Source organism: Acanthopagrus latus, chromosome 21 (assembly GCF_904848185.1).
Source record: "Acanthopagrus latus isolate v.2019 chromosome 21, fAcaLat1.1, whole genome shotgun sequence".
Taxonomy (NCBI): domain Eukaryota; kingdom Metazoa; phylum Chordata; class Actinopteri; order Spariformes; family Sparidae; genus Acanthopagrus; species Acanthopagrus latus.
The window spans coordinates 1,254,381-1,326,469 of NC_051059.1; the positions used below are offsets into that span (position 1 = coordinate 1,254,381).

Below are 72,089 nucleotides of genomic sequence, written 5' to 3' on the forward strand. Positions count from 1 at the left end.
TCGGCTTCAAATAACATAAATTGCACTTGTCTATTGTGTTTTGTCTTTATCTCTGATAAGCTCAAAGTAATGGAGGTAGACCCAGCTTGAAAACTATAGTCTGACTTTGCACACACTTAAGCACTTTGCCAACATGATTCTTCTTCTGGGGATTTTTTTTTTCTGGTGCTGCTGGAAGAAGTGTGTTTGAGAAGTGGTGTGTTTTGGGCAATTTCTTAAGAATTGACCAATTGACATTGGAAATGTGCTACTGGACATAGCAATTGTTATAATATTACAGAGAAACCTATTAGAAATGCGTTCTGTTACTGTGTAAGTAATATATTATATTAGATTAATGTATCACGTTACTTGTGGTATGTTTCCCCTACCACTGTTGACAGTATAACCATTGAGCTAGGTATCATCTCTTGTATTACTCCTTTAATACATTTGTTGATATTATTTCTCCCTTGGTAAAACTTTCAGACAAACATTTTTTTTTTTTCAATTTTTACATTTGACAGAAAAATATATTGTTTGTGGATTTAACATTGTACATCGAGTATCTACCGGGTTACCAAGCATTACATACATTCATTAGAAAAAGCACAGTCATAAGTAGTCATTGTGATTTATATGTAAAACCAGTAAAGATTTGTGCCCCAGAGGGAGGTGTTTACACTGCAGAACCTACACTTGATTCTTGATGTTTCCTTTGCTGACTTAAGTCCTTGGTCAGCCTGGGGTTCTCGCTGGTTGCTGAAAACCAATGCAAATGTTAACATGTGTGGTATCCCACGACAGAGAAGTGATGACCTGTGAAATAGGAGAGCGTGTGTGCATTGGGAGCTGGTTGAGGTTTGACACTGTCTCTTGTTCACATGCCAGCGGCAGCCTGACACTGACGCTGTTTGACCTTGGTGATTCTCACACTGAAATACTGTACCTCTCAAACTGTAGAACATGGACTAAGTTCACTGTGATCTTGTCCTGACAGGACAGGTGGACCAGAGGAAGGGGAGAGGAGCTCAGACTGAGCAGTTTCATTTAGAGTGATGAACGTCTGGACTATTTCTAAAATGTCTTAAGCCGATAGGTCAGGGGTTTTTTCTCAACAGGTTGGGCACTGTTGAGATGTATTTGCAACAATAACCCATCTGTGGCTGGGATGTCGTGCTTTCTGGTGGTAAGGGATTCTGGCCCCCAGATGCTCTGGGCAACAAGATTAAGATGAGATAACACACACACAGGTACATGGCTCGCAGCACATCACATCATCAGTTCTTAGCATACAAAGGAACATTTTGAGCACAGAAAGACATTTATTGCTGGAGCATGCATTTCAGCAGTATCTCTTCAAAAAACCTTTATATGATACTAATTTTCCAAGTACATCATGATGGGAAATTAAACCATTGCCTCAATTATGTGCAAAGTTTTTTCAACAGAAGGAAGCACTACATTTTTGTACCACTTGCAAGACATTTGGATATGGTTAAAGTTGGAAACACGGGACTGATGTTGGAGACAGTGTCTGAGTCTTGAGTGTGGTTATGTTAGGGCAAAAAGAGCAGTTGGTTAAGATCATGGTTTCAGTGAACACGATAAATTCAACCATGAAAGGTTGAATAATACTGTAGTTGCAGCAGATATAGTAGGAAACAAATACTGCCCATGATCATATTGTGAGATTTGGAAATGATAGAACTTCCTCATCATGTTGATAAAGAACATGATCATTGCGGCATTGTGTTTCCCTCAATAGGTATTTGCTGATGCAATAAGTTGCATACGAATATAACTTCCACCCGGCAGTGTTATATATTTTGCATCAAAAGATGCAGGCAGTTTAAACCTCAATCACTCTTTGCATTTGATTCTTAATCACCTTCTGATATCAGCCTCTAACATGTGTTGCCATATATGATGTAACAGACACCTTTTCTCTGCCTTTGTTTGTTCACACAGAACCAAGCAGTTCCAGATAAAAGCTGCTCCAGCGTGTAATTCACACAGCATGCCGGCGCTGCAGAACCAAAAGATGCACGATGATGATGTCTGTGTGTTTCTTTAAGCGTGTGTACGCCTGTTAATCTAAACATGTACTCGCTGACTGTTTATAATAATATGGATGCTGTTAGGAAGTGTTAAGAATGAGTTCCTGACCCACCATGCATTCTTCGAAAGTGACAAAGTGAATTTTTTTGCTCTAAATTATTTGATTAATTTCTGGGGAAAAGAACTACAACAAAACAATAGTAGAAGGCAACAAACACATGGGTTGAAGATTTTTGGCTCTAAATGAAGTCAAATAATCACCACCATTCAAGTGCGGGACAAACCCTGTTTATCAGGCAGAAACGTGACAGTTGCCAAAGACACGACCAGTTACCACATCACTGTTGTTTGGTCCTGTAACATTACTTCTTGGGTTGAAGTGTGGGACATTTCTCTTTTTCTGTTGAGTGAAGGATCTGTTTAGTTGTCCGACTGTGAACACCATCAGACCGACACACCTGTGATCCATCCCTCTGCCTTTTCCATTCACACAGACATTATCTCGCCTCTGCTGAGGCTCTGATACTACCTCCAGAGGTGCATCAGATCTGCAGCCCAGCTGTCCACCCTCTCCACATGTGAAACATTCATAGAGTTTCTGAAGCAGAGAACTGGCACATGATTCCTGCATTGAAGGGGCAGTGTGAATGAGACCATTGATGGGGGAGTGTAGGTGGAGCTGAAGCTAGTATAGTCAGTTAAACAAGCCCACTGAGCTGGAAGATACCAACCTAGCTAAGGCTAACAAGCTCAAATATAAAAAGAGGTGAATATCTCCATCATGTTATATTTGTGAGATTGATTGCAGGTTTATTTGCCCCAAACAGACAGAATACGAAACTGGTTATTAGTCACAAGTGACATCAAGGTTGTGTGTGCGTTCGTGTTCAGTTTTGTCTTTGACCACAGAAACACTCACTAGATACTCTGTTTCTCTCTGTTACCCTCCAATGTCTTTTCTTCTCCGCAATGAGAGGATTACCATTCACCATGGTGTGTTTTCGGCACCTCCGTGGCTCGATACTGCTGACATCTTAAGGAGGAGTGAGAATAAATCCACTTTTTAATCCTGGTTTGAAAACCAAACTGTGTTTTCCTCGACTGTCTGGGTGTTTATCCCTCCAGAAGCTCCAGGCTCTGCCCACAGCTGCTCGGTCACTATCGCACCTGCCATCTTGGACAGCTAGGTATGGCAACACCACTCAGAGAACTGCACTCAAACTTATTATGATTATTATAACATCAATATTGACAAACATCATATGTGTGTTTCATGGCACAACTCAAGTGAGATCACAAATGTGTTTCTCTCCAGCCTTTAACCACCAGACATAGTTTTTCTGGAATAATGTCCCGTGGGGCACACTGGAAGGGGCGTGATCTCGCTTCTACATACAATGCCTGTCTAAAGAAATTAGCAACCTGGTCTTAAAAATTTCACCTATATTCTGAAGAACTAAAGATATCAATTTAAAATGTATCATGCTGGACAAACTGCACAGTTACATGGACACCACCTTTTACAGTTCTCCATCAGAATAAAGGCAGGCTCTTTCAAGCCTTTAGTGTTGTGCTGCAGTCTCCAGGCAGGCGTGCAGCTGTCAGCCATCAGGACTATTTTGGTCGATGAAGAGCTGAGCCAACTTTCACACTGTGGAGTTAAAGTATCTCTAATGGAGTAGACTTCTGCATGCTAGTGGACAGATCATTGATGCAACACAGAAGGTCCCTTTTTTCCTCCCAGCTATTATCTCACTGCACCAGATGAGACTGTCATACTGTAAACATCACTAATAAAAGGCAGACCGTGGACCAGGCCTATCATTCAGAATTATTAAACTTCTCTTTTAACTGCTACATCTTTTCTAGCCTTTATTACTCTGGATTAGCAGGCCTATTTCAAATCTGTGCATTTGGACAAGCAGCACCACTGCTACTCGAGTGGAAGGCTCACACATGGGGAAGACTGGAGACAATAAGCGCGTCAGAGAAGAGGTATTTCTCAAGACCGGAACAGCGAATAAAGAATGGACTCTCACGTGTTCATTCTTCTCAAAGGCAGTTCAAAACATATAGTATGTCTCATAGGTTAAGAGATTGTTAGAGACGATTATTAAAAGCAGCAAAGTGAAGTGCCACTCTGAGTCAGAGGCCCCTGTTTAGACGGTCTATGAACAGCCAGCTAGTGTGTTTAGGGCGTGTCCAAGTCTATTTTGCTAGTTAAACGGTGGATTATCTGATCATGAAGAGGTGGTATTTAGACTGTGAGATGCGTTTCTCTACATTAACACGCACATTTGTATAAGGAACGGCGGATTTACTTCATTGATTATTTAAAACTCCTGACTTATTTCCTTTGGAGAGTTTAAAACCGCTGCTTTTAGTTTTGTTAATGAAATCATACCGCCATATTTGTTACAGCGACATGTTTAAAATATGTGACAGCAGCCTATCTGATCATAAAATCAGAGTGTATGAACGGTGTGAACTCGCCTGTGTAGGAGCATCTAATGGGTCCTTTAAACTGCAGGAAGCTGACTGTGCCTGACCACACCTCACTTTAAGACCAACACATACAGGGGCGCACAGGTGGGTGCAGGTGCTTTTGATTACATTTTCTGCATATTGAGCATTTCGTCTGAGGAGAAACACTTTTCTAAGGCTCCTGATTATGTATTTATTTCCAAATACCGCCCTAGTTTGACTTAAAACCAGAAAGGAACATTTGTTCATTATACGGAGGCTACTTCTTCATAATGCTTTCAGTATGATGTGAAAACTGATGATGCGGTTGAAAATATTGTAGAAATGTGCTTCATTCAATTTGACAGTCAGTTGTTGCTGTTGATACAACTACTATATCCCTTAACCTAATATACTGTGTATGGCACTGAATTATAAGTCAGACATTATGATGTTCCTTTGCTTGAGGATGTTCTTCTCTGACTACACCCTTCTGAATTTGAATTTAATACCCCTAACAGAGTGACTGTGCCGCGGGTGATCATACATTCCTCGTTCCTTGTAAAGGACTGGAACCTGGAGAAAGAACCACACACACACACATCATCATGTAAAATGTAAACCCACTTTTTAATTTATCTCCATAGAAACAACTGCCAAAACAAAACTCCCAATATCGTTATGTAAAATAACTTAACAATATGTGTATTGTATCACCAGCAGAGATCAAGATGATATTCGCATTTGCAGCTGAGCCAAACATCAAAATACAATCATGAATTTTTAGAAAATAGGCTCTCAAAATGCCTTTAAAAGCCTACACAATATACAGTGATGTAGAAATCCTATACATAGAGAAAACATACTGTCATTCTTATTTCAGATATCACTCATAACGGCTTGTCCTGATGGGGCAAAACATTGATGGTATGTTAGAATTAGCAGAAACTTTACAAATAGCATTTCAGCAAGAAAATGTTGAAGCTCATTTCATACACACACCACAGACGAGCTTACACCTACAGGCTAACTGGTCTCATAAAATGGATGACACATTAATGATATTATAAATTAGCTGATGAAAGCATTCCTGGTAAGTCAAAGACTCCTACATCATCCCTGCCCTACTCTTCTCAACAACGTCATTTCATTTTCAAGAAACATCAGATCAGTGATGTTCCGGTCCTTTCTTTCTCTTTCATTCTCACATGGTCTCTTTCTGTATCGACAGCCTTGTTTCCTCTCACACATCAGAACTGAGTAAACCCTGCTAGTATATTCTCTGCTTCACACCCACACTCCAGCAAAGGTCTTCTTTATGGAGAACACATGCACACACCCACCACAGACCTTCCTCAGAGAAAGCTGCTTATGACCAGCTACGCCGTTGAGTCGGCGCAAGTAACTCTCACTAATAAGTGAGTCTTCAGGATGAAAATACCTCTGCACTAAAAGAGCTCTGGTGTGGGCGTGTTGCCACAATAACAAGAAGAAAAACGGCAAGTGAATTAAAGGCCAATCAGATACCTCAACACTGCATATCAGTTCATACAATGGGACAGGATTTTACACGGGAGGAAAGTAGGGATGACAATCATTTTATTAGTGAGCAAGATTTCTAGCATGTTGATAGATATCATTTGCGGTGTCAAATATAAAGAAATGTTTAATTTTTTGCATCTACGAGCATCTACAGAAGAGATCAGGAATCAGACTTTTTCCACAGACTTAATGCTGTAACCGGCAGTGATGTTATCCCCTGTTTCTCCGTGAGCATTGATGCAGTGAATGAAAAGAGACTTCCTTCTTAGTCAGAGGCTCCTTGGCTGATATTTTTAATCGTCCACACAGTGTATAGCAGTACTACATTTTTTGTTTAAGGGCTGGCCAGGATGCAGAATAAAGTCCTGGTCACACCAGAAGATGGTGCAGTGAAATTAATTACCACATCTTAATACATACATACATACATACATACATACATACGTATATATGTATACATATATACATACATATATATACACATGCATATATACAAAGACAAACATTAATCATCTTTCCCTACTATATATGTATACACTTGCTGGAGAGTGGGTCTTATGCAGTTTTCAGATCAGGTTTTTGTTCCTCTGCATGTAAACTACGTGCTTTAAAACCATAGCGTTTCCTCATTTCACCTATTATTACAGCACCATTCATATCTGGCCTCTCATACAGTCGTGACAGTGCATTTAAAGCTGTCATTTCAACCATAAGAAGTACCAACTTCCCCTATTGGACATACAACATTTTCCTTAATAGCAACAAAACTGCACTGACTACAGTCAGATGTTAAACACTATGGCATTACTGTTTCTTCTACTCAACAACAAACTGTAGTGAAAAAAACATTCTGATACATAATCAACATTTGCCTGTTCATCAAGTCTGCATCTCATCTCAAAACTTCATGCACACCCCTCCCAAGGAAATAAATCAGCAAGAAAAACAAAACAAAGCTTTGGCTTTTAAAACACATTTTCTTAAAAGGTTCTATGCAACATTCATTGCCACTATATATCACACTATATCAGAGCACCAGCACCTCAGACCCAAACAAATGCTCAAGTCTTTTAAAAGTTGGAAGAAAACAAAAGCAGCACCTTAATACACACTGCTCAGGAAACTCGAATCAAACTGTCAAAAGTAGGCCATGCTGATCAAATAAAGATCAATACTCTGTAAATGCAAAGCCTATCTGTCACCTCAAATGTTTTTATATTCATCAAAAGAAAAACAAGAAAAAATAATTTTTTTTTAGTGTAACGCCATGCTGCCATGTTGACATGGACGGAGGGATGACAGGGAAGGACTCACATGTACTAACATGAGCACGTGGATGGACTAGGTACCAAAACAAAGAACAGTGAAGCTCAAAGATCACGACACACACGCACGCACGCACGCACGCACACACACACACACACACACACGCACGCACACACACACACACACACACACACAACCCCAAAGAGGCAGTGTGATGTCACACCATCACTCCACTATATCTTTACACAGCTAACTGTTTTTGCAGCTAAATTAATGTTTATAATGTAAATGTTTACCCGTTAATTAAACATGTTATTAGTGTTATCAGAGGCTATTTCCCACAAAATGGCTTTTAATTTCACACATTCTTTGAAATGTCACTTTCTGGTGATAAGTTCCTGCAAAGAGCCAGCTGAGAATTATTCAAGGTGGGAAAATAAAATCTTTCATGTGTTTACCAAACTTTACAAGAACATGTTTAACTTTAAATCCAGATTTGCAAAAAACTCCAAAACACGTTTTTTCAGTTACATCAAAATAGTCTATGCTTTACTAAGGTGTCATAAGAGCACATGTGTTCACTGTCTAGGCAGAGGTTTCACTCTAGTGTAAAATGACTATTTGATTACATTCACAGTCATGTTGTGGATCTACTTAACAATATACAAATATCTTTCTTTGTATTCATTTATCAAAACATTATCTTTTTTCTTCCCGTCAAACAAATATGTGTGCTCACAGAGGCTTGAACCAACCCATTTCAACCAATAATACCATGACTTCCAGTGTCAATCACACTTCAGCTCTCAGCCACACAGAGCTCAGATTCATTTGACAACAACAGCACGGTACGTCCAGCCCGTCCTCGTCAGTAAAACAGCTCATTATGAACCATATTTACATTTCTTGTTACACAGCAACCGCTAGTGGCTGTATTTACTGCAGCAAAGGAGGAAATCAGGTAAAGTAGTATAAAGAGCGACATTAGGAGGTTGGGGAAGGACAGTCGGGTCAAACAAGGACAGGACTTTCACCCAGGAGGCTGCTGTTCATGTCCACTGTGAAACAAAAAGTCATGGGTGAGCTCTTTCAGCTTACTAATGTGATGTCACATTTACAACATGACTGCATTTACATATGTCACATAAGTACGTTTGTAACTTAAGTTACATAAGCAACCGACTGTTTTGTCCCGGCTGCCCAACCTGTTTCACTCAGAAATACATCAGATGCAGAAGCTAGACACACTTTCGTCTGGACTATTCAAAGAGCATTTTAATGCCCTCATTCAGCTTGGACACATTTCCTTTTCAGTTTCAAACTTGATTTATTTCTATGAGTGACATGTGGATTTTCCACTATGTGTTTAGTGTGAAGTCACTCTTACAGAGCTGCTTAATCTAAAGAAATCATTCGGACAGGTCGAGAGGCTTTTACCACTTCCAGACACTTAATATCATACAGGTGCACCGAATCCTTTAAGATTCGTTTTAACTTCCAAACTCCTATACTTTGAGCTGTTTGAACTATTCTAACAAGTCTGGGTGAGCTGCCAAATCATATTGTTTCTATACCATGATGGAATTGAGAAACAGCTGCTGGCTGGAAACTGTTCTAACCCTGCTGTTCTACAGTATGTAATGTAGTATCAGTCATCTGTGTTTCTATCCAAGAATGAAGAGGCTGTTCCCCTTTGCATTAAATTCCCAGAGACAGAATGGAGGCACATGTGAGTGGTGTTTCTGATGGAGTTTCAACAGGATCCAATAAACCAGGGGTCACCAAAGTGCAGCCTGCAGCTTGTTTGTCCCCTGAAATGCACGTATTACATTTGAATAATGTCAATACTTTCGCCCCAAACAAGGTTTGTCAGTTTCAGAATGAAACTGTTAAATACTACTGGTTGCAAGTCAAGTAGTTGCACTTGATAATGTTGGTAAAATTGCATTCTGTCATCAGCGCCTGTGCTGTATTTCATAGGACAACTTTGCAGTTGAATGCAGAAAAAGAAAAGCCGCCATGTAAAAAATGCTGTTCGGTTGAGGAGAGCAGGAGGTTTCAGCACAAATGTATCAACTCTTACTTCATCAGACCTCAGAGGACAGATGCAATGACCGGCCTCATCTGTTTCATGATAAATGCCATTATGAAACCAGTCTATGTAAAATTCAAGGGCTGTTGCTGGCTCCCTGAACTGGCCCTCAGTCATTACACTCTGACAACCCCTGCTATAAACAGAAAGGAATGGAGCTTTTCATTTAGGTAGCAATCCAAGTTTCAAACAAATTTAAGAAAATTAAAAAAAAGCATCAGAGACTTTTGCTTTTACCCAACCTGTTCTAAACTGTCTACAGTTACTCACAACTAATGTGAGTGAATAAACACTGCATACATCGTTTTCCTCTGATATCAAGTGAACGAAACAAAACACGCCAATATCTGCATGCTACACTATGCACCACAATCATAACAAAATAAGTTATGCTAAATCCAGCAAATAAGGGTGGAAACAAATTTAAGACAATTCTTTTCCTCTTACGTAAACTTAATTAAGAATCATGCGTCGTGTGTTCGAACACATTCTTTAATTTGAAACAACTGTTCACACACCAGCAGCAAAAGTGTTCAGCAAAAAGGGGGAGGGTGGTGGTGTTACTGCAGTTCGAGTCTGCATTTGTAGTGGACATGTTTGACATCCCCAGTCTTGTTTGTGCTTTTAACATGAACATGTTTTCTTAAACCTAACCAACTGGTTTCTGAGTCGAAACCTAACCAGAGAGATGGAACGCTGCCGTGACGAGAGAAAATGTGAAAACTGGACCAAACCACGTTGAAACTGGTACTTGTTGTTGTAACATAAATCCATTGTTAATAATATAATGTTTATAATTATACATCAAATAGCAGACACATATCAATTACCATGTTCAATTCATTAATACTGCACAATCACCAGTGTTCTGTTGAAACTCTATGTTAACAGACAAATCATTGTCAACTCAACATCAATAGATAAAATGTCCTCAACAGGAGTCATTTTACAAAAATATACAAACTAAAATAGTACAAAACAAATTTTTAACAACCCAGCCTTCCCAAAAAAGCCAGAAGTCAAACAACTAAGTAGTATAAAATGATAAAGTTAACTGTAGCCCTTCAACAAATGTAGCTCTACGCAGGCGAGAGAGAGAAAAACAAGTAATTCAGATTTTCTTGGACTGTGATTGTCAGTGCAGTTACATAGTTATACCTTATGATGCATATAACAAAGAAAAATGAAGAAGAAAAATGTCGGCTTTGGTTTGCAAAAGGAGACTGAGACCTCATATCGTAGTGTCTTAAGACTTAACACCACGTCTAACTGAACACATATTTTGAAACTTGACTTCTTTCAGCTTGTTATCCACGTCACTGCAGTCCGTCACCTCGTGCTTTGCTCCTGCAAAATTGAAACCCTGCAACTATGATCCTATGATTCTGGTTGACTGATGTCTCAGTCTCCACTGTATTATATCTGGAATTCTATTTCCTGATGTGATCAGGAAGAATGAAACAGACCTGTTCCATCCCTGACTTCTCTTATTATGTATCTTGACAGAGGAGTGTCCTTGCTTTCTTCAACACATTTAAGTGGCTGGTATTACTGAGTGTGTATATGTTTGATCTGATATTGGATTAGGCTTGACTGAATTAAAGGGAACTGTTTGACCTTGGTGGAGGTATGCACTCTACTGAGTGTCATTGTAGTTTCATCATGAAACTATCACAATCAAAAACCTTCTTCTAACCTCTATTATTTTATCCTACTATTCGTTGTCTCACTTTTCGCTTTGCAGAAAGAGTTTTGAGAGGATTTTCCCATGACAGCAACCACAGCAAATCTTCAGACTAGCTTGCTATAACAGGCTTTAGTTACAGCCACATCTGCTAGCTCATGGTGGGTACAAGGTACAAGCCTGAGAGACAGCTAGCTGCTGACAGGTTGTGAATCTGCCAGTGGAATAAATTGCACCTGCTAAAAGGAGATTGCCAGTGACATCAACATTATAATAGTACAACATCAGGGGTTTCAGCCAATTACAGTCAGACTGTATAAATTGCACTCTTTGCCCTACAAAATCAGAGAGTGTATCTAAATCTACCTTCATTTGTAAAATGAAAAAACTGTCTATTTAAACTGAAAGCATCAGTGATGGGATACACTAGCAGCGATCACATCAACATAGGATTTTAGTTTCAGAATGACACCTCCTCTTACTGAACAACTGCATCAAGGAAGTGTACTACAGGAAAACACTGTGAGAATCCAATGGACCTTTTAAAATCAGGTTGAGTTTTTCAAATGTAACTTTATCATTTCATTTCATAATAGAACCCCACTGATTGCCTCATGACCACCTGACGTGTATATAAAATGGCAGGCACCGAGACCCACTAAAAAAGATATGAACAGGTCGATAAACAGACTGATATAAATAGAGCCACTCTTCCAGGACATGGCAGAGGGAGAATCAGCCGAACGCTTCACATTCCTGCCTGGGCCCTTCTCTCCCACCACCACGTCACTCTGTAAAACGGTAAGGCAGCTGTTGGCTTCCATCAGCTCAAAGTGCATCTCCGAACATATCCAGTCCACTGCTGCCCGCCCACCCACACACAACCACACACACGCACACACATGAAGACAAGAAGCAGACAAAAACTACTCCGAGATATGCACAAACTTCGTTTCCATCCAAAAAGGGGTCGGGGTGGAGAAAAGTTGAATAGAAGCAAAATTCAACTAAAGGTTCTCAGACGCAAAATGTCATCATGCACTTGTTTCTTGAACAATACTGTGTGCAGCAGGACAACAGGAAATTCACTGACTGATTAAATAATAAAGGCTTGGTGTTTCTGACTGATGAACATTAAAGTGCACCGCAGTTCAAAAGGATTTTTCATAACTGCTTTGTCATGATTGCCACAACTGGCAGACGTGGCAGTGAAAGTTCATGACAGCACATGGACAACGCTGGTGGAACTGAGGTGCAGTAATGACTTCTCTGATACTAATCAACACTGTGAAGGCACTCTCTGTTCTTCTGGTGGATCACACATGTAACAAATTCTCTTCAACTCAGCTGGACGACGGACAGGCTTTTTATTGCAGCATTTCAAAACTTCCAAATTTGCTCGACAGTTGGATGGAAATGGCGCTACAGACAGACAAGCACACACATTACAGGCATTTATAGACAGTATAGATGCCGGGTCTTACACTCACTCACATTCACTCTACTCTCCAGGCCCCCTGTTATTTCTATCCCTGATAGAGGGGCTCGGGGGACCCTTTCCAACCAGCGACTGCTTGCTTCAGCTGTCACTGCACTCTTGAGTGAAGTCACAAATCATCGTCAGTCCAATCAGGTTGGACTCGGACACCACGGGTCGGGGGTGTGGGGGTGGGGGGGGTTATGGTGGAGGTTTCATCTTTCTCTCCCTCTGCTCTTTTCCCCTCTCTTCCCTCCGTGTTTTTTCTCGCCACTTCTTCTCCTCCTCCTCTTTCTCCTCCTTCATGTGTCTATTTTCAGTCCTCCGTTTTGCCTGTGTCTGCCGTTCTGACTGGCACCATTTTTGAAAAAGGCCCCTTTGGCTGATGGAGAGTTAGCCACTCGGGCCACTAGCTTGGATGAGTCCACTGCAGGGCAAGAAAAGTGGGGGGTTAGATAATGAATGACATTACTATGCTGAATGATGTTCAGGGAGTGTTTGCAGGTAACTCAAACAAATGGGGTGAAAATACAAAAATGGTGTCTCTCTCTCTCTCTCTCTCTCTCTCTCTCTCTCTCTTTATTTTGGAAACTGGCCACATGCATTATGATGCTCCTCTCCCTGACTTCCTGTCTGGCTTGTTCTGCTCTGTGTAGACTGATGCAGCTGCATTCTGCTTCCATCAAAAATAGACTCAGCGTGTATTTTGCGGAGCAGAGCTGAGAGCTGCTTCTGGGACAATGCTGAAACGTACCGTGGTGCAGCCAGTGGCAATGCTAGCATTGTCTAGAACAGCCACGCACAGCTTTGGGACCGTCACGGCCAACGTGGAGACTTAAATCTCTATTTATAAAGCCTAAACTCACAATCACATTTCCTCAGTGGGCTTTACACTCTGTACAGAGGAGGACACCCTCTGTCCTCTGACCCTTGGTTCTTGTACAGACCCCTGACCCCTCTTGCAGGATGGTCAGACATGCAACAGATGCTGCGTGCTACAGCACTTTTTGTTGCCACACACTTAACAACAAAACAAAACAAAAAAAAGATGCAGCTCCATGCCATTTGGAATTTGCACTTAGTGATATTGCAATTTTGATAATATTTTGATGAACTGTTAAGCTCTAAATAACTCAGTGTATTAAGATACATTCACAATGTACAAGAAGAACATGTACATCATGTCAGACTTCAGTTCCAGTGATTTCTACAGCTCTCATGTTGCTGAGATGAATGATTGAACACAAACTACTTTGTCGCTGGTTGATAGCAGCTGCTGACTACTCTGGGCCTGTTTTAATATGACCTGTTCGATACAGCCATTAGACTCGAAGTAGTTTGTGTTCACTCATTCATCACAGAAACATGAGAGCTGTAGAAATCATTAGAACTGAAGACTGACCTGATGTACATGTTCTGTGCAAGTGGATGGAAACTTTTGACCAGGACTGTACTGTATGTTTCAAGTATAATTATCAATTTCTTAATTTACAACCATCACTTGAGTCGACCACATGTCCAATGGATTATTTATTATTTATTCAAGCTAATACTTCCCAGCATGCATTGCAGTAGATTATTAATACCTAGAAATCCTTGTTTTTTCTAATATAAAGAACGTGAAATGATGGAGGCTGTTATACATCTTTTTATACAGCACGTGTCTCAGAGGAGTCAGATGGTCCTCTATTCTAACCCACATGCAACCCATTTCCAGCGGAGGGTCAAACAGCCAGTTTAGCTGCAGTGCATTTACCCTCTCACCCATTAGTGTTAGTAACTCTGCATGGGGCATAAATTCATTCCTCCTGTGGGTTTATTTACAACACTCCTGGCATAGTAAACATAGATAAAATTAAATAGTGTGTGTAATGTAGCTCTGACTAAGATGACAACATACATGAAGTTTTAAACACGCAAGTGGTTTTAACGTGTTTGACTCTGTGCAGTTTTTATTGTTTTTGGAACGAAGAACTTCAAAGAAATTCTTACCTGAGTTCAGATTTGGTCAGGTGAGGAAATGCACAAAAATGATTGCTAGACCTACATTCAAGAGCATCACTAAAGCCACCAAGATGGAGTTCGGGCCCTGTTGAAACACAAGAAAAGTTTATGTTGTAAGCAACTTCATCACAGATGCAGAATTGACTAAATGAACACCACAAGAGTCCAATCAGCAGTGGTCCTGTCAGAAGAAGCTGCTGCTCGTCCTCTGAGACACTACAAGATAGTTTCTAAACCACTTCTCAGGAGGAAACAAGGACAAACACTTGAGGTGGGCGAAGAAATACCAGAATTTCACAGTGGATGATGAAAAAAAGTCTGTTTACTGATGAATCCCAGTGATAGATTAGTGTCAGTAACAGAGGGGTGTATGTAAGGAGACAAACAGCAGACAGAATGATACCACAGTGTTTGAATCCACACTGAAACATGGAGCTGGAAGATTCATGTCTGGGGCTGTTTTCAGACTCCTGCACAGAACTGACTCCACCCTGTCTGAGGAGAAGCACCACTCTTTCTTCAGAGACATGCTCCACCCTCTGGTTCGATCTTGGTGGAGAAGGATTCATACTGCAGCAGGATAATGAGCCCAAACACCTCAAAGCTTTGACACAATTCTTTCAAGACTGTCATTGACTTTCCTCCATGTCAGGTCAAGTGCATGCTATCATTAAAAAAGACATAACAGATACTGAGCTCTTCTGAAAATTCAACTTTTCACTCATAGTTTGCAATTGTTTCCAATGTAATACTATTGTATTGATTATAACTGATATATCAGCTTGACAATAGAAGTATTTTGACCCTACAATATATCTGGTGCAGTTACAAATAAATATAATGACTGGGTTTGGGTTTATCTTGTTATCTTGTAATTTATCAAAATTATAATACAGGTTAGCAATTAGATACTTTCCTTAAATCGTTCACCCCCTTAAACGGTTTTAGAGCTCTTGTATTTGTACCACATCCAAAGTTTATGTTTGCAATCCATTTGCGGTTAAATGCCGGCAATCAAGGCACCAACTGTGCAAGGTTAAGCAGTCTACCTCCTGTGTGGCTCAGCTGGAAGAGCTTCATGTGCCACTGGGGCCCAGAGTGTTAAACATCTAATGCTAATCGGAAAGTAGTAAGTAGCAACTTGATGAAACTCACCGACTCCTCTTCTGCAATTTCAGGGGCTATTTCCACACTAGCTTTCTTGGTTTCTGCAAGATTCTTTGGTTTAGTTGATTCCTGTCTTTTTGGCTTGGAAGGCTCTGGTGCTTTGGCATCCTCTTTTGGTGGAACTGGTGAAGAGCTCGGGGCTGGCAGGGCTTTTGATGCTGGTGCCTGAATCTGTTTGGCAGGTGGCGGCAAACGTGCAAGGCTTGATGGGTGAAAGTCATCGTCCACACCGATTGGCTCCTCAGGCGGCGTAATCTTGACATCTGCCTTGACGTAGTAACCGTGGTACTGGGAGTGAATCTGCCCATTGCTGGGGTAACTGCTACCTGAGGCGGTAACTTCTTTTTTCACTGATGGAGGAGGCTCCTGTTTCCTCAATTCCAGTTTTGATGCTGCCTTTGTTATACCTGCGAGTAGGACAAGAAGATAAAAAAAAAAATTTAACTACATACCCAGTACATTAATAGTTTGCGGCCACCTCTGCCTTTTCAGCGTCGGGGAGTGTGGGAGTGTGTGTTTTTGTGCGTGTGTGTAAAAACACAGCGGCCAGATGTTTGACTCACTAATATCTACACTAGGGCTGGGCGAATACATTTTACATTCCTCAAGTGCAGCTGATATATAAGAGTAATTCCCTCTGTTGTTTTAAAATTTCGAATGTTGTTTTTATGTCCAATATTCTTATTTTGTTTATCAAATGCTTATCATAACATTTGCACTAAGTAAGAGTTCCTAAAGGAGTACATGTAGAGTAGTATGAAAAATGAATAAAAGTGAATATTTAATATTTGATAGAATATATGTGTACTTACAATATAGACATAATATTGATAAGCTGTGAATCTATGTAAGCCTAAATAAATAGGAATAACTAGCTTTTTATGGTGTCTGACCAGACAGGGAAAAAAAGGCAGATTTAATCAAAAAAGTACAAACTCAGGAGGTTGCACTGAATTATTGCATGATTTCTGAGACCTTGGTCAATCAACATACAACTTTAGATTTCTAAGTACCTGCATTTATTTTATTTTCAAAACTGAAACCTGTTATATCCAAATTTCTCAAGACTTCCATGACATGATTTTTGACTTTTCACCAGTTGGCGTCCAGCTTCAGAGATCAGACCTCTTTTCAATTTTCTTTGTCCCAACTTGTAGCTGCTAAGAAGACAACCGTACCAACGTAACAAAAACAGAGACTTTATATTTTTTCTGTGGCAGCAGCTTTCTGGAAGCCCTTTCAAAAATAAAAAAAAAAACGCTAAGAGCCTGTCTCCACATTGCATTTTTTTCTGAGCATTAGCATCTTTTGTCAATTGTTCCCAATGAGGACAAAGCATCAGGTGCTGCAGGTGTCCTTAAATTGACTGGGGTGCATCGTCTATCGCTAGCTGGAGTGTGTTCTGCCATTTGGACTGTCTTCACTTCAAGAGTATCATGGACTAGCCAGAGTCTACAGTAAAGAACTTGCTTTGTCCCTTCAACCCTACAGACCCTATGACTGCGCTACTGACCTCCTCACTGGTGCCTCTCTCCCCACCAGCCACCATACAAACTGTCACGTTTCAGAGAAGCAAACCATGGACAGGTACATAAACAACTTGCTATTTGCGGGACTGATCAGACTGTCCTCCTCACTGCCTGGCATTCACAGCTAAACCATTAGAAACAAAATACTGAAAAACAGAAATAATGATGAAAATGAATTCAATAAGCAAAATAAAGAGATGGAATAAATACAATAGGTAATAAATAAACAAAACAAATATCATTAACCCAAACAGCAGGAGCAAAAGCAAAAGGAAAAGGACGACAACACAAAAAGGCAAGTGTATAAAAATGGGTTTTAAGAAGTGATTTAAAAGAAGTTACCAATCCTGCGAGCCTTATCTTCTCAGGCAGGTTTTTCCCAAGCTGAGGGGCCTTTATGGCGAAGGCACAATCACCTTTAGTTTTCAGCCCCGACTTTGGAATGGGGTGGGAGCTTGATTCTTGAAATGGATCTTAGTTGGCAGAAACAGGACTGGGACAGTTTGTTAACCTGAGGGATGAATGTGAGCTCTGAGTCTGAGTCAAAGATTTTGTGCAGTGGGTTTTATGATGACAGACAGGGTACCAAGGGCTTTCTGAAAGTGGCTGACATTTTTTTGGGGGGGTGGGGGGGCTGGTGAACAGTTTAATTTCTGTTTTTGAGGTATTGAGTTGTTGGAAATTTAGAGCCATCCAACAATTAATATCTTTAAGACAGTCTAAGACAGCAGCTATGCTTCTTGGGTCACTGGGCCTCAGCGGGAGGTATATTTGTGTGTCGTCTGCATAGCAATTGAAGGATACATTATAGTGTTTAATAATCTGGCCAAGTGGGAGCGTATAAATAGAAAATAAAATTGGACCTAAAATAGAACCTTGCGGCATACACCACAGGTAATGGGCATTGTAGTTGAAGAGTAGTTACTTGTGGTGACCAAGAAGGTTCAGGCTGAAAGGTAAGGGAAAAAACCAACCAAAAGCAGTTTCCTTGATGCCAACCCAGGTTTTAAGGCTGTCTTATAAAATGGCATGATTAACAGTGTCAAAAGCTGCACTTAAATGTAAAAGGATTAGAATTGCGCTCTCTCCCGTCAGCTGCTAAAAGAAGATCGCTGGTTACCTTGGAGGGCAGTTTCTGTGCTGTGTAAAGCTCTAAAACCAGACTGGAATTTGAGTAGAAACTATTTTCTCTAAAGCCTTGGATAAAAATGGAAGCTTAGAAATTACTTTTGCCTAATATTGTTGACTATTTCAAACAGGGTTTCTGCTGGTTTGAACAAGTCAAATTTAAGACTTTTTAAGACCATTCTGAACAAAATTTAAGACCTACACAAAGTACGAAAAAGTAAGGAAAAATTGGGTCCCAGAATTACTTTAAAAAAATAACCACATTTATTCACAGAGCAGCTCAAATAATGAAGAATGGAGTGAGCGTGTGTCAGGGTTATTATAGTTTTGGCATAAGAGGACTAAAATCTCCCTGAGAAAAACACACTTCTGTAAGGATAAAAAAAAGTCTAGACTATTTAAATTTATAAAATCATTGCATAGAAAGGATTTGTTTTTGAGGGATCTGATATTTAAAAGACCAATACCTACAGGTTTACAAATAAGTGCAGGAAGTAGTAGGGTGACTTGAATAAGGTTATTATGATTGGCAGCAGATGTGTGTGGTCTTGAATGTGCTGCAGACAGTCTATGATAATGAATGATGGTGGTTATGCAGGAAGGTGTTTCAGTCCTGTTTGGGAGTGCAGAGTGGAATGCTGGTGATGATGCAGTATGCTGATTTAGTCAGGGTAAGGGAGTGCAGGTGCGACTGGTCCTCCAAGAGCTACTGGAACACAAATTCTTCAAGTGTCCCGTGGCCACGTTCTGTAAACAGCTCCTGCACTTCCTGGGTGTTCACAAACTTCCACGGGTGATTCATTTGAGATTACAGCAAGTTTGATGTTTTTCCAAATTTTTTTTTAATTTGGAATCAGGGTTGTAAACCACATACAAAGACACCAAGAAAGACATGCTGGTCAAATAAATAATAACCCAATAATAAGTTGCTTACCTGCTGTCAAAGACTCAGCTGTTGGGGTTTTGTTGTCTTTCAAAACTGGAGCGACAGTGGCAGGAGTTTTACTGGTGAAAAAGCTCTTTTTAACGGCAGCGGGTGAGGGAGTGGGGCTAGGACCTGGGCTCTGTGATGGAGACTGGGTGGGTGTTGTGCCTTTGCGGTAGAAATGTGGGCTTCCTGATGGTGATTTCTCCTTTTTCTCCTCCACAGGAACCTCTTTCACCTCCACGGGCTCATTATACTTCTGCCGTATGTAGTCAGGGCCTTGGATAACAGAAATACAAAGATAAGTGTGCCTGCAAAAAAATGACTGAAGTAAGTTATACTGGTTGACAGACCAATCCTTAAATGATAATACTGGTTTATTATATCTCTTATTCAACTAAACAAAATCCTCGGTTTGAACTATGATTTATCGGATTAAATGGAGTGCACAGCATCAAGTGAATACAGATATGTATATAACATGCTGTCTTTTTTACTGTGATTGTGTTAAGAGATTGGGGTTGTTGGCTTGTCAGTGTGTTGGCATTTGACAAACTGGGAAGGAGACTCTATAATCCATTATCATTAGAATCGCTGATTCAACCTTTGTTTGTGGCAAGTGGGAGAACCAACAGTTTTTGACCGCAATGAAAATCTTAAAGGCTAAATGGCAAGAACCATGGATCGAAGCTCAATATTTCTCTGCTTGAAAACATTTTGTGAATTTTGGAAGTTCTTCCTTTTTCCAGTAAATTTGGACTTTTACAGCACTTGAACATGTTTGGGTCATCCGCATCAGAGACAGTCCTACATGGCAAACGCTGGAATTTAATTCTAAAAATTGTATTATACTGATTACATTAATTTGGCCTAATCTTCATCTGAAACTGTGCAAAAATAGATAGATAGATAGATAACTATTAATCCTGAGGGGAAATTGGGTTATCACACCAGCAGGTACATTCAGTAAAAATACAATAAAAATATGAGGGCAAACATAGAGGCAATAAAAAAAAACAGTACTATATAAAATGTGTATCAACAACAATAGAATAGAATAGAACGTTCCTAAGATCCAAAATTACACAGGAAAATTAAGCACCAGAGATCTGGACTAGTGCTGGGCAGTGTGACCAAAAATGTATATCATGGTATTTTACAGTGTCATGGTATATGACGGTATTTTTTTTCATGCATAATCAGGTGTTCACAGCATTTTCTACTGGTTGAGAGATTAATTACTAGCCCCTTTTTGATAGAAAAGGCGGCACATTTGCTGCAAGGTAAATACTGAACTCTGCCGCCCTGTCTATCTAAAAGGGAGGTTTAATATTCCTTCTTTCCCAAAAAGCCGCCACTGGGGTCGGCATAAATATGTGATGTGATATGACGCACAAAGTTGGGCGTGAACCACTACAACAACAAGTGGACAGCTACAGAGACAGAGGAGACGCTCGCATCTCCTGGATCTCAGTGGATTTCCATTTGATTATCTTGACATCCATGGATGAAGTCATGAACTGCTATCCTAGCCATTTTCACCGTAACAAAACACCAGAGCACAACTGTTTACCCTCACCACGCCTCACAGTCGCACATGCCTGTTTAGAAGCGCAACATTGAAAAGGGTCCGGTCTGAAACAGTGTTGTGTGGCGCAGTGTAGCGTAGCATTCTGGACATTGTATAATTAAATTGACCGGTATGGCGGTATATTAAAAATTCATATCATAATGAAAATATACACCGGCATTCGGTGTGAATCGGTATACCGCCCAGCACTAATCAGGACTCAAGTTTGCAACTTGGACTCGAGTCGCACTTAAGTCACACAATCAGTGACTTGATACTAGAGACTCGCCCTTAAGAGACTCGACTCAGACTCGAGTTTTGGGACTGAACAAATCGTGTGTCTTTTCACAATTCAAATTGGTTTAACTGTAAGTGACTTAAACCAATGCTGCTACACATGGTTAGTACAGTGTGCAACTTACGTGTAAAGTTAGAACTCATAGCAAACAAAAAAATCTTAGAGAAAAGCATGGTTTTGATGGGTTTCATTACAAACTACAAGTCAACTGGTGTTTACTGATACAACACAGACAAATGTATCCACAAACATGTTCTTTTCTGAAAGAAAGGTCTTAAGATAGCTAATAACTCAAATTATATATCATCATGAGTTTTATTTTCATGCAAAGTATTAGTTTTTTCCTACCAAGAAAGGTGCTTATTTTCACAAATGGTATATATCTCTTTTAGAACAACAGTTAAATTTTATGATATCATGGACTTGCAGTATATTTCAGATAATATGACAACAATAATGTTTTTCATTTGGGTACTCCTATCCTTGTATTTATATTCCAAAGCAAAACACAATAAGTAATTCATTTTTTAGCCTGTTTAAAGTGATCATATACCAAACAACCAATCAGTGCTGATAATACTCTATGCTCATAGATAAGGAGTGGTGATAATCAGTGATCTAATCTGACCACTTTTTTTCTGTAACGAGTAATCTAACATGTTAATATTTCCAAACCAGTAATCAGATTAAAGTTACTTATTCAAGTCACTGTGCGTTACTATTATTTTTCTTGTTTTCCTTAGTAAAAATGTATATTTTTGCTTTCTTCTTGCATCTCGGGGAGTGATGTCACGTATGCGACAGGTCACGTTTTCAGCATGAGGACAACTCATGTGTAACACCACGCAGCGACATAAACATAAACAACAATAGAGGGAGAAGAGAGATGGGTGTTTTCTAACCAGAAATACAGTCATTATTTTGAGTTTGTGTTTGCTAAAGATGAGAATATTAAGGTTTGTTGTACATTTGGAGTGGCAGCACAGTTAAATTTACAGAGCAAGTCCCACCAGGTGGTGTTAAGCAGAGGGCGGCAAGCAAAGCCACGGCCTCGATTTCTGCAGAAGGTCCCCCACCACCCAAACAACAAAGCTGGACTTCGGTGTAAAACAAATAAGTGGGGGAGAGTTGAAGAAGTTGGTCTGGCGGTATGTTGTTGAGGAAACACTACAGGTAAGCACGGTTGACTTGCCCTTATGAGGTGCCATAATAAACAAGATCAATGCTGTGCATGGCGTTACCATTGAAAATGCACTTCCAATAAAATGAGTATTGGCGAAACCGGTTGTCATCTTTATGTTGAGACGGCAGGGGTGTTGTCAGCAGCTGCTGAATGTAACTAATAAATTAGCTTGTAGTCTGACTTAGTTAGTTTTAAAATCAAGTAATCAGTAAAGTAACTAAGTTACTTTTTAAAAGAGTGATAAATAATCAGATTACTTTTTCAAGGTAACTTTTGCAACACTGGTGATAACACAGTACATACTTTACATTCCTCAGATTTGACTATGCAGTGTTCTAAGCAGCAGATGACACAACGCTCATTCAAACCAGTAGAGACTTGAGACTTGACTTGGACTTGAGACCAAAGACTTGAAACCAGACTTGGACTCTAACTCTAAGACTTGAGACCTGATTTGGACTTGCAAAAAATGACTTGTGAGCATCTCTTTTCAGTACACACGATGGCAAGATGTTTAAGGTCAAAGTAACAACTTTACTGCTTGTTTTTAAAGCCTTGAATGTTCTGGCTTTTGTGAAAAAATGGTTCCAAAATCTTGACTGATCACTAATGATGATACGGCTTTGACCGTCCAGGCTCCCCAGGCAGGGAGTTGTACTGCTTGGGGAGCCTGGACAGTCAATGCCTGATCATCTTTAGTGATGAGTCAAGATTTTGGAACCATTTTTTCAGGAAGGCAAACTCAATGTCCTTCTCTAAATCTCTTATAATCACTTTTTTCATATGTTTTTTCTTAACTGATAGCATTTATTATTATTTACACTTATGTTATTGATATCTTTATGTCATCTTGATCTTATTTGCTTTACCAGCATTTGGTGGTCAAAAATCCTGGTCAGGGCACTCTTATTACATATATATTCTGGTGGCACAAGGAAGAGTGATATAACAGTAATAATCAGCCTTTCAGAGGAAGCCAGCTACCTGTTAAAAGAATGTGCTGAAGGCAATAGTGACAATGTTAACAGGAAAAACAGTAATTATTTTTAATGTGTCTGTCTTTCAACACAGTATAACATCACACACGTTTCCTTGTACAAAACCTGGAATTAATATCCACCAAAACCCCAAAAACAAATACTCTTGGACTTCCACTTCCACATGAATCCATCAATAACTTCAATTAAATTTGGTTGACCAAGGTGGTTTTCTTGCCAGGCTTGGCTCTTGGCTTCATGGGTTACAGTTATTTACATGGCCAATTAAACTACTAGCTAATGGAGGCTACATTAGTGGCAGTTAGCAGTTAAGTGCCCCACGTTGGTATTTTCCAAGCATTTTCCAACATTCAGATTTTGCGGGAACATGTTGCATTGTTCACATGAAAAAATACAGGTGTCAATGCTTTCATCTATATATATGTATAGACACACACAAATACACATACAGATGCTGTAGTACCTGGCTGATGGAAAGCTGGGGAGAGCTCTCTGGCCACAGCTCTGGCAATATCTGAATCCTGACTTGCTGAGTGCGCAGCCTGGTCTGCCGCCTCTGCTTTGGCCCGGGCATGGGACGTCCTGCAGAAACACACAGTAATACATAGAATAAGTTTAGAAACTAAGTGTAGTTGGTCCCTTTTTGCTACCTACAGTTAATTTGATATTGACTTAAAAAAAGCTTTTTGAAATTCTGTAAAATTATGAATCTCACTAAAGTGCTTCAGTATTCCTTAATTCAAAGAGCTGTCTGTTTGACTATCGGCTGAGTAGTGACATCCAGTCTTATCCCTGGCTGTCACTCCGTGGACACCCTCACTACCTGTCTGTAACAACCTCCTGATAAGTTTCACTTCTTAGCATTTTCTAAAGACAAATAATCAAATGACTTAGGCCCAATAATTGGACATTGGAAAATGTATAAAAAGAAACACTCTTTTGGATTATTATTTCACATAATTTTTAAAATTTGCATTTAAACTAGACAACTCTGTTAATCATAATTGAAACAGAGGGTGGGTAATTCTCTTATTTTGTGACAAATTTGTTCTGACATGTGTTGTGCTGAAGGTTATTCAGTTTCACCAACAAATATTTACATTTTTTTGGCTTCCAGTGCTCCTCACCCACCTTGAATGAAACTGCTGGTTTGTGGCATCTGGTGCTACAACAATTACTTTTTTTCTATTTGTGAAATCACAGTGAGGAGAATATGTCATATAAGTTCATATAAGATTAGATATAAGATGACTAAAAAATAACAGATGTGTCAGGAAGGGTCAAAAGGCCTCATTTAATCATTTCATGGTGCAGTTTTATCCACCCACAGAAAGTGAAGTGTGAAGTGAAAGAAGAGTGAAGTGTAGTGTAGAGAGTAGTATTGTAGCAGTAGAAGAGTTTTAGTCCTGACCCTGGCAAGTGTAGTCAAATTTGAGATCTGATCCCAACCAGGACCATATTTTGATTTTATTTCATCCATTACTGGCTTTTAACATGCTAGGGTTATGCAAAAAAGTGGCAACCCTGTCTATGTCCCTCCTGGCTATGGGAATAGCATAGGTGCTTGGTACACATGACACCAAGGGCATTCCCACTGGGCACAGAGGAGACTTTTCAAACTCCTATTTTTGTGTAGGGCAGAGATAACAGATTTGTTACAGTCAGAGCTTCTCGTGAATTGCCAAGCCAGGTGTCAGAACAGAGTGGGTGAGAAAGTGTTACAACGCCTCAAGACCCAAGCTATATATATATATATATATATATATATATATACATATACATATATATACATATATCTATACATATATATATATATATATATATATACATATATATATATATATATATATATATATATATATATATATATATATATATAGATAAGCACACACACACACACACATTTGACCAAGAAGGAGAGTGATGGAGGTAATAAAAAACTGGTAATAACAAACTGCCCAAGAATGTGCCTACTTGCTTGAATCTTTCTCTCTCCAGCCCTCTCTGTTTTCTCACTATTTTCCCACTCTCTCCTTCACTCCCTCTTTACTTGGTCTTGTCAAAATATCAGGACTAGTGGCACAAGCCTGAACCTTTATATATATTTTTAAGTGGAAGGTCTGTCTATTGCTATTGCCACTGTCACAGTTTGTGTCAAAAATAACAACAGGGCAGTGCACAAAGGAGCATGTTATGGAGTGATGATCGACAATCAACATCTTAGCAAGTTGGGAGACTGAAGGCCACTGAGCAATCTCTGAATGATAGCAGTTGTGCAGGAAATGTAATTCCTATGTGTTGTGGTGGTCTGACCAATGTTTCGCTTTTTCATAAAACTCATCCATCACCTGTGAGCTGAAGAACTCACAAAGAAGAACTGACATGAATACCACCGGGGTGCAGGGCCTCAAACACGTTTGAGGTTGCTCGCATGCAGTCTGGGAGAGCTGGTTGATTGTTATGTCTGGATAAGCGCTCAAAATGTTTACTCTGAAAAAGCTTTCTGAGTTGGATATTTGCTCTATTCATACAGCCAATCATAATGATGACTCATGTTTTCAAAGGTCTGAGATCTCCATTTCTCTGCGAGCGCATGTGCTGTCAAATTTTACTGGTCAGAAGCACCACAGTACTCAGACAGCTCTGCATGTGATCTCCTGCAATGCCACTGCCTTCTGTGTGTCAATGTTTGTGGCTTGGAGCATTTTAGAAACAGGGTGCTTGGTTTAGGGGCGGCTGTAGCTCAGTGGGTAGAGCTGGTGAACTTTTGATCAGATGTGGTTCAAATCCCAGCTCCTCCCTGGGGCGGGACTGAGCTACATGTCGAAGTATCCTTGAGCACGATACTGAACCCCAAAGCAGCTCCTGATGTTGGTAGTTGGCACCTTGTGTCATCACTAAGGGTCCTGCGATGAGCTGGCAACTCATCCAGGGTGTACCCTAGCCTACGCCCATTGAGTAAACTGGATCTGGCCCCAGTAAGCCCCGCAACCCCTTAGGGGGGAAAAAAGCGGCAACATCCTGTGACCCTCACGGATGGTTGATTAAGTGGAAAGAAAATGGAACAGAACAGTGCTTGGTTTAGTTCAGCTGTAATGTCTTGCTGAACTTGCCATTTTGGGTAGAGGGACCGAGGTATTTGAATGCCTTCTCCGGCTGTCTGACCAGCTCTTGCAGCACAGAGTCAAAGCTTGCCAGTTAAGATTGCAAAAAGCCAGTGTTAGCGTCACATTTACAGTGCACTCCAAAATAGCTCTACGCTACGTGCAAGGAGTTTCCACAGTTCATACACCACGCAGTTCCAACATGTATCTGAGAGGATTCTTGTAGTTGTTTTTTTCAGGCAAAAGCCCCCAATCTCTTTTCACCAATACACTGTTTTGATAGGGTGAATTGTGGCCTCCAAATTGCTAGCAGCGCTCACAGTACACACAATCCAATCCACAATTTTTATGACAGGAACTCCTGAAAAACTTGAACTATGTTGATTTCTTTGGAAAGGACAAGAACAAGATTTACAACACCCTGTGGTTGTGATGCATTTACAGGATCCAAAATATCTTCATCAAAATGTCCCCTATCTGTAGGGTAAGGCGGAAGTGGCTGCGTTCTCCCGCTCTTGTTCTGTCTCACTGGCACTGACTGCTGTCACATTAACCAGATCTTGGCTTGTGTCTGACTGCAACTGAACTGTCTGGCTCTGACTCATAAAATACATAAAATAGAACATATGCCTTCTCTTAACAAGTTTCATCTAACATCACAGCCTAACGTTATGATTACTGAGACTAATGTTAGCTAGTTTGCAGCTAAGGGGTTACTTTAGCCTAGCATTTTTAAATCTCTAAACATACCCATCCCTAAATATAATATTGGCAGGAATAGAATGTAATATTCAAAATTGAGTTTTTATTGATGTATAATCACATTTAACTAATTTGACCTTGGAATGAGCCTGTGCCTTTTACACCTACAGAGGGAGCAGCTCCTCTTTCACGGTGTCCATGTCCAACAACATGTTCGTACAGCAGCCCGGAACCGACAAACCAAACAATGGCTTGACCAAGGCAATTTCATGTTTTTTGCAAGTTTAGCGGCACCATAGGGAAGGGTGAGATGAGGGTGTTCAGTTTGTGACAATCTAAAACCTTCAGCAATAGATGATAGGGGTGGGCGGACTGATCCAAATATCGATAGTTTCGATACCAAGGTGAGTATTGGTATCGGACTAGCATGATGAGATCAATATTTTGTTTTGTAGTTTCTCTTCTAGAAGTTCAGCAAATCACTTGTATTTGTTCACAGAGTTTGTGTGATTGCAGCGTCTAACTCAGTCCTTATGCGCAGTGCTCCTCTCCACCTCTCACTCCGCTCACTCAGGCTCACTCTGAAGTATGAATATGGCAGAATATAATAACCCTTTTGTATCTGTTGAAGGAACATTAGTATTCCTATTTAAGCTACATGCATACAGGATAAAGATTTAATTATGTTAAAATTTGTTTTCTTATTTGGCTAAAATCTTTGTCCTGTGTTTTATCATTATCATAATCATGATCAGCCAATTAAAGGCAAAAGTATAAAATCATTCAATGATCGGGAATTTTCAGTAAACATTATCGGTATCAGTATCGGTATTGGCAATACTGGCCCTGTAATTACTTGGCATCAGATTGATACCAAAATTTGCAGTATCGTCCACCTAGATGATAGATGCCACTAATCATACACACTGCACCTTCAAGTGATACATCCACAAATAGAACAAATATTATCAACAATGAGACAATTATATGTTTTGAAACCATTTTTTTGGTTGCCCAATTAAATGACAGACTTGCCTTTTGAAAAACAGGAATACCAACAAACTGTAACTAATGAAAATAACTGTGTTTATCGTATGCTTCCGGTTCAGTCAAAATATAGCACGTACAGCACGAGGAGACACTGGACTGAAAACGTTGCATTGAGCAAAACAAAACAAAACAAATGACTATATTACCCCATTTATATTTTTTAAAGTACATTTCAGTTACTTCTTTTTTCGTCAACAACATTTGAATGTTAAAGGGTGGGGATCACAGGGTACCTCATGATACAATACGCGATACATGGCCCACAATACCAATAATATCACAATACAGCGTTTCTGTGATAATCAATACAGTGAAAGACAATCATAAAACGATATATCACGATATCTGGACGATCATTTTGTATTCTTAAGTTAGACAAAGGCAAAAGTCCAAACTGTTATAAAAACAGCACAGTTCTGCATCAGAACAGGTTTTTCAGTTTGTATATTAGATATATACAACTATGAAAACAAATTAATGTAAAAAATACACATTTCTTTAACAAAGGCACATATAACAACACAAATTTTAGTGCTTTGCGAGCATAACCTATTTGTCTTTATGTTAACCATCACACATTTTAATGCTTCAACTTAAAGCATGACAAGCTTGTTTTGTGTATATCTGGACACATTAATGCTTATCAACTTGTTTTATACAAACCTGAGCACATTTCAGTTCATCCTCAAATATGCATGTTCTTCAGGAGCAGCAACTGATCAGTGAGTGCACTTCTCTGAGCAGTGATTGAGTCTCGTGCACCCCTCTTATTTGCAGCACACAGGAGAGCTTTACCCACTTGTTATTAATAAAATGGGCAGAGATTGTCACGGAGGACACTGTGGCCCCTGAAGTCCAGCTATAGCAGGTGAGCACATTTCTCTCTGCAGACTGAAGTGTATCTTCCACCTTTCCTCACGTCTCATCATGGAGAGCTAGAATAGTTATAGTCTAATATTTTTTCGGTGAAGTATTTTCTACTTGGTATTTCATACCTTGGATCCAGTGTTTTTTACCTTCACCTTTATTTTGGGCCACACTGTATGGGGGGAGGTCTTTTCAACTAAACCCAGCAATGGCCTTCTTTATACTGGCAGCACTTATAAGTGAAATGTGACTAGTGCTACTCTGTGCTGCAACTGTGCTGCAGGCCCCGCTAAAGAGTAGATGCCCGACATCCAATCTTGTCTGATTGACAGTTGATAACTGAAGTGTCTGTCTTCCAACTAAGTATTGATTTAATAAAAGCAAAACAAAATGAATGTATTGATGTATGCCCTAACACCATATAACACCCACTACCAAATATTGTTTGGTAATAATCATGGAGACTTAAAACTGAAATGTGGACCAATGTACATTTGCATTAAAAATGACAATCTTAGTGTTGAAATAAAACAGAATTGAAACATTCGTTTCATTAAATGCTGCAAAAGAAAGCTTTTAAGAACAGCATTTCTTACAGTTCCAGACATGTTTTAAGATGTATATTAAACACTGTACTTTGATTAATAATGTCTGTGTTTCACAAAATAAAGTTCTGTTTTCTTAAAATCATTAAAATTAAATCTACTACCTCTTCCTCAAAAGAAAGGAATCAATCCCAAATACATGATTCTGCAATTATATCTCATTGTAAAAGTTCTCCTTCATCACTGAAAAGTCTATTCTCCATGTTTGTTCACTGCAAGCTGCAAGTTTCAACATCAAACTTTTGTATGTTTAATCTTAGAAACTAAGAATAACTAAAACTAATCGAAGTCAAATTTGTACACAAATTTGTCTCAGTTAGTAGTCCCATTTCAGACTTCCCTGAAGGCGCTCACTTAGGGGTGTTCTAATACTTTAGCTCACCTGGTACAGTGAACGCTGCATATAACAGGGTAACCCATGGCCCTATACTGCATGCTGCCCCTCTCTCATTGTTCTCTGTGACTTCAGGCATTTTTAGTACTCTGATTGGGAAACTGGGCTTGCCTGTCATCACAGAAACAGATCATGAGATTGTGATATTTATTGTTACTTCAGCAGTATCTCCTGCATTAGCCTCAAAACAACTCCCCCCACCAACAGGAGCAGCACCACGTTCCAAATGGCTTCTCTTTTGCACATCTGTGGCACAGTAGCCTACAGTGGTAATAGGTTATCAGTCGCTGTTGCTGTGCAACCAATCAGGAGCTGGTGCAGTACACTGAGCAAGAATAAAAAGTGGTGACTACCAACAGAGAGGCGAGTCTGAATCAGAGCCAAATCTGAGAAAAAAATTACATAACAGCAGAATCTCATAGCTGATACAGAGTGGGCCTAACTAACTTGTTCTAATCTGGACACACTTGTTTCCCATCAGTCTGATCGTCTGCTTCTGTTTCCTGCCCTAATGGCTGTTTCACGATCTCAACAGCTCACTTGGTTAGCTTAGTGTGAGTGTAACTAATAGGAATGATTGCCAGTCCTATGAAAATAAACCAAAGCTGTAAAAAGCCAGGACTACCCATTAGGTAAAAAGAGATAAAGATATGGAAATTTAGAGTTAAATTTAGTAAGGGTTTCTGTAATGTTGACTTGTTTAATTTGGGCTTACTACGTGTCATACACTCATACATACATACATTACTTCTGTACATTATGAACTATGTACTAATCATCTTTGTATTTTATTAGAATTAGTTAGAATAAAAAAAGTCAACGTCCCATTTTTCATAGTTATTAATGTGAAACCATGTTGATAAATTTCCTCTTTGTGTTAATTTGGATAGTTGCTGGGCTAAAGTAAAGGAGAAGCAAACCCAAAGAGAGATTGTTCTTTGAAATTACTAACTTTGGATGATTCCAACCTGCTTCATCTAACTAAGACTGTCGAAACCTCATTTCAACCTCAGATCAACTTAACTTTTTTTTTTTACAGAGTGAGTACAATAGATTTTTGTCCACTACAACCAACATTGGAGTTACTTTGGGAAGTAATCTTGTAATGGCCAGTATGAACAGGACTTGTTACAACAAGCAAAAATGTCCACGTTCACATGGACACCAGACTATTGTTTAAGGACAGCCCTGGAAAATTGTGACCATAAACTTGAGGCTTTGGGGAGACAGAGCAGAGGAACTGTATTTCACAGTAAAAGACAAACAGGAGCGGGTCACTGGCACAACCAACACAGACTAAATGCTCCTCAACCCCTTTCCATCAGTGGTGATACGGTAGAGCAGGGAGATGGCTTCTAATCCACTGGAACAACACTGAACAGTAAATGCCACTTTGACTCACATACCACTGACATCATAGATAGACTGATTGATTGCAGTGTTTCCTAAACATTGACGTGACTGTGGTGGCCCGCCATAGTCTAATTTGCCCCGCCATCGCCTAAATATGGAATGTGAAAACATATTTCCACCTTTCCAACGCATACCAATGTTTCAGTCCGTCTCTTTTGTTTGCATTACTTTTAATGACTTCAGTAATGCTAATTCAGGGCTGTATTAGTGAAAAAAAAAATGAAGCTGCTCTGAACCTGGAGCAGTGCGCTTCACACCCTCGGAGGCTCCTCCACTTGCATGCACACACACACACACGGTGACAGATGGTGGGTCTGTGTGCCGCTCTGAAGTAACCATGAATTAGTTACAAAATGACATAAATGTCGCCTATGACTGACTGTTGCGGTGAGTTGAAGAGTTTCAGAAACATCTAGTTTGTTATTGTATCTTCACAAAAAATCTGATTTCAAGTAAAACCGTTGGCATAAATAAATCCAGTGTTAGAGAAAGGAAATATTTTACCGTCGTCTTCCACTGCAGTCCTTGACGTTAACTAGCATGTTGGATATTTGGCTTGATATTTAGCTAGAGGATTAAAATAGTCACTTAGATAACTCATCTCTTGAAACAAATAATAAAAATAGTATTTCTGTTCAATAGTAGACTAATCTTCATAGCACTCACCATAACCAGGACTCAAACTGTACTATTTTTTACCACTGGAAGTTTACAGCTCAGGGATAATGATGGACATCAATGTTAAGACATTAACAGACGCCCTAGCCAAGTTTTACAGGACAAAAAAAAAAACACACACACTGCGAACATACAAAGCCATTTCCAATGCTGGCAAACTGATCACATCATTGAGAAAGTGGCAAATGCTACCACTGTAAGTCAACCTACGGTGATGAATGCAATGTTTAAAGCAAAGCTTCCTTTCTCGTCCCCAAACGCTGCTAGTGTTAAGAAGTCCATCACTGGGTTTAGTTGAAAGGACCTCCTCCTGTACAGTGTGGCCCAAACTAAAGCTTTTTGCCAAAAACCACTGGAAGCAAGGTATGAAATACCAAGCAGAAAATGCTTGACCAAGATGCGATGTGAGGAAAGGTGGAAGATACGCTCCAGTCTGCAGAGAAAAATGTGTTCACCTGCTATAGGTGGACTTCAGGGGCCACGGAGTCCTCCGTGACAATCTCTGCCGATCTTAATGATAACAAGTGGGTAAAGCACTCCTGTGTGCTACAAATAAGAGGGATGCACGAGACTCAATCACTGCTCAGAGAAGTGCACTCACCTCTCAGCATGCTGATCAGTTGCTGCTCCTGAAGAACATGCATATGTAAGGATGAATTAAAAAGTGCTCAGGTTTATATAAAACAAGTTAATAAACATTAATGTGTCCAGAAATACACAAAACAAGCTTGTTAAGCTTCTAAAAAGAAACTGTGTACAGATTTACATTAACAAGCTGGTCATGCTTGTAAAGCATTAAAATATATATTTTTAAATGTGCCTTTTATAAAGAAATGTGTATTTTTAATTTTTTTTTACATTCACTTGTTTTCATTATTATTATAGCAGAAACGCTGTATCATGATATAGTTGGTATTGTGGACTATGTAATGCACATCTTATTGCATCATATTGTATTGTGAAGGACCCTGTGATTCCCACCCCTAGTGGTAAGTGCTAAAGTAACTGAACACATTATTTTCCTGTCAACTCATGTTTCACCAATTTAATGCTTTAAAAATGAAGCTGCAGCACGCCGACCCGAGCAACAGCGATGACAAAACCATATTGGTTGACCCACACTGAGATGGATGTTTCTGAATTATTTCCCCTTTGTTTTATCTTCCAAATAAGTCCGGTTAACCTCTGGGGTTGTTTCAAATCTGTCTGATTGTCTGATCATTCTTTTCATCGATGGAGCTCCATTCTGAGTGTACATTTAACTTGGTGAGTACAATATTCTAAGCACTAATAAAAATGAAGGCCAACACGTGGGCTATAGATGCTAACCACCTAATTTCGACATCTCAAGTTAAAGTCCAGTCTGGGATCTTGCACCCATTATCTTGGCCCTCACTTTCTGTCAGCTCTCTTTAGCACGTTATTTTAAAAATGCACGGAACAGGCCAAAACGTTTTGTTAATGCTATGAAAAAATACAGTGATTTCTGAGATTATCTTACACACAATATTTTACCTGGAGATGGCAATCTCCACTTTGGTTCTGGCGATGGCTGCTGCTCTCACTGCTCCCTCAATGGCTCGATCCACCTTCTGTTTGGTCTTGGTGTTCTTCAGAGGAATCAGCTGCTTCCTGATGCTCCGGGCCAGCGTGTTGTTCTTGTACTTCCCCTCTTCCTTGGTACCATCAGGAAAGATAGTGCAGCCATAGCCATGGCGCTTGTTATTCAACCACTCACCTTCGTATTTCATGCCATTGGAGCGCTCAGAGACACCAAAACCACTGCGCTTGTCATTCTTCCACTCGCCCATGTAGGACTCGGTGGTGGTGGCATCCACATTGTCCTCCAGAGGCAGGTAGTCATCGCCTGGGTCTCCATCTCCAAAGCTGATTGTGGAGTTGGCATCGCTTGAACTGATGCGGCTCATGGTGGTGTCACTGTGTGCTGAGCTGCGTTTACTGGAAATGGAGGACCGTGAATCCGATTTGCGCAGTCGTTGAAGGCTACCGAAGAGAGAGCCACGGCGAAAAAGACCCTTCTTTTTCTCCGAACCTTCTCCGTCTGAATGGAAATTGAGTACGAAGCCACCACGTGTGCCAGCAGGGCTGTCAGACAGGCTGTCACGCAATACTGTACCATTACTCTGCTCACTGCGGAGGGAAGCCATTGAGGTTCGTAGAGGTGAACGGATGACAGAGGCCATACCATATGGAACACTTTGACGTACGCCGTAGCCATGGCGCATCCCACCAGTCCACTGACCCTGGTATGTACCTACAGCAAAGAGAAGGGAGGAGGTTAGACAGAGACTAAACTGTAAAAGACACTCATATAGGTCCATATCTTACTGCCACAAGTGTCATAGCTTGTTTTTTAAAAGCAATTACGTTGCCAATATCATGCCCAGTTCCCATGTTGTTTAAGTAGCAAAGTCATATCATGTTTAACTAGTACAAAGAAGTTGGCCATGCCCCTAATCACTTGCACAATTGATGATAGACCACAGTGTTTAAAAAGGGCTCATGGAGAGGAAGATAAGCAAAAATGACAAAAGAAATGCAAAGAATGATGCAATAACATAATTACTGATCGATTACAGAAGTCTGAATAGAAGCATCTTTTGAAGTTGGATGGTTTTCTGTGCTCAGAGCTAGATAAGTGAATAATAGGCAACAAGATATTAAGGCGACTAGAAAGACATTTATTTCATCCATATTGTACAACTCACATTCCAATAAAGGTGTGACACTGTGTAAAATACATATAAAAGACAATGTGATCGTTTCCCAATCCTTTTTGACATACTCAATAAAAATAGATGAAAGATTAAATATTGTTGTTGATGATGAAACATGAACATAACTTATCACCACTGCACCGTTTTAAGTGTGGCCTATATAACATACACATGCCTGTGTGCTTCTATGAATGTGGATCATGAGGAGGGCCCGAGGGCTGAAGCGTCATCTAGATAGATTTGCATAAAGTGTGAGACCTTTTTCAAACTTTCAAGTCTAATTCCAGTGTTGATGTATGTTACTTTTTATTATAACTTCTGGGTGATTTAAAGAGTGATGTCATCTAAAAGCTGAGGTTGGGCACTTAGTCTAGAAGCATTTTTTTGGGATATTTGTAGAAAATATCTTAACATACTCACAGCAATCAATATATTGAATGCTCTGACAAATAAAAGAAAAACAGTAACTATGGCCGTTGCAGGCCTCTAATAAGCCCATCCAACTGTCTTATTTGGCTTGTATGAAAAGACTGGACTCATTGTGTATGACCACAGTCTTCCACAGAGCTAGGCGAATAGATTGCAAACCTGATGAGCGCTAGTGGCACAAAAATGACAAAGAGAGTGGAGCCAAAATTTATCAGATTAACTTACTATCTTGACAGTGATGCATATTAACAATAGCCACGGTTGTGGTCTATGCTCATCATGATAATGTGAGGTGTGTTTACTTACATGCAAGTGACACATGATGATCTGGTCGGTGATAACAATGATATGCTCGATCACAGCACACAGCCACTGAGCCTGCTCTTTAGCAGCTTGATAACTCAGAACCACAAGGTGCACAGCCTCTGAGGCCAATAAAAGCACTGCTGCGACATAAACACACTCCTGTTGTGGCTAATGTTATCATAAAGCACACATCTGGAGTACCTGTAGTACTGGGTAGGCTTTTTTGCACTGAGCTATGTTTGTGCCGCTATATTGTGTGTGTTTATATGAGAGTGGTATTTCAGAGTTACTTGTTGATGGCTCAGCATTATCAATATTACCAAGCAACCAAATCTATCAGTTGCACGATTACATGTAAACTGGTAGTTACCTAAAACGTTTACTATGTCCCACCATTATCATTTGACTTCATTTTTTACAGAGGTTTATAGTCACTTTTATCTCATTGGTTTAGTTTCACTGCTGTTCTTGGTGAAAAGGCTCTAGTGCATTCCCTGTATACTATGTGCCCAGGACCAAATGGCAGACAGACAAAAGTTAACAACTAGCTGGTGAATGTAGTGGAGAATTTAGCAGCTAATGCCATATATATTTCTCAGGAGTTGATGGAGTCTAACCCACAGCTAAAAGGAGAGGGAATGTTGGGCTTACATTCTACAGAGCATGTGAGATCAAAACTACCAAACACTGATTTGATGCTTTGGCCCTGAATTAATTGCTGTTAATAATAAGAATAACAGTAAAGGTGATCATATATTGTTGCTGTGAAATGATACAAAAGTGGCCATTGACACTGTATTATCATCATGTACCTGTATGAAATTCACCAATCTTTGGAACTCAATCACTTACTAACAGGACAAAAACAGCGGGAACATTTGTACATGTACTGTATTTTGATGGACATGGACATAAACCAGTTGTGATTCTGAAACCAGTACCAGTAAGTTAGGTGATAAAAGGTCATTAGGTGATAAAACAGTTAGCTTTTCTGGCCTAGTTAGGAGAGCTCAGGCTCCTGCACTGATGGCTACAGCTGAAGAATGTAAGAATGTGCTATTTTAAAAGATGGAAGTAACTTGAGACACTGGGAAGTCTGTTGGCTGGCCAAATATAGATCCAAGCAGTTATCTTTCTATGAGGAATAAGCCTTCTTCACAGTGGTAGACCGAAGACACTGGAGCAGCCCCTGGAAAAACTTGTTATTCCTGTGCAAATGTGACTGATTAGGTTCCTTGATTTAGCAGGGCTTTCTTTCTAACCCCAACTAAATCAAGATTTAGGTAGACTGAAGTAACTTAACTGATTATTTATGAGAGCTTGGGTTTGGATAAAAATTCTCATTTAGCCGATTGGTTAACAGCATTGTCATATTAAGGCCCCTTGCAAAGTAATTTATATCTAAGACCTCTTTCTTTTGTTTGAATATTCATCTAAAAAGCTTGAAACTCCAAACATTATCCAAAAACTCACACACAAAAAAATATTGGAAAATAAATAGAACTTAAGCCTAAGAAATTACTTTTTTTGTTTTTTGTCTACGATCTAAAAAAAGGAAAAAGGTCTTGTAAGAACTAAGCCACTGTATCATCTCCAGGCTGCAACTATTTTGGTTGCACATGTTCCCAAAAATCTGTCAAGCCCACCTTAATACTTTTTATATTTTGCCATAGTTGGCCATGGGAAGACAGATCAAGGAAAAGAGATGGTGCCTGGATATGATCAACAGAGGTGAGATTTTTTGAGAAAACCTCTTCATATTTTTATTTGATCTGAAGTCACAAAAGGCAAAACAACCCAATATGAAATGTTTTAACTAGTCATCATCTTGTAATGAAAGTCACTCCAGTTCTACTTTCTGGCCAAGTATGAATGCCACTGCACTAATGCAGTAAAAGACACGAACAATGTGTAAGCACTGTCAAAGATTTTGCCACAAACTCAACTGACTGGCTTCTCATGAGTCTCTTCAGACTTTATAAGTGTGCATGAACCATGTGTGAGCTTCTCCCTTCTAATGCAGCTGTGTGTGACCTTCTTACTGGACTCCTTTCCACAAATTGAAAGTAAAAAACAACAACAGTAACAAAGTTGCAAAAAGAAATAACACAAAGTTTTACTTAGCCTTATTTTTTTAAGTGAAACAGGGATCGACACTTCTTGTCTGCCATGACCGCGGCATGCCGGAGATGCAGCAGCTATTGTGAGTTGTTCAAAAACTCTCGTTTTTAGCAAACTCTGTGTACACAAACAATGTTCTCAATGCTCGTGTTCATGTGTAGAGACCCTGGTGATACTACGAGCAGCTACAAGTTTCATGGGTCGAGCCTTCTTAGTGTTTTAAAAATAGCGAGTGCCCCTGCTCTCCATTGAAAATTAGCTTGCCCGAAAACAAAACTACGGTAAATCTTAAAAGTGCCTCTTTCGTCGTAATTATGCTTGTACACAAAGGTTTGAGTCATATACATTCGCAAATAAAGCCTAGGTTGCCTTTTGGTGAGAGTTTCACTTCAAATGCAAACCGTATTACTCTCAACACTTCAAGGGCAAACAGAGACTGATTAAATTTCTCTTCAAGTATGATACAGAGCTGAGAGGTGGATACAACTACACTGCCCAGCCTAACATACGGTCACGTTGTTTTCAAGAATGTAAGCATGTCAACTGTAAAGTAACACAGGGCTTAGAAAGTTTGTGTCACATCTAAACTTCTGTCTGTACTCAGCACGCTCCTTTTCTGTCATCTAATTGGACATTGCCTCTCTCTCGCTCTTGGAAGCACAGTAGCCTCCATTAAAACTGTTGAATTAATACTGCGCCAAATCTGTGGCCAGTTCTATAGTGTGTAGTTTTAACAGAGAGTATAATACACTACATAGCCAAAAAGAAAAATCATCACCTGGATTTAATTAAGCAAGTAGGTAAGACTGAACGCAATATTTTAAACCTGGAGGGACAGTGTTGAACCTTCATCTTCCAATAGGAAATTTGGTCGGAGAAAAATCTTGAGTGATCGTGATCCAGAGTGATAGGTGCATCTGGGTAAGAACAGAGGTAGATGAAGTGATGGACCCATCACGCCTAGTGCCTAAAGTACAAAACTGTGGGGTCATTGTTGTGATCTAGAGTAGATTTAGTCGGTCAGGTCTAGGTTCAGTGACTTTATCTGCCCAAAACATGATGTCAGCTGACTACCTGAACATACTGAATGAGCAAGTTTTGGCATCAATAGATTTTTTCTTCCCTGTTTGCACAGCCATATTCCATGATGACAGTACCACAATTCATCGGGTTCAAATTATGAAAGAGAGTTATTTTTATTTTTATTTTTTTACAAAAAATGAATGCAACTCTGGATGGAAATAAATGTTGTGACACTGCATAAGTTTATCATAACGATGCCATGGCAAATGCGTGTCAAAATCATAGCTAAAAGCGGTCCAATAAATATTTAGTGAGTTAGGTTTTACGGTCATTTACATAATTTGTTAAGAAATTATTTGGCACCCAAAAGTAAGGCATACCAGCTCAACCAGGGTAAAAAGTTAGTTTGGAGCCCCGCCCCTCAGACATAACTCCTAACCCAAGTTAAATCACTCATGCCATATCACAATGTTACCATATACAATATCTATGATGATATATATTTTCATATGAGGATAATGATAAAACATGATATATAACGACCTGCTTACCAGCCCTACTTGGAAATTTGGGGAATTTCATTCAATTTCAATGAAAAACTAAATAAAAATAATAAATAATAAAAATTATAATCATGTTAAACTAGAACGGCACCTCTCTCACACTGAAACCACCCATTTCTGTTTAACCATGATGTAAGGCTACCAGATCTAGGATCTGTATCAAATAGTACTTATTCACATATACCAGCAACCTGAATACACCTGATGTTTTTCATCAACATCCTTGTATTATTGCCTGAGAAATTAATGAAAATGATGAAAAATGCCATATCTTACAATGTTAAAGAAAATGAGAAAACATTCCTGGATTGGTCCCTTTATCTGGAGTTTGTTCAATCATAGTTATTTCATTACCTTAGACTGGAATTCCACAGTTTGCATGTATTTTGCTCTGCTACGGTTTTGCCTGTACTCCTTAGTCTGCATTGGCCGGACAGCTGTAGCTGGGAGACCGAGGAATTCTGGCGATAATTAAAGAATAAAGGGCGGCTGCACTTATACATATCCTTTATAAACAACAGCCAACAGACGAAAGGTTAGTGGTCCCAACCAAAGGATTAGAAGAAGTGCTTGGGTTTGTCTCTTTTTGCAATTTTTGTGCCAGTGTCAACATGGAATGTTTTAATTAAATTAACTGGATGTTATGGTATTATTTTGTTGTCCGTCTTCCTGTCTGCTCCATGCTGAAATTGGCTGAAGTGGTGTGCCGTACTCCAGCACCTGGCAGAAATGGAAGCTCTGTCCATCTGCTGTGGAAGAGTCCCGACTGCTGGAGCTGCAATGTACAGTGAAGCCAGTGGAAGTACAAACATAGACTAGAGCTGCTGTGGAGAAGTGGAGATGGGCCAAACAAGAATCTGATGGAATTTAGGGGTTACACAGACATATCAGATGGGATCTGGGAAGGGAAACAACTTTGGCAGGTCTCATTTATGTAAAAGCATTTATTCTAAAATAGCAAAATGCTCTATGAAAGCAAAGTATATTTGATGTTTTTCATGAAAGAAAAAAAAATACCATTTGAAGGGTCAGAACTGTTCTTTGTTTCGAGGGTAAAAGTGATGACAGTTAGATGGTTAGAGCTTTGGAATACGAAATCATTGATCTTTTTTCGCTACATAATAGCCTTATTTACCCTCAGTTGCACAAAAACTACACATTTGGAACCTTTCAAATATAAAAATGTCAACAAAAAAGTAATTACTTTTTTTATCAGTTGCGAGAGGCAGAAATTATCAGTTGAACACGGTCCATACCATGCAACCCTAGTATAAACACACAACATGAAAAAACATATCAAATCTACTACTCTTTTTATGTAATTGGCATCAAATAAGGCTTAACATTTAAAAAAGAGACCTGGCTACATCCCCAAATTGACCTTTATACATACCATTATTGCTAACCTTGACTGTATTGCTATTATAGTCTTGTCCTTTATTTGTATATTTCTATAGAGGAAAGAATTTCATGCAAGTATACTTATACAAGTAGACTGATGATAACGATCTTGACGCTTAAGTCTAGAAAGCATTCTGACAAAAACATTACACCTAACTGTCACAAACTGACATGGTTCATCATGGCCCAGGACAGGAAGGCTTTAGAGCGGGTGATAAAAACCACCAGAGCACCACTGGTACCATCTCTGTTCAGAGAAGAATACACTTACAGTTCATTCACTCCTGTTCTTGACTGTGCCTTATTAGACCATTAGTCTGACACTGCCCCAGACTGTGTCCAACAGGGGCCACATTAGCAGAGCAACATTGTTTGTCTAACTAAACAGGCTATGAAATAAACTACTTTACTTACTTACTTACTACTTTTCTTACTGCTATGTACATCTTTATCTTCACCTGCTTAAACCTCAGTGTGTAAAAACACACCTGTTGTCTCATCCTGGATCTGATGAACAACTGTGCTGTTGTCTGGATCTCCATTAGCTGGATCTGTCTGCACTGACTGTAGCTGACTGTCTGTATCCTCTGCTTCCTCGTAATAATTAGTGTATAAAATCAGTTATGATTATGAACAGTGTGCACTGTGCAGCGTCAGTAGACAATGACAGGTAACAGTGTGCAGTACTACCAGCAGACTCAGAATACAGCTAATGATGGCAACACGTTCAAAAGCTGACAGGTTGTAAGTCCTAAGCAATAAAACGTGCTACAGATGCTGTGATTACCTTTGACCTGAAGCGTTGTGGCCGAAAAAAGTGCGTGTCTCTGCGTGTGTTCTTGCTAGTGCTAGCTTTTCTAGCATCCTTGTTGTCTGCACAGGTTTCACCAAGCCGCCTGACCAGGTGAACACTAACATTTGTGATGCTACACTGTACTTAAACGCTGCTCTACAGAGAAACTTTCTGTCCTCCTTTTAACATCCAAATTTCTTCCACTTTTGATTACAGAGATGATGTTCGGCGTTGTTGGACATGTTGCCTTTCTCTCCTTGGTAACGCTATGCTGACGTCTTCAATGCCGCATCTCACAAATCCCACGCTGGACTTCACAATTTTTACACCCCTGGTAAACACTTACTCACCAGTGCATAAAAATGAAAACCTACTGTTATTTAGGGGTTTGTGGGTTTTAAATTCTGGCCCAGCTGGGGATACAAAACTTGAAAAATCCTGAAACAGAAAAGTCATATATAATTTCTGGATCATGGGTGGTTGTGTTTCAGGAGGTCATTAACTAATTGGAGGGTTGGTGGTTTGATTCCTGGCCTTGGCACTCTACATGTCATGTGTCCTTAGCCAAGAAACTGAACCCCAAATTGAGCAAGACACTGGGCAAGAAACTAAACCATCAATTCCCAGTAGCTCTTCCATTGGTGTACAAATGTGTGTATGAACAGCTATTGCTACTGATGAGCAGGTGGTACCATAAATGGTAGACCCACTAGTGTATGATTGGGTCAATGCTGACTTTTGTTGCAAAGTGCTTTAAGTAGTGGGTGAGACTGAAGAAGCAGTATATAAATGCATTAAATGCACCATATTAATACAAACATATCAAATCATAAGCAAATGTGACAAAGCATGAATAAATGATTAAACTGACTGCAGAATTGGCAGGTTCATTGTATTGATGGTGGGAGAGTCGGGCCGCTGTCTCCAGCACATCCCAAAGATTGTCACCAAGGTTCAGGTCTGGACTCTGTGGTGTCTCTGCCAATCCATGAGTGAAAATGATGTCTCATGCTCCCTGAACCACTCTTTCACAGTTTGAGCATGATGAATCGTGGCAATGTCTTCTTCGAATATGCCCGTGTCGTAAGGGTCGAAAAAAATCCATTGATGGAAAAACCTGCTCATTTAGTTGATTCAGGTTGTCAGCTGACATCATGTTTTGGGAAGATAATGTTGCTGAACCTAGACCTGACCAATTGAATCTACAACCAGACCATAACACCGCTACCACTTCATCTACCTCTCTTCTTACCCTGATGCACCCATCACTCTGGAACAGGGTAAATCAGACCACATGACCTTTTTCCATTACTCCAGAGTCCAATCTTTATGCTGCCTAACAAACTGAAGCCTTTATTTCTGATTAGCGTCTGTGATAAGTGGTTTACTAAAGGCTCCACAGCTGTTTAGTCCCAATCCTTTGAATTCTCTTCACATTGTGTGTGTGGAAATGCTCTTACTTTCACTGTTAAACACAGTCCTGAGTTCGACTGTTGATTTTACCAAACATTTAAGTGAATTTGACCCTTTGGAAACCGAGTCAAATCTTTTCCACAGGATGTGTCTTCAGACATGGTTGATTAAGAAATGAGAAGCAACTCATTTCATCAGTTAGGGTTAAATAACTTGTTGCCAGCTGACACATATTAATCACTGCAGTAATTATCCAGTGGAAGGCTCTTACCTCTTTGCTTAGTTAAATCCAGCTGGTGACCTTTTTTTTTGGCCGGGCGGTTTATGCAAATTTATTTAAAATAGGAATACAAGTCAATACTTGGAGGTAAAGCAGTTCACATGCCATTGAGTAGATTATTTTGGTTTACTGACAAACTCTCTGCAGAAAGAAGTTAATTTATAGTCATTATGCTGACATTAGAGAAACATTAAAAAAGTTAATAACTATGGAGCTCTAAATGATTGAATATTATTAAGTTACCCAGTAATTTAGAATTAGTTACTCACATGAAAACATTTTGCAAAACACATAAATCAAAAACAGAAGACAGAGAGAGAAGAGATTCAACTTTTGCTTACCAGTTTTATAGTTTCCATTTCATAATCTAACTTTTTATAGAGTTGCTTTTTATGACAGTTTTCATGACAGTCACATGCTCCTTTCCTTTTAAGCTGCTAAGCTCAACAGCTGCAACCAGAATCAGATTTAGCACCTGTTAGCTAGAGCAAGTCCAACCCTGATTCCAGAAAAGTGGACAACACTGTAATACTATGGTGAAACAGAATGTGAATATTTGCACCTGCTTTAAGATCCGTTGACACCCAACTGTACAGGGGACAATGACAATATGTTTTATGTTTGACCTCAACAGCTTCATTAATTTTTGTAAATAAATTCTTATTGCGAGTTTGATGTCAGCATCAATTTCCAAACAAGTTGTGACAGGAGCAACAAAAGAAGTTGCGGACTGCTCCTAAAACACTTGTTTGAAACACTCCACAGGTAAAAAGGTTGACAGGTGAGAGTATCATGTTGGGACAGGAGCATCCTCAAAACACTCGGTCCTCAGAAACACCTTGTTGTTGGTAAACACAGTTTACGTGTGTGCTTGTGCATGTGTGTGTGTGTGAATCATTATGGTGTCCTGGAGACACTTATTGTTGCCGGAAGTAACACAAAGGTGGTTTTGAGTACTTTGAGTACTATGTTGTAATTTGGAATCCACTGTCTAGCTGCTGCTGTAAATAAACAGACAACATGGACGCAGATAGTAAGGCTCATTCACACTAATATGTTTTAATTTAAAGAACTAACATTGAAAAAAGAGAAAATGTACTAACATTACCAGCAGAGTGTGTAGAAACAGTAACAGTATTGACATTAGGTCAAATCTGTGTACTGCGTTACAGAGATGTCTACTAAAGATAGTCCAAGCCCGCCCTGTCTGGTAACACCAATTTGTACCTCAAAAGGCAATAGTCTGATAGTATAATACAATACAACAGTACAACTTTTGAATGATCTTTTACTGAACTAAGATGAACTTAATCGCTTCACCATTGCACAACACAGTTCATTCAAACTTGATAGAAACTAACCAAAACAGTCTTTTTCCACAACCACCTCCGGTCAGTTCAGAGCCAGACATGAAAATATATCGCTACTCGATGCGTCGTTTTCACATGCTGCTGGTGTCCAACTCGCTCTCTCCTCTGCTACCTCATGTCTCTCCTGTCCATGCCTGCTGTGTCAGAGCAGCTGTAAATCACCTCCCCACTTTAGCCCTGTCTGAAATTGACCTCTGAAACTGTGTTCAGTCTCTGTCTCGTTTTCAACCGTGTTCAGGCTAAGCCTTGTTGCCCCGTGACTCCCCCCCCAACATCCTCAGCACAAATTTCTCATTTAAACAGAAATATGAACTTAGACTAGTTGACTAATCTTAACAAACACTCAGAAATAGAGCATAATTTGATCAATCAGGTATTACACTGTGTGAAAAACAATTTCTATACGTTTAACCGATCAACAAGTCAGCAACACTTGTGCAGGGTTTCCCACACATTAATCTATTTGTGGTGGTCCACCACAATATGGCTGCCACATACTGATTTTCTATTTTTGGAGCTGCATCTTGTTCTCCCACACTCAAGACAGCACCCATCAGTGAATGGCATGATGTTATATACTCTGATACAGTGGATGGCGGTGTGGTTTTTAGTCTGCTGGGAAAACCAACAAAGAAGAGGAAGAGGTTTATTTAACACAGTTGGCTTGACCATAACTTCCTCTGCAAAGTAGACGGCTGACCTCATCGCCGAGTCCCCACAAAGTCGTGGCCATCGTCATGTGATGCACTGGGGACTTTCTCCCAAAAGCTAACAGTGGGCCTCATTCATGAACTGTTCTTATGAGCAAATTTGTTCTCAAGTCCCACTTACGAAGATTTTACGAAGACTGTGGCAATCATGAATTTTTTCTTATCCAGGATTTATCCTTAGGTAAGAACAAATCCTACGAACACTCAGGAGTCCTTTACGCACATTTCAGTGCCGACATGTTGGCATGGTTGTGTTTTCTTCTATTGTGCAGTTCAATATTTATTTATTTATATATTCATTTCATATTTTTGGTAATTTACAGAGAATTTTAAATTTTAAAATAAATTAAATGTGCCAATAATTTAACATTAATCAAGTGAATTGGAAACCATGCCATCAATTAGTAACCTGGCACGCGCTCTCAATTTACGAGGTGGCATTCATCAATGTAGGAACAAAGCTGCGAACAATTCTGAGGCTTACGAATGCGTTGATGAATCTGACGTAGGGTTTTCTTAAGGAACCTCTTAAGAACAACTTGAGAAAGAATCTAAGAAAGTTCTTAAGAAGATATTGGTGAATGAGGCCCATTGTGAAAGATGTGTCCGTAAACATTCATAAAGGCCGCAATATTACTTGTTTTACTGTCAGAATTTGGGCCATTCTGTCCAATAAACTGTGTGTCTAGAAGAGCCGCCCCATTACATTTTTATCTTCATCCAAGCTAGCTCGGAGCTAAACTGGAAGTTAGCCGACTCGGTTGGCGGAAGTCTTGAGTGAGCATGCTCTATGGCACCCCATCTGGACAGTCACTGCCACAATTAGTCTGATTCTGTGGGAAACACTGCTAGTGCACACCTTAGCAAGCATATTCCCTCATTTTTTCATTGCTCCTTTCACATGCGAGTAGCCTTTTACTGGGGTTGATCAGGGCCACTCTGAACAGCGGAAATCTTTCTCATCATTTTCATAGAAACCACAACATAAAAGGCCTGGGTGATATGGTTTAAAGAGTCTAGCATGATGGCGAAGTTTCATATGCACCGATAACTATAATTATTGATCATTTTTAATGACGTGTCCCAGTTTTTATTATTCTTAAAGATAAGGTGAAAAGAAGGTCAAATTTAACCACTTTATTTTGAATATAACCACTTTATCAAGTTTATCTTGTGGTTGGTTTGTAAAACACTTGACCGGCGGCAGAGCTGGTGTGGCGTATCATGAGCTATAGTTGCCCTGGTTATCTGTTGCAGCTGCAGTATCTCTGAGCTCATAGGCAGAGCAAACAGGCTGGGCAGATGAAGTGTCGGACCCATCGTGCCTTAGTGCCTATCGTACACTAGGCATGACTGACCAACTGGTCAGGTCTAGGTTCAGCAATGTAATGTGCCCAAAGCCTGAATTAATTAAATGAGCAGGTTCTTCCATCAATGGATCATTGGGCATATTCAAAGAAGACATTGCCATGATTCATCATGCTCAAGCTGTGAAAGAATGGTTCAAGAAGCATAAGACATCATTTTCACACATGGATTGGCAGAGACACCACAAGAGTCCAGACCTGAACCTTGCTGACAATCTTTGCAATGTGCTGGAGAAGTCTTTAGACAGCGGCCCGACTCTCCCACCATCAATCAATCAACCAAAATATTAGTTTGTGCGACTTCAACCAACAGAATGTGCACAGATAGACTGCAAAATTGCAACTGAGTTATGGTTATGGGCAGACCCTCTGGTTGCTGAAGCCTAGAGGAACTAGAAAACAATGCTAAGATGAAATATGTCATATCAAAATAAAACTGTTTTCAAGCTAAATTAATGTCATATGAAAATGAATAATGAAATCCCCTTTAATAATGATAAATGTCAAAATCCACCAATATATAAATAAATCATAATAATTTCTTCAATTATTTTACCAAGTGTTGGTTCATGCATGCATAGCAACGTTTCGACAACAGTCATTCAGAGAAAATCTAGCTAAGTCTTCTCACTGGCAGTCAACACAGACATTAGATCCAGTGAAAACTATAGTCTCATTAGCATACAGTGGATCAATCTAGTTGCAGTTAATTGTCCAAATTAATGCTGGGTCCATAATCTACCATATGTGTTCTTGCCATTTGATAGTGTTGTCTGACTGTCTATTGAGGATTACCGCATAACCGATGCACTCATAATGCATTCTCCACACCACGCCCATTCAGCAGCTTTTTTAGAAGTGCCAGATTTGAAAAAAAAGTGAAGTGCCAGGGGCTGAACATTTAGTACGCTGCACAACTGGAAAAAAAAACAAAAAGCAAAACATTTTTACATAAGTTTGCAAAAAAAGTAGTAAGGAAATAGGATCTCAGTTTGATTCTCCTGAATTCCCTCTGCTAAAGACAAGCCTGGGTTAAAACTTATTTGTGAAATTAAAAAGTACTTTGATAATCAGGGAAAGACAGCAGTAATGAATGTGCCTTGCTCAGGCGCTGGCCCACCACAACCAGTAGAACAGGTCTGCTCTACACTTTGGATGCCAGATGTAAGAAATGACCAAATCAGTGTTTCACAGGGGCTCTGGCTCCTGCCAACTAACACAAAAAAAGGGTACATTTAGTGAATTGAGATGGAGCGAATGACTTTAGATACAGCCTTAAACTATTTAAAGAACTGTGTGTGTCACAGGTTTGAGACAGGTCAGTCATGTTGGAGGGGGCGTAAACCTTATTACACAATGTGACGCCAGGGACTGATTTGGAACAAATCTGACCAACAAGTAGTTTCTCACTCTTTAATGCTCATTGAGACGCCACAACTTTTGATTCATGGCACCAGCCGACCGAACAATCTAAACATTATTTGATCACACGCCTGGTCAGCCTGGACAGTGGGCAGTGTTTCTAAAGATAGATGTTCTACCAGTGATCAATCTGTACTCGGTGTCTCTCTCACCTCCATCACCGTACGTCTCCACGCCATACCCGTCCTGCAGTCCGTTACTCCAGGTGCCCTCGTACCTGGCCGGTGTGTTCAGGCTCTGCCGGACTCCGTAACGGCCCTTGAACCCGTGAGCCCACTCTCCCCGGTAAATCCACCTCCCCTTCGTTTCTACGCCGAGTCCGTGGCGTTTCCCTTGTGCCCAGTAGCCCTGGTACACGTTTCCGCTGGGCCAGGTGTAGACACCGACCACTTCAAACCCGTTGGACCAAGAGCCCGAGTACTCGCCCTGGCCCTTGGGGCCGGTACACACCCCATGGCCGTGGGCTTTGCCGTCCTCCCAGCCTCCGCAGTACGTGCCACCATCGTCAAAGTCGAACCGACCGCCCGTCATTCAGAAACGGAGGGTTTCTGTACCGCTCGGCGGCTTATGAAGAAGTCCAGAGTGTGCGATGTGTTCTTAGATGCGAGGAAATGTTGACAGGGAAGCCCCGGCGACACTTGGAGCACTCTGCGGGGGTCTGAGGCAGCGGGGACGGGTGGCGGCGGGGTGCATCAGCAGTGCTCAGTCGGTTATTGAGACCGGGACGTGGGAGGGAGAGAGGCGGCCGCCACGGCTGCTACAGTCGCTCCGAAGCTGACTGCTGGGATACTCTCCCACTCCTCTCTGAAGAAGACAGCTGAGGTGTCGGTGATGAAACAACACGACGCTTCCTGTTTGACTTTTCAAAACAAAAGTCGTCAGACAATATTTGGCAGTATCGCAGCAGGTTTGGTGTGACTGCAGGAGGAACACTGCGACAGGTGGTGTCAGCGAAAGGGATGACATTTATCCTTTGTCGCCACAATAATGACATTTTGATTTAACTTAGTGCCCAGGGACGTGCATGTGCAGGAGTGGGCTCAGCTCACCCAGCTGCGCCCTGTATGGTTTCTGACTTGTGATTGGGTGCGCCCCTCTTCAAACGCACAGCTCTGACGCAGACCCGTGAGTCAGTGCGAGTTGAGGCGATACCACACTCTGTGGAGGACTGAAGCTACCAACATCAGAAATTAATTAAAACAAAATATTTTAAATGGCTCAATAAATAATCTTCAATTAAATACACGACACAGAATTTAAATTAGACATAGACATGAGTTATTTGTATTTAATCGATATCTCGGCCCCTTTCTCTCTTTATTTATTTATGTTTTTTTTTCTTAATTCAACTATTTATTTACTTTTCTAATGAACTGTTTACGCATTTACATCTGGATTGGTTTCTATTTGCTCTTTCCCCTAAAGGAGACTGGGGATGGTTGAAACAAAGGGATAGTTGTAACAGCATCACTTTCACCAATAAGGGATAACATAAGAGTCACTTCATCAATTTCTTGTATAACCACTCCCTCCCTGATCTTGTATGTGAATTTGCATGGCTGTGAGAAGAAGAGTGCAGATTTTACAGCCAAAACATACATTTTCAGGTAAAAGTAATTTTTTGGACCAAGTCTATATTTTTGATTAATACTGAAACTGTTGACATTTGAATTAGGTAACCTGTATTAGTTTGAGTGGTAGGCTCTTGCGTAAAATGTGAGTCATTTCATCTACGCTAATTTCAAACAACCATGCTGATAGCAAAACAATGGCCGACAGGGGTGGGGATGGATGTAATACTTTATAAGAAAATGTTACAACCATCCCTGGCTCACAATTCACATATTTTCCCAGTGTGGGCTGTCACAGCACCCAAAAAGTCTGATGCACAGCAAATTCCAAACCCACAGAAAAGTGTAAATTGCAAGTTCTAGACCCACGAAAAACTGCACCACTGGAAAACCTACATACATCTGTCACCACTGTGACTCTGATCCCTCCGATTAGATTGCTAACACACACAGATACACACACTCAGGTTCATGTTTTAACATTTAAGACAGACACAGTGTGCATGTTTGTTGTTTTACTAATTGTCATCATTATGATTATGAGCCACTTCTGACCTCCTGAAGGTTTCCATTTTTATGTGTATAACATTTATAGGTATTATCACAAAATTTTCATTAAGACAGCTCTTCTAACATTAGGATCCACACCACTGACATTGTTCTTCAATTAGCCATGAGTGATGAGTTACTTTTTTTCTTAGTGAAGCACAGGAAAATGCTTTAATGTTGGCACAAAAAAGAAACAAGAAACAAAGAAACAAACAGGCTCTCCTCGAGTTCCTTACAGTGTCTACAATTAGAAGGGTCTATTTACGAAGAGAGATTAGTGGGTAGGGGTCTTTTTAGTGGGTTTGTTGAGTCTAAAGCCAAAGTTTTCCATGTCACGAATGTGGCTCCTAACCTGGCCAGATCACCATGGTAACTTATGCTGCAGACCAAACCTGGTCCTGACCAGGTTATGTTCAGGGTTTTTTGCCACAGGAGCCTCCATCAGAAAATCTGAATTAGAATATTGTTTTGTTTTATTTTGAAGGTTGCACATGCTCTGACTGAACTGCTCTTTATTATATGACAGTGTCAGACCTCAATGCAAATCTCAAGTTTAATCTTTAAATATTCTGCACCAAGTTAGCTCTGTAAGTACTCGAGATTTTTCAGATGTCACGTTTGAAATAGATGATGCAGAACTAACTGACCGGTGAAATAGCCTTAACATATTAGCTATGACTTCACACAATGATTCATTTTCTGCTAGTATTCCTGCCTTATTTGCAGTAACAGTGTTGTTTTTTCACTGCAATAGGCAGATAGCCCAGATAGCTAGTGGAGCATACACAGCTATGTTTCAGTGACCACAAGCAAGTGACTGTGATTTTGTGATTATTCTGCTGCCTCACTTGGGTTTTGTAGGTGCCAATGTAGGACACTAATCTATATGTAAGATAGTACAATACAGATATGGAATATTTGGGGTGATTTTGAACTATATTGAAGATTATAAAAGCATTTATAAAAATCATAAATGTTCCCCCTCAGTTAAGCTTTGATGCTACTGCAGAACCTTCCGAAAAAATTGAGTCACTTGGAAAAGAGGTAGGTTGAAAAGTTGATAACCGAGCAGGCTGAGCTGTGAAAACTAGATTTTCCAGAAGATGGCAGTGTTTGTCTATGCATTGAGATGGCCATAATCTGAGATATCCTTGTCCACAGATGGGGTGGTATGTTGCATTCTTAACAAGCTGAATCCAAATGTCCACCCTCTGGACTTCAGTTTTATATACAGTGACGTGTTCACTGTCATCATGTCACGTTTGTGATGGCGTAAGACTGCAAAAAGCTATATAAGGCACTGCTGGACGGCAAGAAGACCAGAGTTATAAAATGCATTTACCTTTTTACACTTTTACATACCGTAACATGTCTATATCATGATGTAGTTGATTACTATTCTTATTTTGGGGTTTTCTTTGTTTGTTTTACATACTCATAAGCCATTTTTTTTTTGTTTTTCAGTCAGAAACTTGAAAAAATATGTCATTGTGGGTTATTAAAATAACTGAAGTTTGCACCTCAAAGGGACTCTTTTGAAGTTTGAAGCAGAAAATTCGAATTCCCTGTTATGGAAATATTGAGACTATTGTGAATAAATATTTGTTTATGGTTGTCACGTAAAGCTTTACTACTGTGATCAAAAGTGTTGTTGTCCTCAAATAAACTTTCTTGTAACCCCATTAAAGGACAAAGGTTTCTGTGTCTTGCAGCAACATTGATATCATGCATTCTTCTCACCACATTGGATAGGATTTAGAACCGTGGCCCTCAAGAGGCGGCCCCTGGGCTGCATCCGGCCCGCCAGCCTCCTATTTGTGGGCCCCGAACTGTTATTTCACTTATTTCTTTCACTATGTGTTTTGGTTGGGTCAGCTTGTGTATACCGGGACTTGACTCCATGCCAACATAGCACAGACAGCTGGGTCACTCACTGCTGGAAGTGCAATTTTTAACTTTCACTTTTGCTTTTGGAGCAGTTTGCATTTTGATATTTTGCCAGCTGTAGGATGGTGTGTTCCAAGTTCACCGCTAAAAGAAAAGTGGACAGTGAAAATTGGCAGTTCAAGAAGAATGGACAGAAAAAATGCCTTCATTCTCCCTCCAACCAGCACAAGACCCATTGGCTTAAAATGCCTGTAGCATGTGGCCTGACTGACCTCAATACATGGACCTTGAGGTCATTGAAAAAAATCTTTGTGGCCCTTTAAGATTTGTATTTGAGTACCCCTGAGTTATACGTTTTTTGCAGGCATCACAGATACTTTATTGATCCACACACTGCCTTCATTACTGACGTAGGTGGGTAACATTATTATTGTATTTTATCTAAAGTTTAAAGTAAATATAATTTTAAAAACTTGATAACAATCATGTGGCAAGCATTTCAGCTGTCATTTGTGTGCGCGTAAAATGTCCACATAGTGAAAAAGCCCACAGTCCACACCAGAGGGAGTTATTGTCTCCCACCCTAAACACTGCTCCTGCACTGCCAGAAATGCCTGGTTTGGAGTCAAGCCTTTACCTCCATAACTTATGTGCATCATTATATAAATATATATTTATATATGTATTATGATATACATACATTTCAGTCAGTCAGCAGACAGACAGTTGCTACTGCTGTAATGGAATTATTTTAGAACACTTTGCCTTGCTCGCATGACTGACCCTACTCTGCCTCTGATTGGCTACCTCCTGCTTGTTAAGAAAGAAAAGGTGTGAAAAAACAATCAACCACATGAGAATTTTTTGAAAATTAAAGTATGCAAACCTATTCTAGGACCCCTAAATAAACTTGAAAATTAGAACTATAAGATTGGAGAGTGGATTTATCTTCACTCCTGTTTATCAGCCTGACTGCAGCAGCAATCTGTGCAGTTGATTTTCATTGTCGGGTGTTAACTGTTACTAACATTGACTGCTGACCAGAACAAATTAACTGGAGGGGAAATTAACCTTCATTAACGACATTCTCTGGTGAATGCTAAATTCACTAAGACTTGATCAGTGCTGGATAAGACTTTTTTTTGTGGAGTCTAAATTCTACCAACCACCACTTGCAGTTGTACTTTTGTGTAACATTTGTCTTGGTTTGAAAATATAAAAATCAACAGCAATACAATCACAAAGGTTTATTTCAAATTCTTGCGTATGTTATTAATTTTGAATTCTTTGTATGAAGAATTGCACAGTAAAATGTCTCAGTATGTGCTTTTCTCTACAGAATTATGTGCATTGCAGTATGCATGTAAATGTCAACTGTACTGGAGTAACTTTTGAGCGAAGTTCACAATTTGAAACTTATGAAGGCCCTCCTTTTAAAACAGAATTAAATAATGGAAAATATACTTTGTAGATATAATGAAAATACAGTAAAATGTATGCCCTTAAAGAACCACTAAACTGATGATGGTCACTTATTTACAGATCCTGTGCTGTTATCATCAAAAAAGCGAACAAAGACATACATGATTGCGTCCATGTTGTGATTAGTAGCTTCATCAAACTTCATTACATTTTTTTTAGCCTTTCAGATAAATGCTGTCTAAACTCTTATCCCAGCTGTCTCTGGGTGAGGGCAAGGTACTACCTGGCCAGCCCATTGCAGGGCCTTCACTGATGGCAGAGGCTGCCATGCAAGGTGCCAACCCTTAACCATTTTTCTACATAAAAATGTTAAATGACCTTTAGGGGGAATCATTTACATTTAGAAGCTGCTTTTGTCTAAAGCAACTTACAGTAATTCATAGATTCATTCACACACTGATGGCAGTGGCTGCCATGCAAGGTGCTAACCAGCACACCAGGAGCCGTTGCCCAAGGACACTTCAACACACAGACCTGACAGACTTGGACAGAAAATAGGACTCAGTTGCAGATTGGGCGAAAGTACAATCAAATTTTATTAATCTGATTTTGTTATTCTCCAGGATGAATGACAACAAAATGACTATAAAAATCTTCATCAGACAAACAAGACAAACAACAAGGAACATGAAATAACAAAAGGCGCTCCCGAAGGAGGAATCTACTCTATTCTAGAATTTCTAAGAAATTAACGATTACAAAATAAAACTCTCCGAAGAGGAAAAGACAGGCTATGAAATGCACTGCTCTAAGTTATCAAAATTAATCAACAAAAAATCACTCACAAGGAGGACAAACAAAAGGCTATGAAAATTCAAACTTCAAACTCAAAACTTCTAACCAGAAAATTTACAAAGAAAAATCACTCTCCTAGAGAGGCAAAATACAGATGAATAAAACAAGATAATACTTAACACGACGAGGTTCAAGGCTGTGATTCAAGGCTTTAGTATGCGACATGGAAGACGAAATACTTAGGCAACGAAGACAGGGGAAGACAGAGACTATATACACATGAGGGAGGGGAACACAGGTGGAAACAATCAGGAATCAGGGATGACGTCAGACCAGGGACACAGAAGGAAGGGCAAGTGACCTGAAACGAAAGGAGAGTTAATTTCAAAATAAAACAGGAAGTTCACAAGACAGATCCCAAGACAAGACAACCTCACCGCGATGTGACAGTACCCCCCCCTCTAGGGCCGACTCCTGACGGCCCAGGCTGATCGAGATTGTCCTTATGGAAGTCCGTTATCAACTGTGGGTCTACGATATGTCGAGATGGCACCCATTGCCGTTCCTCCGGGCCATATCCTTCCCAGTCCACCAGGTACTGTCTGCCTCGGCCCCGGTTCCGGACTGCTAGTAGACGCTTGACCTTATAAACTGGACCTCCTTCGATGACCTCGGGTGGTGGTGGGGGCGTGGTGGTAGGCACCAACCTACTTTCCTTTACCGGCTTGACCTGGCTGACGTGGAATGTGGGATGTACACGCAGGGACCGAGGCAAACGTAGACGAACTGCTGCAGGTCCAACCTTCCTGGTGACTGGGAATGGCCCTACGAAACGAGGTGCCAGTTTCTTAGAAGGCACATTGAGGTTGAGGTCCTTGGCCGATAACCAAACCCTTTGCCCGGGCTGGTATTCAGGAGCTGGGCGTCTTCTCCGATCTGCATACTTCTTTACACGATCTCCCTGCCGAATGAGAACCTGTCTGGCAGCTGCCCAGATGCGGCGACATCGTTGGATCATGGCATATGCTGAGGGAACCGAGACTTCCTTTTCATTGTCTGGAAAGAGAGGTGGTGCATAACCGAAAGCACAATGAAATGGAGAGAGACCAGTAGCAGAAGTTGGTAGTGAATTATGGGCATACTCAACCCAGACCAGGTGTTTGCTCCATGTCGAGGGGTTCTGGTGGACCACGCATCGGAGGCCGGTTTCCAACTGTTGATTCAGTCGTTCGGTCTGGCCGTTAGCCTCTGGATGGTAACCTGATGTCAGGCTTGCTGTGGCCCCAATCAGCTTGCAGAACTCCTTCCAGAATTTGGATATGAATTGGGGCCCCCGGTCTGATACAATGTCCTTAGGGAATCCGTGGACTCGAAAAACTTGCGTCATCATGAGTTCTGCTGTTTCTTTGGCTGATGGTAGTTTCGGGAGTGCAATGAAACGTACCATCTTAGAGAATCGATCCACCACTGTGAGAACAGTGGTGTTTCCTTGAGAGACCGGGAGCCCAGTGACGAAGTCCAGGGAGATATCCGACCAGGGTCTGGATGGGATGGGTAGAGGCTGTAAGAGTCCTGGTCGGGCCTTGGACGACGATTTGTTGCGAGCACAGACCGAACACGCCTCTATGTACTCCCGGACCTCCGACTCCATTGCTGGCCACCAGAATCTCCGGGAGATGACGTACATGGTTCGTTTAACCCCCGGATGGCATGAAAGCAGCGAGGTGTGAGCCCAATGAATCACCTGTGACCGTAGCTCTGCGGTAACAAATAGGCGATTGTCTGGACAGCCACGAGGCGATGGGGCTCCACCATTAGCCTGCTTTACCTCGTTTTCTATAGGCCAGCTCACCGCTCCTACCACACAGTTCAGTGGCAGGATAGGTTCGGTCTGCTTGGCCCTTGGCTCGGGAGCAAAGAGTCTGGAAAGCACATCGGGTTTCACGTTTTTGGATCCCGGCCTGTAAGACAAAGTAAAAGAGAAGCGGTTAAAGAACAGCGCCCACCTGGCCTGGCGAGAATTCAATCTTTTGGCCTTCTTAATAAATTCCAGATTTTTATGATCAGTCCAGACAATGAAAGGTATCTCAGCCCCCTCTAGCCAATGTCGCCATTCCTCCAACGCTAGTTTCACAGCCAGCAATTCCCGATTACCCACGTCGTAGTTCCGCTCTGCTGCAGATAGTCGTCGGGACAGGAACGCGCAGGGGTGCATCTTACCGTCCCTCTCAGATCTTTGGGACAGGACTGCTCCAACTCCGTCGTTAGAGGCGTCCACCTCCACCACGAATTGTCTCTGGGGGTCCGGCAGGGTGAGGATAGGGGCTGTGGTGAAGCGATGTTTTAGCTCCTGGAATGCCTTTTCAGCCGCCGAATTCCAAGCAAATGGGACCTGGGTGGAGGTAAGAGCATGGAGAGGAGCAGCTGTTGCGCTAAAACCTCTGACAAACCGCCTGTAAAAGTTAGCAAAACCAAGGAATTGCTGCACCTTTTTGCGGCTGTCTGGGGTAGGCCATTCGGCTACAGCGCTAACTTTAGCCGGATCCATCTGAACTCTTCCAGGAGCTACAATGAAGCCCAGGAACGAGACAGTCTCGGCATGAAAAACACTCTTTTCTGCTTTAACGTACAAATCGTGTTGAAGCAATCTTTCGAGGACTTGTGTTACATGGATCTGATGGGAAGCAAGATCGGGTGAGTATATCAGAATGTCATCCAGATAGACATAGACAAACTGGTCAAGAAAGTCTCTGAGTACGTCATTTATCATGGCTTGAAAAACAGCGGGTGCATTAGTCAGCCCGAAAGGCATAACACAATATTCGTAATGTCCACTTGGTGTGTTGAAACCTGTCTTCCACTCGTCTCCCTCCCGGATTCTGATCAGGTGATAGGCGTTACGAAGATCTAATTTGGTGAATATTTTGGCTTGTTGCAACTGGTCGAAGACAGAAGTCATCAGAGGGAGCGGGTATCGATTCTTGACAGTGATATCGTTCAAAGAACTATAGTCAATACAGGGGCGGAGCGAGCCATCCTTCTTTCCCACGAAAAAGAAGCCGGCTCCTGCTGGTGAAGATGAGGGGCGAATGAGTCCGGCCTTCAGAGATGCGGTGATGTATTCGTTCATTGCCTTCCTCTCGGGTCCGGATATGGAGTAAAGTCGCCCCTTCGGTATGGTGGATCCTGGAATCAGTTCGATGGTGCAGTCATATGGGCGATGAGGAGGCAGAGACAACGCTTTAGCTTTGTTAAAAACTTCTTTTAGATGGTGATAACAGCTTGGAACGGCGGTCAGGTCCGGATATTCTGCTTCTGGAACGGGATTGGTGGAGAATAAATTAATTTCTGCAACTGGGTCTGAAGTGCAGTGTTCGGTGCAATCCTCCCCCCACCCTCTGATCTGGCCACTCTTCCAGTCTATGTGAGGATTATGAAGGAAAAGCCAAGGCTGCCCCAGAATTAGAGAGTGAGAGGTGGAAGTGAATAAATGGAATTGGATATTCTCATGATGATGACCTATGGACAATTTAACCGGATTGCTTATGTGCGTGATGACAAAAATATCAGTTCCGTTCAGGGATCGTGCACGAATAGGCCTGGCTAGAGGCTGGTAGTCAATGTTTAGCTTCTTGGCAAGGTTATAGTCCATTAAACTTTCATCCGCTCCTGAGTCAATCATAACATTCATGTCTATGTACGAATTAATGGTAGCTGGAGTGAGAACACGAACAGCAGACTTAGCAACTTGATTGGAACTCACCCCCTGGATCCTTTTGACTGGACAAGAGTTGACGAGGTGACCCATTTCTCCGCAATAAAAGCATCTACCCTCTTGTCTTCTTCTCTGCCTTTCCTCCGAGGATATGCGAGCTCTTCCCAATTGCATGGGTTCCTCTTCGGTGTGGGGAGAAGACTTCTCTGGAGACGCGCGGTGCGGCGTCGGCCATTTTGAATCCATAGACGCCGTTCGGGGTTCCCTGTTGCCTCGTCTACCTTCACGGTGCCTTCTTAGTTGAGTGCGTCGGTTGTCCGTGCGAATGGCGAGAGCGATGAGTCCGTCCAGATCGGTGGGTAAATCCAAGGGAACAAGCAGATCTTGAATTTCCATCGATAACCCTTTTAGAAAGGTATCATACAGAGCAGCATCGTTCCACCCACTTTCCGCAGCCAAAGTGCGAAAATGAATGGCGTAATCACAAGCCGAGTCTTTACCTTGCTTCAGGGTACTTAATTCTTGCGCCTTCTCTCTGCTAGAACTCACGGGGTCAAAAGTCTTTTTCAGCGCCGTCTGGAAGCTCTCAATGGTCTCGCATACAGTTGAATTTCGACTCCATTCGGCCGAAGCCCAAGCTTTAGCCCTCCCGTCAAGATGTGACATCATGAACGCCACCTTAGCTCGGTCGGTCAAAAAGGCTTGTGGCGTAAATTCATAATGTATTGAGCAGTCTATTAGAAATGATTGACAACGTCCAGGCTCACCGGCGTACTTAGTGGGAGCAGCTAGTTTGCATGGAGCTCCTCCAGTTGCCGCTTGTACTTCCGGGATGGCTGGAGGAGGCGGAGTCGGAGTGACGGGGCTTTGGCGAGAGAGCTGTCCCAGCATTTCCTGGATCTGAGACGAGAGTTGCCCCATGTTAACAGCCATGGCGGTCTGGAACTCTTCCTGGCGAGTTAGACGAGCTTCCTGGATCCGCAACAGTTCTGAGAGTCGCCCCGCTTCTGCTGAGTCCATAGCTGGCCTAAGTATACTGACAGACTTGGACAGAAAATAGGACTCAGTTGCAGATTGGGCGAAAGTACAATCAAATTTTATTAATCTGATTTTGTTATTCTCCAGGATGAATGACAACAAAATGACTATAAAAATCTTCATCAGACAAACAAGACAAACAACAAGGAACATGAAATAACAAAAGGCGCTCCCGAAGGAGGAATCTACTCTATTCTAGAATTTCTAAGAAATTAACGATTACAAAATAAAACTCTCCGAAGAGGAAAAGACAGGCTATGAAATGCACTGCTCTAAGTTATCAAAATTAATCAACAAAAAATCACTCACAAGGAGGACAAACAAAAGGCTATGAAAATTCAAACTTCAAACTCAAAACTTCTAACCAGAAAATTTACAAAGAAAAATCACTCTCCTAGAGAGGCAAAATACAGATGAATAAAACAAGATAATACTTAACACGACGAGGTTCAAGGCTGTGATTCAAGGCTTTAGTATGCGACATGGAAGACGAAATACTTAGGCAACGAAGACAGGGGAAGACAGAGACTATATACACATGAGGGAGGGGAACACAGGTGGAAACAATCAGGAATCAGGGATGACGTCAGACCAGGGACACAGAAGGAAGGGCAAGTGACCTGAAACGAAAGGAGAGTTAATTTCAAAATAAAACAGGAAGTTCACAAGACAGATCCCAAGACAAGACAACCTCACCGCGATGTGACAAGACCAAGGGAATGGAACCAGCGACCTTCTGATTACAAGACACAGGCTCTGCTCCTGAGCCACAGCCGCCCCTCAAATATGTGTATTTATATATTTGTTTTAATATTTTGTCAGTTGCACACCTTGGGGAACACACTCAGCAAGTATATTTCAGAAAGTGTTTTTAAACTTGCCACTGTGAAAAACTTTTGGAAATTCCAAATGTTAAGTGTTATCATTTAATGTGCTGAGTGCATGGACCAGTGCATGACATGAAATTGATTTGGGAGAACTGAAGAAGCATGAGGCTTTATTCCACCCACCAAGGAGGTCATTTTATTGTGTGTTTGTTAGATAGTTGGTTTGTTGGTTTTTCAGCAGGATGACACAAAAACTACAGAACCAAACTTGGATGGAGGATGGGTCTCTGCCCAGAATAGACCCCATTAACACTTGGTGTGGATCCTGATAAAGGGACAGATCCAGGATTATCACATGGATCTTGATGAAAGATTACATGAAAAGCAAGTGTATTTTGGTGGCTGGTGTCTATGAGTGAGTATAATTTGATCCTAATAAACATCCGGATCTCGCAGATTTGTTTGATTTGATATTGGATTAGACTTGATTGAAATAAAGGAGACTGTTGGGCCTATTGGGCAGAGGTATGTGCTCTACTGAGTGCCACTGTAGTTTCGTTATATGAAAAAACAGAAAAAAAATTATCCTATCCATGATGCCTTGGCACAGGTCATTACCTTGGCCACTACTAACCCTTACTTCAAGGATCAAAAATGCTTCCTGGTTGCTGTTGGTTCTTCTGTACTGGCTATGCCACATGTACATACAGTGTACACTAGCACATAGAATACCTCTGTGCTGTTATGAATAACTGCAACAGCCATTTTTTTTTCAACCAGGAGGTTTTTTTTTTTTAGCCTTAAAGAGAAGAGGCAGATACAATACGTGGCATGTACACCCTGATGTCAGCCTGTCGATCAGCTGGACAACACTGATGCTCTGTTAAGTGTTTGTCTTCCGTAAGGGTCACAAAGAGTTCAGGGAAAGAACAAGAAAGAAGAAAGGCATCTCTGATTTGTCCAGATGCTTTAAGCCTTTCACATATTGAAGTGAAAGCTTTCTGTGGGGAGGTTTACAGCTTTACTAGCATTCTGAAAATGAATGTGTCCATTACTGCTGATTTAATGCATCCATTATGGTTGCATTGTGGTTACAATGCCACAAAAGAGGACTAGAACTACAACCACTCGTTATTGTTAAGGGAAGGCCTTCAACCAGTTAACTAGCCACTTCCATTCAGCTAAATTTACCCTGAATCCTGAAAAATGTGCTGATATTTCAATTAACTTATAAATATTAAAAACACTTAATAAAAATATGGGATGGGAAGGTAACAGTGAAACAAAATCAGATAAAAAGGATAAATTTTCATAATTATCTTTTAAAAAGGGAACATTAGTAATAATAATTCTTAAGTACAGTTCTATCTGTTAACCACTCATTTCACTCCTATTTGACTGCTTTTGTAGGTATCACCCCAGAACAGTAGGTGAGTTGTAGGTGCTTGATGTGGGATTTCCAGTTATTTTTTTCATGTCACCCCAAGAAACGTAATTTAATTTACCTTTTCAGTCGCAACACCATCTATTAAAACTGGCATCTGTATATCATTCGTCCAGCTACCAAAATGCATTATTTTTGTTTTGTTCTCAAGCAGAACTCTATTTTTTTTGGTGAAACATTTTTACACCTTAAAATATTGAGTAAGTTTGAAACTAGTGAAATTACTTCAATGTACCAAATAAATTGAGTAAATTCAAGTATACAATTCAAGTACATCTGAATAACACAATTTAGTATAATGGCACACAAAATTGAGTGCATTTAATTAAAATCCTAAGTCAATCCAATCATATCTATTAGTCTAAACCACACAAAAAAATGAATATATATAATTTAAATATTTTCCGTATGTAACCTAAAAAAGGACTATTATATAACAAACCAAAATTGCTACATTTACAATTTATTTTAACCACATTTACCCGTTTCTCCAGGACTAGTTTACTGAATACATAGAATGAAAACAAATGACAAACATGAAGAATTTTTCCACACTGACATTTTGATGAATCCTTTATTCAAATTTTAATACTTGGCATTACCTCTTAATTTTATAACTGGGAGGCTTACATTGTAAAATGTGCCTATTGTATGTCCCACACCGTGCTATAAGCAGTCTATCGAACATGCACCAAGAACAATGATGAATATCAGAAAAGAGTCAATGAGGCTGTTTGAACTTTTAGGCATATCATAATAATTCTTTCTAAGGAACATGTGAAAATGTACTTAACTGGCTGAAAACCATTAAGAACAGTAGCAGATTCCCACATTACAAGGGCATTTTGCCGAACAGCAGTCAGCATCTACACACGCAGGTAATTTTTTCGTCTGGTTGTAAGGTTTCCGGGATCCAGCTCCAGCAGCACTTCTTAGAAAATCTCAAAACTATATATGAGATTCTTGGGGTACCTCAGATCCAGGGCATAGGTGAGTCCCACCAGAGGGCAGCAGGCTCTGCTAAGATCCCCAAGATTCCTGAGGACAGTGACATCCTCAGTCACAATACCTGCATCAGCAAGTTCGTCAGATGACCCATCTGGGTTCTGCAGCAGGTAAGTCTTCATCACCTCATGTGCCAATTCTGCTTGTACATTGACAGGTGCATCAGCAGCATCCTGCAGGCATTGTAAAGATTACAGGTTGTGTTCAATTTATCAAACAAATGGACAAGCAGAACTTAATGCAGTGTAAACTCCCTCTTGTGCACAGCCCTGCATGGTAAAGCCAGTAGAGGACAATATGTCTGTGAAGGTTCTCAGTCATGCAGGTGATCTTTATACAAAGGTTTGAAGCAAGGCAACTGGACTTATTACAGTTTCTTGAAGATGTTTCGCTGCTCCTCCAAGCACCTTCATCAGTTCAGCAATTGATGAAGTCAAGTTGCCTCGCTTCAAATCGTTGGACCAGTAGAGGGGAGCAAACACCACCCAATGATAAAAGAATATGAAATAAATGTTTGACCTTTTCTGAAGGCCTGGAAGTGCCAAGAGGTTCCTCTCTGATTAAAACATAAACAACATTATTATACTAACCTTAAAGTCTCTTATCAAGGCACTTGCGTCTTCCCCCAAAGGGTCAGTGAGGCACTGGATAACAACCTCCTTTGTTTGCTGAACACAGATTCCACTCTGTAGAGAAGAGACACTCTCAACTAATAATATGTATATGTCCACACAGTCAAGCTTTCTGCTTTACTGTACCAACATTTATGTAAAACAACTTTAAAATAGACTAAACTCCACACAGCACTACCATCAGCCATCACCTGAACAAATGAACAACAGCTGCGCAAACAGGCTCACACGCAATGTTAAAAAAAGTATTTCTCCGTCTATGCCCAAGTGTGGATTGTATTAACTGTGCCTCAGCCATGCGGTTTAGTTGGACAAATACAGGAAGAACATTGGGAGCCATTGCAGACCAGCTAGCTAGCTAAAACAACGCAGCATGGCTGCCACAGTATAAAAAAATGTATAGCCTAAAGTAGAGTTAGCTGGAAGACATGGTCATTATTTCATTAACTTTTGCAAGATGGTTACTCACCATTAATATAAGTTTCCCGACAGTTCTCTGAGGAGAGGAGGTTTCTTGCTGTCTTCAGTCCACATGAGCAGGTCGCAGAGCTCTCAGAAGAACACGTCCTTTGCGCGCGTAGTTGACGTCCACGTGATGACGTTTCCGCACTCAATTAAGTTGTTGGTGGTGACAGAGATTATTGATGGGGAAGATGTGATAAATGTAATTCAGATCATTAAAAGTACTCCTGTCTTGAACATTTTGATCGATACTTAACAAAAATATTAAAATATAATTAGTAAATCCACTACTTATTTACATTTGTGAAACAAACTTGTAAAGTCTAAAGTACATTTAGACAAAATTCACAGTTGAATTTTTAGTCATTTACTTTGGTATGTCCAACTCAAACAATCACTTAAGACATATTCAGAGTTTTTATCAAGGTATTACTCTTATTTGTTGTAATATTTACTAAGGCACTGATTTATTTTTTAGACTGTATCCAATTCTATGGTGACATTAAGCAGCCATTGTATGCAATGCTTTCTTTAAATTGACAAATAGTCGTAGTACATGCTGTTTTTGATCTTAATTGTGGAAGCAAAGTGACAGGTCTATCATTTGTAAAGTGGTGTTCGTTCCCAGATTTGTATGTGTATGACTTTTGCAATTTTCATTTTGGTAGGAAATATACTGTTTTTAAATGATAAGTTGCAAATTTATGCTAATGGGTTTGAAATACTCTCAGTTACACTTTTTACTAAGGTCGTATCATCATCACATATATGCTGATTTTTTGTTTTTACATCCATTGACAGTATCTACTACTTCTTTTTATTTTACTGCTGTAAGAAACATTGAACTTAGATTGGTCACTGCTCTCGCATATGTAAGGGGTTTCATTTGGAGTCCAACATGTCAACATTGTTCATCCTGGTGTATTGCTCCAGGTCAGCGACATGATCCTCCAGATGAGCCGCTTATCTGCTTCCGTATTGGAAGGCTCACAACAGAAAGTTCTTTTGTGAAAAAGTCAAGCAATTGTTTTATTTCCTCAACTTCCTCGAATGTTGGTGTTCTTTTTGGAGGCATAATGTCAGTATTAATTCTAGGTATAGTGAGGAGAAGTTCACTTGGTGATGACTTGGTGTGTCTTCAATGAGCAAAGTTCTCACAATATAAATTACTACATTATAATGTTAAGGTTTTCACATTATTACAATTACATTTTCACATAAAAACATGACAGTGTTGTTGTTTATTTCTCATCCTTCTGTGGCAGCAATACACCTCCGTAATGTGTTGTTTCACTAAAAAAAGTACCAAAGTAGCATTATAAACTCTTCCCTCTAACAAAATGTAGCCAGGCTTCATTCTAACCTGGTGACACAAGTGTAAAGTTAAAATGTGCTTCCTAAGCACAACACCTGTTGTTGATTGCATGTAGTTTTGGAATAAAGAGAAAAGGTTAGGTTAAATTACTGGCAAACGGCTTGGAAATTGCATTGCCATGACAACCCCTGGTAATGCCTTTGCTTTTGTTTTTCTTGTTCATTTCATTTCAGATCCCTTAGTTTCCCTGTGTGTTTTCCCGCAACTGTGGCTGTTCGCCCCTCGCTGATGATTTACACCTGTGTCTCATTATCCCCTTCTCCATTGTGTATATACTCTGCGTGCTCTCTGTCTTCAGTGCCAGTTTATCTTTGTCTCCTGTAGCAAATTTTACAGCATTTCTCGTAATGATAGGCTTCCACATTATTTAGTACATTGGTATGTTGCTCTATAAATGACTGGAATGGTTTCATTCTGTTTGTTATTGCAGCATTTCACCTCTGGGACCCTATCATTTTCATTGACAATACCTTGAAAAATGTGCTGAAGCTGACCTTTTGATTTGTTTTATCTTTGGACTGAAGTGCTGGATTAGGGTGTTGGCAGAAAGTCAAGTCATCAATGACATAACACATGAAGGCCTCTAGGGAGAAATGGATTAGATATTGGGTTATGATTCCATGAGATGAGTTAGATTTTTTTTTTGGAATGGTATTCATTTGGAACTTGTCACCTATTTTTTTCTTTTCTTTTCTTTTCTTTTTTTTTTTACCAGTAAAAAAAAATCTGAACTGCCTACAGGGAGAGAAGAACAGGCTAAATTAAATGAAACCATAGTATGCCTTCCAGGCAATATGCCTGCTCACACAATTTAATGAGATAATTACCTATCCTAATCAGGCACTCATTCCCCACTGGCAAAACTAATTGAATAGGCATTTAGTTCTTCAGGGGTCCATTTTAATAGATTTAAAATGGTTCACTTTTGAAAGCTCTCTTCTTCTTTAAAGTTCTTTTAAAGTTTGTGGGGGGCTACTGCACCTGCTGCTGCTGATCAGGTTAAGATCTGGATTTTAATATTTTTGACAACTCCCCCCATCAGGCATCAACAGCAAAGTATAGGTCACCAGATATGGCTGTGTTCGTGTTTATCAAAGAGAGGAAGAACCCTAACCATTACCCTAACCCAAGAAGAAGAAAGAAGGCAGAAGAAATATGGGGATGTAAAGGAAGAAGGCAAAACATATCAAACCCAGATAAAGAAGAACAAGGAAAAACAGCCGGGACTTCTGTGTCTTTCACTCATATACACAATGTTCAGATAAACTTCATTCAGTGTAGTGCTGTACTATGCTTTGGAACATTTTGTATCAAAACACTCAGAGAGACAAGGCACTCAGACAGTGTCATCTGGCATAACAAGAAATGTGGAGCAATTTAATAAGGCATATTATTTCATTAATTAACGGAGATGGAAGGTTAGTAAGTCTCTATTAAAACGTTTTTAATCTGCCCTGACCATAAATCCCAGTTCAACTGGGACTGTTATGGTTTCAAGCTCTGTGTCCCAAATTCTAACAAAAATCTACGAAACATTAATATGTAAATTATATTGTATCAATAATGAAATAGGAAAAATGTTACTTAAAAGGTAAAATTCATTAAATTTCTCCTATCTGAATTATTGGATTCTTAGATCATTTAAGCCCATGTCCAACAGAAGATGTCACTGTTCACCCACTTCATTCTGTTTTGTTATGAAATGATGTGTTATATTAAATTATATGATGCTTAGACATACGAGTCAATGGAATATAAATGTGCATTAAAGCAATGTATTTCAAAAACAACAAGGTCAAGCAACGTAATGATTTTATTCAAGCAAAATAGATCTTTGATAATAAATGTGGATAAATCACAACCCTGTCAAAAAATACAATACTGACCATATGAAATTAGACACACAGTGGAAAACCTCATATAGTTATCACTGTGAGAGTAATCATCTGCTAGTATGGATCAAAATCCATATTCATTCCTATGCAGCTGCAGTTTCATTATTCACTTCTAGTATTCAAGTAGTAAGCTTTTCATACGTGACATATGGAACATATGGAATACTAATCTAAAACTACAATAGTCCTGTTTTTATGCACATAATGTATCCTTCTCAAACGTGCACACCAGAACCAATCACTGCAGAGCTCAAGCCCACGACATACCTTAAGAAACAAGCGCATTTATACCTGCAGTGGCGTGAGCTGTACCAGGATTTTGCCGGCAGTTCGGTCCCATTCTGTGCATCTAAACTGACTGTTGTGGATTAATGAGACTAAACGAGTCCAGACCGAGTCCGTTCCGGTCTGAGGAGAACCGGATACGCGAGGACAATAAGGTGGAAGCGGAATCTGTGGATGTTTGTGTGTAGCAAGCTGCTAGCTCACTCCCACACAGCCCACCTCCCGAGTCGATGGACTGGACACACCAGCACGTCCAAAACCGGACATAGGGTGAATGATGTCTGCCACACTTTTTCGCCAACATTGCCATCACGTTTGCTTTGTGTCTGGTACAGGAAGAATTGATAAAAACGGGCTTTTGTCATGAAAGTGTCTGCAAGGGGCAAGTGTTTACAAGAAATAAAACACATTCCTATTGGTGGAAAAAGGCACCACAGCAACCAATGTCAAAATGATGGCAAACTACGTGATTTGGTTGCTGAGGAACAGAGGAAGTTGTGGGAGTGACGGGGCGGAAGAGTGACAGCAGCAGTGACGGTAATAGAGACAGCGAGTTTTGAGAATTGAGAGATTTGTGACATACAGCGTGTTTGAAGTGTATAGTTAGTGTGTTATGTACTGTTGGTAGCTCAGCGGGTAGAGCAGGTCGATTAGTGATTGGAAGGTCGCTGGTTCAAATCCCGGCTCTGGGCAGGGCTGAGCTGCGTGTCGAAGTGTCCTTGAGCAAGATACTGACATTGCTCATCAGTGAGGGCCCTGCGATGAGCTGGAGACTTGTCCAGGGAGTACCCTGCCCTTGCCCTGAGACAAGGCTGGGATTGGCTCCAGCAGCAACACCCTGCAACCCCATGGAAAGGGATAAGCGGTTGCGGACAATGACATATTTGTGGTTTTCACAGTAAAAAATCTAACTTTTTCCTAATCAGATTTTATGTTTTTTTTGTGATTTTAGGTCCATTGTATTGATACAGTATGTCAAAATGAAAAAATAACTGTACTGTCTTGTGAGGTTGTGCTGAAAATAATGACACCAAACAAGGCAAGGTAAATAGTTTTTAAGGTGAGATATAATAGTGAACTCAAAAGTAGTCAAAAACGGCCAATTATATCCTGGAATATCAAATTTTACAAAAAACCTAAATATCCCTGAAGTTTCACCACGCAGCCTCATTTGGCCATATATGAAAAAGCCACCTAACCTCCCACTTTTCTATATATGTATTTCTATATAATACAGACTTCCTATGGGCAATGCACTAGTTATCTCAATAAACAATTTAAAATTAGCTGTGTGTGCATCTCATTTCTCCTCCTATGTCTATATGTATATAAACAAATACACCATCCATGTACCCACATACCTACATATAGACGCATGTCAGACAAACTCCCGTCAGCTGACTCATTAACGCCAGGAGCTTGCGGCTCAGAAACAGGACGCGTATGTCCTGAAGAAGCACCACCCTGAGGCCAACACAAGAAGTGTCTGTCTGAAGTGTGAATGGCTCGTGATGGCCCTCTTAAGATCTCCAAGTGCTCGGTCACACAGTCTTCTGTCCATTTCACTCTGTTAGGGATGAAGGCCACTCTCTTCTTACTGGTGGGAAGAGGATATGAGTGGATGGCATCCTCCTTCCCCTGATGGTCAGTCCAGCTGATTTAATCAGGAACTAAAAGAAGTCAGGGATCAACTTAAACTATGAAGTCCTCAGCACTGACAGATGAATTTAAAGCTACACAGTAAAGACAGGCCTAATGGCCGCTTTAGCTGTCAAGCAGGGAAGGCAAGAATCCCCTCAAGAGTACTACAAGAGGCTTCATGAAACCTACTTCGGGCCCAAAAATGAAACAGAAATGGAGGAAGAACTACACTTTAAGTCACTGTTTGTACAAAACCTCCATCCCACGATTAGCCACCACCTTGGTGTCATGGCATGTCCAGAAACCCTCACTAGTCGACAGCGACGTGAAATGGCTACAAAGGGCTTTACTTAACAAAGACAAACCCTGGGTAAATCCACCAAAACAAATATCTTGAACGTTTCTGCCAAGTCCCCTCCTCTGGAGTTGGAAGGAGCTCCGGGTGTTGAACCGCATGAGTCCATCACAGCCCCTTCTAAACCTTACCAACCTCCAACAGAGCGAGGAAAATCTCCACCAGGTCAGAGGTATTCACAAAAGTCCTGGTTTGATAAAAAGAACCAACCAAGTGTTGGAGCGAACCGCTGCTTCTCCAACTCTAATCAAACATGGCATCCCTTTAACCAATGGAAAGGCAGCTGTAATTATAACAATAGGGAACCTGATAGGCACAAGTTTCGAAATCACTGCTGCAGTGAAAGACGACAGCAAAACCCTTCCGATGAGGAAGAAACAGGGAGAAACTCCTATTCCAGTGGTAAGCTGAATGAATCCAGTGTGAACAAGGAAGACCTGAACGCTATTAAATGAGTGACTGAACATGTGAGCCAAGAGGAGAAGGAGAAAGCTGACCTCATCTCAGTGGTTTCTCGCTTGACAACCTCTGAGAAGCCAGCACCTTCCCCCCGAGAAACCACGTCCAACCAACTCAGCGTGGGTGTGGAAGAGAAGGGGTGTTCGGATCTCACTGAACCTGAACATGTATTGTCTCAGGACCAAAGCCCAAAGGTCCAGAGTGATACATCTGAACAATCAGGCCAAGGGTGTGAGGAATCAGCCTCTAGCGCAGTCCTAGTGGTCCAGCTAGACTCAAATGAGACACTTGAAAATGAGCTTGAACATGAAGCACTCCTTGACACAGGTGCAGATGTGATCCTGATGTCACCAGGACTTTTCAACAAACTACGGGCAATGGCACACTAGTCCAACAGGAACTTGAAGCCGCAACATTGCTCACTTGAAATCCAACCATACTCACCCACCGGTACTACATTGACAATCAGGGAAGTGATTAATTTCACTATTGGATCCACCCCATATACATGTCCCCCTTTGATTCAGTCCCTCTTCTCATCGGTGAAGATGTCCTCAACCGATTCAAGCCACTCATTGACTTCAAATGCTTGAAAATCTGGGCACAGGTCCACAGACCTCTTCCCATTGATTCTCCTCAAATCATCGAAGCTCAGTACTACAAACTTGAGTCAAATATCTTGACTGCTGATGCCCTATCGGGCCAACCACAGTTAGCAGATGTGAATCGAGTGCCAGATACAGATAAAGAAACCTTAGCCAAACAAGGTATTCTTGACAGAAGCCTTTGGCAGTTCAACCTTGAATCTATGGTTGATGTTGTCAGTCGAGCTCAGGCGAAGGCTCCTCCGGACAATCCTCAAAACACAGCAGCTATCTCGGTTGCTCCCAGTAACACTGACTCTGACTTTAAAGCACTGCAGGCCCTTGATCTGGCTATCCGCCTGACCTTCCTCTCCCTGTCTGATGCCTCTAACAACGTCATCTTGTCAGCTGAACTCAATTCTATTTCAGGCTTGAGACACTTGTATAATGCACATCCTTCCCTCCCCATCGTCAAGGGCCTTCTTGTGCATGTCTCTGATGCTCTCACAGGAGTCAGTCATGTAACCAGGCCACCCTGGCCTTGCCCACACATGCTCGTTCACACCCACACCTACATGCATAGGCACGCATGCACGCAGGTACGCACGCTCATGCACACACGTGCGCACACACACAATAGTACGTTTTTGGCTGATTCAAAACAAATATGCACTCCAATACAGGCATAATAGTCACAGCAACACTCACCCTAATGTCACATGGACATTTTCAAGCCATGACCCATCTGTGGAGGTATTGACCCATCAAATATTTTGAAGCAAAATATGAAATAGATGTCATTACCATGTAAAAAAAAAAAAAGTATATTATTAACACTATGGCAAATGGTCAATACAGTATATTTCTGTTTTCAGTCTTCAAACATACTGATGATCAAATGAAATAATACTGTAGACAAGACAGGTGAAGATCACACATAATTTAGTGAGACTGAAACATCTTTACACACAACTTCAACTTCTTTCTACACGCAAATAATAATAGCCAAAATAAAGTGCTGTAAATATATGACCTAGCCCCCTGCTGTGACCCACTTATAGGTCTGGACCCCACAGTTTGTAAATGCTGCCTTAGAAGATTAGCATGCAGCACATCAAACCACTAGATTCTTCCACCTTGTCAATAATGCCATTGCTGTCAAGTTCCATCAATATATCCTTCTCTGTTGACATCAACAGAAATGCCTCTAGGTGGTCCTGGCTCATGGAGGTCTGAAGTCTGTTCTTCACAGATTTCAGCGTGGAGAAGGTCTTTTTACAGGTCACCTGTGCTACAGACAAGGTCAGCAAGAACTTGTATGCTAGACCAGTGACATGCTAGGCATCTGTGAACAAGTTGAAATGAGACAGGATGTGATAGCAGCATATGGGACAGTTTTACAAGAGGAGCAGCGTATGTTCTCCAACTCCAGGCCTTCCTCAGGATCCTCAGTGTGCACACCCTCTTCTGACAGTTCAGTGATTGTGCTGACTTTATAGCCAGATAAAGGTGCCATCTTCAGTGTTTCCTACTGGCTAATCAAGGCTAGTCAGTTCTGCCTGCAAGGTTGGAATTGTGGCATGCTCATCAAATTTGGCCAGGCATTTGCTGCGCTCCCCAGAGCTGTTTTTGGGAGCCCTTTATCCCTGATTTCAGGAAAGTTTCTTGGGTCCATGCAGGCAAAGTCTGAGCAGAGCACTGCACTAACTGCATAACGACAGCGGATGCTCTCTGTGATGGTGTCGAGGATTACATTATGCACTTGTGTTATGCATGTTGTAGTTCCTCTCAACATCCAAAACAGGTTAATTTTGTGCTAGTTCACCTGGCAGGATTTTCTTTTTCAGTGTGCGTTTCTCTGGGAGGGCAGTCTGGACTTCAACATCACAGTCATCCTACTCCTGGAAAGTGCTGTTTGCCCACTGCACAAACATATCTGCTGCATCCTTGATACCATTGAAGTCCCTGGAACACTTTCTAAGGCTGTCTTATGTTCCCAAATGAGCCAAAAACTTTGCTCAAGGCCTGATCTT

The 72,089-nt window shown here is 40.6% G+C and overlaps 1 protein-coding gene across 1 annotated transcript; it reads right to left on the reverse strand.

Annotated features, from left to right (window-relative positions):
• Positions 1-5,109: 5,109 nt before the first annotated feature.
• On the reverse strand, positions 5,110-49,142 carry LOC119011406 (junctophilin-1-like). Its single transcript, XM_037084491.1, has 7 exons — positions 48,268-49,142; positions 33,695-34,454; positions 23,830-23,948; positions 19,327-19,596; positions 15,724-16,142; positions 14,557-14,653; positions 5,110-12,991 (listed from the first exon to the last, which is right to left on the reverse strand). Exons 1-6 carry the CDS (start codon positions 48,644-48,646, stop codon positions 14,573-14,575), a joined length of 2,028 nt encoding a protein of 675 aa, XP_036940386.1. The 5' UTR covers positions 48,647-49,142; the 3' UTR covers positions 5,110-12,991; positions 14,557-14,572.
• Between the last annotated feature and the right edge of the window lie 22,947 nt (positions 49,143-72,089).

What these genes read in the sequence shown, in the direction of transcription:
- LOC119011406 (XM_037084491.1), bottom strand. Translation starts at nt 48,646, where the DNA reads ATGACGGGCGGTCGGTTCGACTTTGACGATGGTGGCACGTACTGCGGA. An exon ending in GGAGACGTACGGTGATGGAG is followed by an intron (nt 34,455 to 48,267) that starts GTGAGAGAGACA and finishes TCTTTGCTGTAG; the next exon opens with GTACATACCAGGGTCAGTGG. An exon ending in AGCTGAGTCTTTGACAGCAG is followed by an intron (nt 16,143 to 19,326) that starts GTAAGCAACTTA and finishes TCCTACTCGCAG; the next exon opens with GTATAACAAAGGCAGCATCA.